This window comes from Mytilus californianus, unplaced genomic scaffold, assembly GCF_021869535.1.
Source record: "Mytilus californianus isolate M0D057914Y unplaced genomic scaffold, xbMytCali1.0.p SCAF_6, whole genome shotgun sequence".
In the NCBI taxonomy this organism is placed as follows: Eukaryota; Metazoa; Mollusca; class Bivalvia; order Mytilida; family Mytilidae; genus Mytilus; species Mytilus californianus.
This window is the reverse complement of record NW_026262712.1, coordinates 64,377,721-64,449,809: the sequence shown is the minus strand read 5'-3', so window position 1 is coordinate 64,449,809 and position 72,089 is coordinate 64,377,721. Positions and strand designations below refer to the sequence as shown.

At 32.5% G+C, this 72,089-nt stretch overlaps 3 protein-coding genes across 4 annotated transcripts in view; 1 reads left to right on the top strand and 2 right to left on the bottom strand.

Moving 5' to 3' along the window:
* Nucleotides 1-11,637: 11,637 nt before the first annotated feature.
* Nucleotides 11,638-50,358, bottom strand: LOC127706191 (homeodomain-interacting protein kinase 2-like). Its single transcript, XM_052210671.1, has 14 exons — nucleotides 50,052-50,358; nucleotides 41,620-42,598; nucleotides 35,344-35,467; nucleotides 34,652-34,774; nucleotides 29,893-30,164; nucleotides 28,645-28,804; nucleotides 27,947-28,151; nucleotides 27,359-27,444; nucleotides 25,462-25,665; nucleotides 24,780-24,865; nucleotides 23,231-23,494; nucleotides 22,459-22,550; nucleotides 20,599-21,253; nucleotides 11,638-19,962 (listed from the first exon to the last, which is right to left on the bottom strand). The coding sequence occupies exons 2-14, from the start codon at nucleotides 42,582-42,584 to the stop codon at nucleotides 19,605-19,607; spliced, it is 3,594 nt and encodes a 1,197-aa protein (XP_052066631.1). The 5' UTR covers nucleotides 42,585-42,598; nucleotides 50,052-50,358; the 3' UTR covers nucleotides 11,638-19,604.
* Nucleotides 50,359-59,770: 9,412 nt separating this feature from the next.
* On the bottom strand, nucleotides 59,771-68,281 carry LOC127704655 (E3 ubiquitin-protein ligase TRIM71-like). The gene is made up of 7 exons (XM_052208789.1): nucleotides 68,217-68,281; nucleotides 66,627-67,724; nucleotides 65,094-65,274; nucleotides 64,203-64,427; nucleotides 63,577-63,636; nucleotides 61,390-61,446; nucleotides 59,771-60,647 (listed from the first exon to the last, which is right to left on the bottom strand). The coding sequence occupies exons 2-7, from the start codon at nucleotides 67,716-67,718 to the stop codon at nucleotides 59,968-59,970; spliced, it is 2,295 nt and encodes a 764-aa protein (XP_052064749.1). The 5' UTR covers nucleotides 67,719-67,724; nucleotides 68,217-68,281; the 3' UTR covers nucleotides 59,771-59,967.
* Nucleotides 68,282-68,410: 129 nt separating this feature from the next.
* The window catches only part of LOC127704656 (uncharacterized), a 10,619-nt gene continuing 6,940 nt past the window's right edge, over nucleotides 68,411-72,089 (top strand). Inside the window, exons 1-5 of one of the 2 annotated variants that reach the window (XM_052208791.1) lie at nucleotides 68,411-68,568; nucleotides 68,887-68,907; nucleotides 69,659-69,851; nucleotides 70,826-71,038; nucleotides 71,722-71,760. In XM_052208791.1, the coding sequence (XP_052064751.1) occupies nucleotides 68,899-68,907; nucleotides 69,659-69,851; nucleotides 70,826-71,038; nucleotides 71,722-71,760 (454 nt within the window). In that variant the 5' untranslated portion in view covers nucleotides 68,411-68,568; nucleotides 68,887-68,898. Of the gene's footprint in view, nucleotides 68,569-68,836; nucleotides 68,908-69,658; nucleotides 69,852-70,825; nucleotides 71,039-71,721; nucleotides 71,761-72,089 lie in introns of both variants that reach the window. The other variant, XM_052208790.1, reaches the window with a different exon arrangement.

The following is a 72,089-nucleotide window of genomic DNA, read 5'->3' as shown; positions in this document are numbered from 1 at the left end:
ACATAAACTGTTACTCAACTGTGTACGAAAACATAGAAACTCTGGCTAGAAATATGTGCTACGAGATGCACATGCGCACAAAAAGGATACAAAACTTGAACACAAGTACAGTATAAGTAAACTTTTTGAAAATAAAATAGTTTCCTACTTTACCATCTTACTATTTTATGACGTATTAGGACCTAAATTAAATAAAAAATTTTGCAAAGTTTTAAGATATCCAGTTACCTTTAAAGAATAATGATAAGATCCGAAATAAGGTAACTTTAAACTGTGAAGGAAAACATGTATATATGATGAATCGTTCTAAACCCCAACCCTTTTACATAAGTCTTATAAAATAACCTTCTCATTATAAATTCTGATGTACGTATAGCACCTTTAACTAACAATTATAAGAAAGTTTAATTTAAGACCACTTAAATTCCAAATTCTTATTTGTAAATATATCCAGTTCTTACTTAACTTATTCTTACACTTCAGCACATTATGAATATTATTTTTAAAATTTTATGATGACAATCCTATGAATTAGTTATAATATTAATTATTTAGTAATTATTATTGCCTAAATTCAGTCATCTGTACATACATGTAATTAAATGTTTCCTTATGTTCTAAGGTGTATATAGTTGCTACAATTATACCCTATGGGTAGTGCTCCACAATTAATGGAGGAATATACAAGAAACTGAACTGAATTATAGTATCCGAGAAACAGGACATAATTATGAAAACTTATCCTTGACCAATGAACCATGAAAATGTTTGGCCCGGGCACCCTGCCTACCCCCTAAATCCGCCCCTGAGTATCAGATAAAACCATGAAATCTTAACATTGATCAATGAACCATGAAAAGAAGTCAAGGTCTGATGAAACCTGCCTGTCTGACAGGCACACATTACAATCATTCCAAAATAGTTGACATATTGCTTATAGTATTTGGGCGGAATTGACCAGCAAAGCTTTATCTTGATCACTGATTCATGAAATGAGGTCGAGGTTAGGTAAATCCTGTCTGACGGTCCTGTAGACCTTGCAAGATCCTATATATCAAATATAGTTATCCTATTGTGAGTATTCACATGACATTTTTTTTCATGCAGTCGCTGACCATGAAATGAGGTCTAGGGCAATGGGCATATGACAGACGAAAGCTTTGAAACATATGGCATATTCATATTAGGTATGAAGCATTTAGGTCTTATACCTTCAGTCGCCAACGGATAGTTATCTCTATGTCTCTCATTCTGCGACCTTCATCACAGGCGAGACAAAACCATGCTTGTGTGAAGGCTTACGTTATACAAAAGGCTAAACAAATAACCCACTATTTTTTCGTAATGACCAATGAATAGTAAAACAATCTGACGATCTAAAGGTAGAATATTTTAGCTGAAGATTCTGTCTCTTATATTATCTTGAATCAATCCCACAAATGTTAACTGAACGGTTTTCACTCAAGTTTTAGTACTAAAAACTGGAAAGGCTCTGTTCAAATTAATAAAAAAAAAAACAACAATAAACCATAGCGGCAGTCATGTTTTAAGATGGTCAGTCTACACAATGAGCTCCCTTTTATTCTGGACGTGATGAAATAATAGCATGTTATAAATGTGCAAATTAGAAACTTAGCTTTAAGTCGAACCGGTATTCGGAGAATTTAACACGCCTCCTCACAAAACAGTTGTGTCTACCCACTCGATAGAAATGTATGATTCTGATCATGCAAAAACTTTAGATGATGTTTAACATGTTACTTTTATTATTCTTTCCTTAGTTTATTTATTTTGTTTTTACATTGTATCATAGGTCAAATTTATTTGTTCAGTGTATGTTCAATGGTGTTAATATGTCCTTTGATTGAGTTAAGCTATTTCAGTTGATATTTTATAGTGTGTCTTTCTAAGTTGTGATGTTACACTATTGTTTCAGGAAAAAGGGTGAAGGTTTGGTACCATTAAAACGTTTAAACCCGCTGCATTTGTTTGCACCTGTCCTAAGTCAGGAATCTGATGTTCAGTAGTTGTCGTTTGTTGATGTGGTTCATAAGTGTTTCTCGTTTCTCGTTTTTTATATAGATTAGACCGTTGGTTTTCCCGTTTGAATGGTTTTACACTAGTAATTTTTGGGGCCCTTTATAGCTTACTGTTCGGTGTGAGCCAAGGCTCCGTGTTAAAGACCGTACTGTGACCTATAATGGTTTACTTTTATAAATTTTGACTTGGATGGAGAGTTGTCTCATTGGCACTCATACCACATCTTCTTATATCTATTAAACCCGATTATTTCTCTCATACTTATTGCATACTTTATACAATTTTCAAGCCTACATATTAAAAACAGATTTGTCTTTCCATGTGAAAAAGTCATTTGTATTTGGTTTAAATCTTTGTCTACGTGGGAATAAGAAATCCAATCTAAAATGTCAAGTATTAATGACAAACTCCGGAAAAACAGACTTCTTATTAACTTCTGAGAAGTTTAAAAATAATGGCTATACAATAATCCGATCATGTATTTATATGGCATACGAATCGAAGCTTGTCTTGAATGTACACTTATATATTATATATTCGCTTCCTAATTCAGGGGTATGCAATAATCGAAGTACACCTTGGTCAAGTAGTTTGTCCGTCCGTCCTCACTTTGTATCCGCATTTCCTTCTAAACATGCAGTGATAGAGAATCGATATAATAACTAACGATAGTATGCTCCTGTTTTATAACTATCTTTTTATCCAAGTTATAGTAAAGTACACATGGATGGCTCTCTAGTAAAGTACACATGGATGGCTCTCATAACATAAAAAGGTAGCAAGCGTCTTGTATCCACAATATAAGTCTTTGGAAATTTCAATGACACTTTCTTTCATATTATGCAATTTTTCTTACATATAATGCAATTTTATCTGAATTATTATATCAAAACATTTAATGTTTTCCATGCAAATTAGAGATTTGGTATATTGTGAAATCTGTCCATAGGTGTTGTTTCCCCGTTTTTAATTATTTTTATTTCAATAAACGTTAAACAAAACCATACGGGACCTAGTCCATATAGTTTATTTTTTATAAAATTGTTGTCCTAACTTTAACGAAACGCATGTATTTATTTCTTTGGCTCGTGTAGTTTCTGTTTGCATGAAATGGGTGTGAAATGCCCTATAGTCAGTAAAACTTTAAACTAGTATGAAAACTGTCAAAATTGGTGAACAAAAATCAATTTGAAAGGTTACTTTTTACCAAACTCCGAAACAGTGGTGACGTTGCTTTGCTAAACTAAGGGAGCTACCATTTGATTTTTATGGGGGGCTAGGATGAAAAATTTTGTCCTGCATTTTTTTTAGTTGTAATCTCTGTCCTGCCTTTTTATTTTTCACTCTATTCGGTCCTGCCTTTTTTTTTTATTAGTTTAACCTGACTTTTTTCCCATAAATTGTCATCCTGCCTTTTTTTTTTGCCAATTTGCTTATCCTGCCTTTTTTTTACTCAAAACTCCTGTCCTGCCTTTTTTTCAAATTTGATCCTAGCCCCTTGGGTTTTAGTAAGGTTCGTGTTGCCCATTCTTTAGTTTTCTGTATAGTGTTTAGAAGACGTCTGTTTGTATTTTCGTCGTTTTTCGTTTGATGTTTTGCCATGACATTGTCGTCTTGGTATCTTCTGTCTCTTTTTACGGGAAAAAAAAACTCCCGATATGTCATATTAGAAATTTCCAGTAAGAAACTTACTGAAATCTTTAATATCAAAGGACGTCAAAATGAAAAAAACAATATTAATCTCGCATAATCTATCTAGACCAATAACTTACAACCAATCATTATTGTGTAAGAGTGGGTGGCGCATATTCGCCGTGGACACATTTTCGCCGTTTTTGCATTTTTTTCTGTAAATTCCGTGTGTCTTTACCCAATACTTGCCTAAATAGATGCTAAACGCTGTTTGTAATGTTCGAACTGTTGATATTCCTCTTTACCCCATTTCCAATGTTATTCGCACATATAAAGAAATACGCAGGGGCGTGTTTTATTGGTCTCTTCTGCACATCTCCAGAATGTCTTCTGGTGAAGAGTCCAAAAAAATGAATCTGGACCTCTTCTGGATATATTCTACGGAAGATCAATAAGACAAAAATTCAATTTGCCGTCGAATATAGCAGATTTTTGTTATGTTGGATGACATAAATGATGTTTACGATGATTTTATAGAAAATTAAGATATGTCCGGTAGACTTGACTGTAAAAGTGTGCTCTGTTCGTGACATTTTTCTTTGCTTTTTCCTCTAACTCAATTTTGCTGGACAAATCAGGCTTAAACCCCCACTATTTGATTGTTAAGAATAATCTTAAACTGCACAAAAATTCGTCAATGTTTGTCTCGAATATAATCAAAAAGGACATCTTGTCTATCCAATTTTTTTAAAGTAACCAAACTGGATTATTTTTGTATAAAGCAAAGATATCGGAAAGTTCTCAAAATCATTTTTCTCTGGTGGTCCTTGAAGAAAATCTTCTGGTCCTAAATATTATTTCTATTGCAAAATTTCGATGGTCAAAACCTTCGGACCACCACTTTTCAAAAATTTTCATTGTATACGGATCTATATGCAAGTATACAATGGATAACGTTACCAGACATTTCTCAGACTGTTTTTTTTTTTGTTTGTTTAATAAATCCGTTGGTTGTGTACTGATTGTTACTTCAGTCTGGGAGAACAAGATTTATTGCAGTACTAGTTGTAATTAGCTTTGAACAAACTTCCAGTAATTGCAAATACTCTTATTTCGGTGCTTTGTGTCAATGTAAGTTTTTTTTTGTGTGTCTCGTACCGATCTTTTGAGTTAATCTAATTGCAATTGATTTGTGCAGGTTGTTCTTATATTGTACTGTTACACCACTGTCCCAGCTTCGGGGAGGGTTGAGCGCTCACAAACATGTTCTTGTACTGTTACACCACTGTCCCAGGTTAGGGGGCGGGTTGGCCCGGATCCCACTAACATGTTTAACCCCGCCCCATTCTGTATGTATGTGCCTGTCCCAAGTCAGGAGCCTGTAATTCAGTGGTTGTCGTTTGTTGCTGTGTTACATATTTGTTTTTCGCTCATTTTTTTGTAAATTAATTAGACCGTTAGTTTTCTCGTTTGAATTGTTTTACATTAATTTTGTGATTTCGGGGCCTTTTATAGCTGACTATGCGGCATGGGCTTTGCTTATTTTTGAAGGCCGTACGGTGACCTATAGCTGTTAATTGCTGTGTCATTTGGTCTCTTGTGGAGGGTTGTCTCATTGGCAATCTTCGTTTTTATATCAACCCTGCCATATTCTTTGTGTGCCTGTCCCAAGTCAGGAGCCTGTAGTTTAGTGGTTGTCGTTGGTTCATGTCTCGACTCATATTTGATATTTTGATTGTAAATTATTTTGTTATGTATAATTCAGGCCGTTAGTTTTTTCGTTTGAATTGTTTCTCACACTTTTCACTTCGGGCCTTTTATAGACGACTTTTAATACAGTATTGGGTTTTGTCATTGTTGAAGGCCTTAATTACGGTTGCCTATAATTGCTTACATCCACTTCATATTTAAACTCCGATGGATAGTTGCCTCATTAGCAATCATACATCTCTTCGTTTTTATATTATATACCGGACTTTTAAACTTGTGTTTTCCTGAACCGAGTCCTGAACATGCATGACATATTTGTCACTGGGCGTTAAAAATTAGCAACAAACAATCAATCAATTTAAACTTGTGTTAAATAAGAAGAAAAATCATTTGATATTTATTCATTTATTGGGGTGGGGGACAGGAGGATTTCATATATGAATATGGTTGCCTGGTAAGAGCTGAAAAATAGGCATAACTAGATTTGTAATTGCTAGCAATAACGGATGGCACCCTTCCCCCATTGCCAGGGAAACGGCAGTCATTTTGAAATTCCAAAGTCAAAGAGTGCATCTACACATTTCAAATTAACATTTTTGTAAAGTTTCATTAAGTTTGGAGCATTTTCAAGTTTTCGACATTTTTGCGGTTTCCATGGTAACGGCGGCCATTTTGAAAATTCCAACGTCAAACTGCAAATCAGCAAATGGCAGTCACTAATTCTGTGAAGTTTCCTGCAGTTTGGAGCAATTTGATTTTTTTCGCATTTTTGCTGTTTCCATGGTAACGGCGGCCACCTTGAAAATGCCATACCCCGATTGCAAATTTGCACATGCTGGTTACCATTATGGTATAGTTCCATAACAATTGGTTCATAGAATTCCAAGATATAAGCTGGACAAAAAAAGTGGAAGAAAAAAAATAAGAAAAAAAGAAACGTAGAATAACAATACGTCACCCCAACTCCGTTGAGGGTGCCATAATTAGCGACAGATTAAAAAAGTTAATAATGCCCTCTTCCCTTCCCCATTCTTCATCTATAAATTTAAACTGACCACCACGGAATAGCCCAACTTAGTGTTGAAAGTAGCGCTAAGCACCAATTAATCAAAATCCCTTCCCTAGAATGTCAAATAGTCGTCCCTTAACTGTCCGTGTAGTTCTTATATTTATACAGCTTATCGTCCTGCAGGGATGTCCTACTAAGACTGTCATACCATAAAAACGTTTATAACACAGCTCACATTCTAATATATCTGCATTCATAAATTTATTAATGTCATTTAGACTAAACGACGCCATGTTTGTTATGTGCCTCTGCCGTCTAAACTACCTATCAAAAAAGAATGGTGGAAGAGAGCCAGAAGATCTTCCCTATGCTAAAAAACAAAAATGGACCTCTTCTGGCTCACTACCGAAGAACAAAAAAACACGCCCCAGGTGTTTTTGAACGATTTTGGCACTGAATTATGTAAAATTTATATGGCACACATGCGCAGTCATAAAGTAAATATTTGTTAGAAAAATCGTATAGGAATGATCTCTCAAGCTAATTCATGTAATTGCAAACAATTGTTTTTATAATATACCAGGATAATGATGGTCATATCATACATTGCGGCAAAAATGTGTCCCCCTTGGTACAAGAACAACTTGATTTCCTCTTGAGTTTGCGTTCATTTTTAAAACATTTAACCAATGTTTTGAAGAGAATTCCTTTATCAAACATTTTTTTCATATAGTAAACTTTCTGAAACCTACATAAAAAGTTTCAAATATTCGGATGTAGGTGGAAATGAACGAATTTTGCGGCGAATATGCGTCACCCACTCTATATTTTAACTAATTTGATTCGTTTAGAAAGAGTCACAGTCATGTTCAACTATATTTTCAAATGTAGACTGAAAACAGCAGATAGAAAAGTGATATTGCACGGTTATTTTTAGAATATCTGACACAATCGAAGCAACCAATCAAATGAATTGGTGCACTACTTAGCGGTAATAATAATATAACAATTGTAGCATTTTTATGAGGTCGATACGAGGATACATCGACCAAAAGAAGTATATTGACCTCGGATTTCGTCATCAGTCAATATACTTCATTCAGGTCGATATATCCTCGTCAGTCATACGTGCTAATGTGCATATCATTGGTCAATGTTTGTTGTTTCTCAATATTTTGTCATCTCTAAAGAATTTGGTGTGAAAGCAGATGTTCTGTGGTATCTTGTGAATTAATACACAATTTCTGAAGAGGAGAGACATTGTGTTAAAGTTGTTCATTAGAGGCAGCAACCAAACAACACAGTAACTTAAAAAGAGACAACTATACTATGATCAATTTATCAGAGTTTTACATATATGCAGAGACATGTATGTGTATATATGTTTCTGATATATGATATGGACACTCCGGATATAGATTTGCATGCGTCTTCTTATAGATTTGTCCTATGGCGCTAGTAAATATAATAGACATCTAAACAAAACTATCTATTTTTGCGGTTCATAAATTACATTCTGCAAATACATCATTGTACATGTATAAGAGAAAAAAATAAATATATCAAGCTTAATGAAAGCAAAAGCTGCAATATCTCTCAAAACGGAGTGAGTGAAACCTAAATTAAGCCAAGATTAAATAAAAGCATAAGTGTGAAAACTAAATGACACAGAAATCCCACATCCCAACAAAAGATCATAGCGGTATCTAGAGGTCAACATACGGTTCATTATGATTGACTATTGCTTAACACGTATTCAGTCTTAACTGACAATGGTCTTTCCATTTTTACTTGTTATTTCTTCAATCTGGACTCGCATACAAAAATGAAGTCGGATCATGAAAATATTAACTAAAATGTGGAAACTAAGATACTTTTATGTTGGTTCGGATAGAAAGAAGCGTTAAACAGCTTGTGATAGACCGAAGTGCACGTTTATATAACATTTTGTAAAAGTATAGTGCAGTGTAAGGTGAGTAACTCAAACTGATCATATGCAACTAGGTGGACATTTAAATTTATTATACTTCATGTCAAAATGCCAGATTTTGATTGGTTAATACGAGGGAGACAATTTACTCTATTCTATGGCAAATACTCTATAACCCTTCACGGAGACGCTTGATCAAGTGTGCGCTTTATTAAATACGGATGGTTGTTATGTACAAGACGTCATAGTTTATTACTTTGAATTTGAAATTTAATAGACAGTAATAACAGAACATTCAGTATAATAAATTAAATAACACATATCTGAGAGGATGATAGAGCAGATTGTTACCCCTCGAAATGACATTGTCAACCTTGGCTTCGCCTCAGTTGACAATGTTTTCTCGGGGAAACAATCTGCTCTATCACCCTCTCAGCTATGTGTATTTATATAGAAATAAATCAATTCAGAAAAATCAGAAAAATCAAATGAATATGAGATCACAAGCGTCTTATATTAAAGATAGAAATATCGAATTCAAAATTATTATCTAATTTCCATCGACTAGATCTAAATTTCCCGTTTGCACTCACTTGAAATTGTAATGTGTTCTTTCTTAATGTTTTTTTCTGAATTGTTTTTATATATACATATATATATTATTATTTGACTTTGAACTCTTGCTGAGATAAATAGGCCCATGAAAGCCAATGTACCGCAGTTTATGTTTGAACAGAATAGCCTATCTTTAAAAGTATCAAAATGATATTAAAAATTTAAATGTTTATACAAAGATTCTAAATAGATTTAATGTTATGTGTTAAAACTATAAGGGAATCAATTTAACAGCACAGAATAGACTTTTAGTAGCATCTATCGAGTATGTTGCTGAATATAAATTTTTGCAAAAACTCAATATGTGTAAACATGCAAAATAAGGCTCACATCTTCAATGTGTAAAAAAAACCAGGCCTCACCCTGAAAAACAACCTTACTACTAGAGCATGAAATGGAGGTCAGTGTCATAATACACGTCATACGGACATGTTTACACTTCTCAATCCACATATCGTGTTTGACCTATACTTACCGAGGAACAAACCTCATATTGAAAACTTACCCGGTCAGCTGCAGTATATAACATACGTTAGACGGACTTCTCACATCTAAATGTTGTTGTCCCTTCATCAGCATGTATCGCCGCGATAGAGTCTTTTTGTACTGATGTGGCGTAAAGCAATCAACCATCAATCAATCAATCAATCATCATCATGTATAGTTACTACGGAACATACCTCATTATAAAATCTTATCCTCACCATTCCGGAGCGAAATGGGGTCGTGTGTTCGTACTTTATGTGGCCTTTTTAACTTTTTTGATTCGAGCGTCACTGATGACTCTTTTGTAGACGAAACACGCGCCTGGCGTACAAAATTTTAATCCTGTTATCTTAGGCTAGGAGTTAATTTACTTCTGGGTCGATGCCATTGTTGGTAGGGGATTCCTCCAGGAGGGTCTCACCAGCCTAGTAGTCAGCACTTCTGTGTTGACAGGAATTATTGATATGGTCATAATTATAAATTGACTGTTCATAAAAATTTAGAATGTTCTACCCCAGAAATAGATCACCTTAAATGTATTTGGCAACACAATTCGGAATTTTGGTTCCTTAATGCTCTTCAACTTCGTTCTTTATTTTGCCTTTTTAACTTGATTCGAGCGTCACTGACGAGACTTTTGTAGATGAAACGCACGTCTGGCGTACATAGTTTATATTGATGACCAATACATACCCTGGTCGACTTAACATCTTTCTAAATGGCTAAATGATATATGAAAAACATATATATATATTTACTCCTCAAAACAAATACTATAATCCTATCATTGAATGACCACTGACGGCCATATGCCAGGAAGACACATATGATATATTATCTAGCCATATCTTTTCGTTTTTTAATTGTTATTTTAAAATAGAATAAATAGGGAATGTGTCCATGGGACGATGCCCCCGCTTGCATATCAAATAAAGTTATAAAAGGACATAACTGAAGAACGGTAAAAGTGACGCTACCCAAATTTGTACTTGATCTGAGTTTTGTGGTAATAAGTATTGTGTATAAGTTTCATAACATTTGGTTGAGGCAAACTTAAGAGAACGGAAACGAAAAATTCAGCAATTTTTCCATTTGCAAAGGGGTATAACTCTAGAACAGTAAAAGTGACACCACCAAAATTCAAACTTGATCTGTATTTTGTGGTAATAAGTATTGTGTATAAGTTTCATAACATTTGGTTGAGGCAAACTTAAGTTAGAGAACGGAAACCAACTTTGGGACGTACGGACGGACAAGGGTAAAACTTAATGCCCCCTCCACTACGGCGGGGGCATAATTAGGAATTGATGGCAGTTCTTTGCTTTTCTGTATCGTTTATTCACATGTTCATCAATTTTTAAACTTGTGATGACTAAGAACTTGACATATTGTAAAGACACTGATCTACGGTTGACCTCTAGATGTATATTTTGGTTATTTCTGTCTCATTGTCATAGGACTGAAATCTCCTTTTATTTATATATACTCCTCACAGCCAATACTAGCTAGAGTATATTTTGTCAATCCTGAATCTGAACACCTAATTTTAATAGCATAATATTGGTATGTTAGGGAACTATGTTATTTTGTTTACAATGTTAACTTTGATAGACAAAAAATAACAAAGAAGCAAAGTCTACTTGTCACATTTCCATCATGTATTTTTTTTGTTTGGGCATATTTTTCTGACTAGGAGCTGACCAGTCTTTGCTGATGTGGTTTGTGGAGAAAAAGCAAATACCAATTATCCAGTCTTTGGTTTGACCCTGCCAGGAATCAACATGTGAACTCCCATACTCAATGCAATCAAGCTATCACGAGACCTAGACCGCTTTGACAGTTACCTAATATGATCTAACATGTGCGTGTCAAGTCTTTATGTCCCAATATGACTGTGACCTCTATAAAGCATTGATGGAAGGATAAAAGTTAGTTTTCAGTGGGAAATCTTTCAACTTTTATCAGGACATCAACATGTACACATGGTTGAAAATGTAGAAGAAAGCAAGATTTTAATCTGCTAGCTTGCAAGATAACCGTCTGCAAGTACACAACACATCTTACCAGACAGTATTCTGTCTCAGGTGTCAAGTTTTTGTTTTTTTTCCTCCTAAATACAGTGAAACTCAGACAATGTGAGAAAAAATCATCTAAAATGAAACATGATTACTTCAAAAATAACAATTTCCTGTTGAGCAAAAGAACAAGACATAAATCAAGTGAAAACAAATTTTATTTCCTATTGATCCCAAAATGTGAGTAACTACTACTGTCTGATATATCAAAGGAAACAAGCTGGTATTAGCAACCCATACCGACGTGATTACTACGCTTTGTCGAAAATATTGCACACGATTAATACAAAATGATTAATGACGGAGTACACGATAATTAGGTACTTAATTACAAATATATAACTGTATATATCAACAATCAGAGAAAAGGTTGGCAATACAATTTATTTGAGTTACAAGAGGAAAATATGGTTCAAAATGATCTTATTATCCCTTATTTAATTTCTCCCATTACTAAACCAAATATTTGTTCCCTTTTTTTTTCTTTTAATCCAATTTTTTTTAAAACTTAAATCGTTTCCTTTATTCTATAAGTAGAATTCTAAAATAAATTTCAAATTAACTTTAACCTAAATTGTAAAATTCAACATTTCTAACAAATAAAATGCTATAGAAACATCACTAATATCCAATTAATTCAATTCATTGAAAAATAAAAAATATTGAGTTTTTCTTAGGCTGACCAATTTTTCTCCTGTGTGTGGGATCAAAACATAAAGCATAAAATCTATATAATGCTGATCACAAGTGTGGGCAAAGAGACAATCAACTACATACCCGCTGTAACGTGGTAAGGGGAGTACAATGAGATATGGCAATCACATGATAAAAGGGGGAGTAAGTAGCGTGAAACCGTTCAAACAAACTGACTAGACGATTATTACAGATAAAACCATTAAAAATATTAAAATAAGATTAAAATAATGATTAAAAATGTGCTCCCATATTGGCTACACTCTGGGTTTCATCAATGATAAATACAAAATGCATCAATATTAAGAATGATAATGCCTCTGTGAAAAGGGTATGGCAGTGAACTTGTGAAATGATAAATTCATTTGTATTTAAAAAAAAAATTCAAACAAAACTTTGGAAATACTTTTTAGTTAACTAATTTCAAGATTTGTACTTTCCAAAATTTCCGATTAACAAAAACAATTTTTAAAACTGAAGTAAATTTACTCAATTAATGCTTACTATCAAACTTTTAACAAACACTTAAACATAACTTTTACCATGAAATTTTAATTTTTTTTTTGGCAAACAAGTTGATTGCCACAAGATAACTTTTTTCTTTTGAAAGAACATTTTTATACAAATACAAGTCAACAATATAAAGATCCAACAATATATCTTAGCTGCCTTTGGTGGCAGGGGTCCACACTAGTATCCTACAACTTCTATCTTATTTGTAGATCAGAATGAACAATCCCTTGTAAACAACCCTTATTATGAACTCTGGGAAATGAATACTGTAAAGTATCTGAACCCCGATAATCTGAACTAAACTAGAAATTAACAGTTTTAAATTATAGCACACAATACAGCTAGTCAACATATAATTCAAAACCAATAAAACTATATTGGAAAGAAATTAGAACACTTAACTTACTTAAAAAAAAAAAAAACATCTGAGAAAAGTCATCAATATTGCAGAATCTAATTCATATTCAGTTTCCATCAAGTCCAAGTGTCTGCAAGATTTTTTTTCTAAAATTCAAACTGTCAGAAACAGCAAAAAATTAAATTTTAATTTTTTTCTAAAAGGAACTGTTTAATGAGCAGAAAATTTAATGTACCCCAATTATTATCCATGTACAAAAGAAGTCAGTAAATTTTATTATTCATATTAAATTTAGCCATTGTGAACTATATGTTGACCAGCTGTAGCCATTCAATACATTTTTCAATCCGGGGCACCAAAAGGTCAATACAAAAAAGCACTAGACATGGAATGTATCAAAGCCATCTTGAAAGACAACCAGAGTGTGCCTCATCAAAACTATGTGGTAAAATAATGACTGATGATTACTATAGATACATATTGTCATTGGTTCAAAAATTGATTCTAAAAATGGTACACATTTACATGCTCTTTAAATTCAATAAGTTTGGTAAGTTAGATTTTCTTTTAAATAAATTCATCTCTTTGCAATGCAGTTGCTATATTGAAGGTATTACAAGACAATCCATTTCAGTGACAACACCAAATCGTTAAAATAAGTTACTTTATTATCCCTCAAATATTAAAACACTTTTTTCTCTTTTTATACGCAATGTATTGATTGTTTAGAAAATCATTCAAAAAGATAAGTATTTGTTTGTCTGATCCATTCAGAAAGCTAAAATCTCAGAGTACTTAAAATTTAAATTTGGTATCAAAATAATACACCAATCTGCATTCTCAATTATCTATTACTCAGCATTAAAACATATCACCATCATGATATTACAGTACCAACTTTCATAAAACAATTCTTAAACAAATGACTCTATAAAAATATTTCTAATGATAAAAGCCTAACTTAATGATTAATTATGAGATCATACTCTGAATAACAAAGCTAAAAACACACACTATGATACAAAAATATTATCACACATGCTCACACACAAGTGAAATCTACAAGCTCCTACTGACATCTACATCTTATGAATAATAATAATAATAATAATAATAATGATAATAATAATAAAATAATGTTAAAATAAAAAGACTAATAGGTTAATTGAACACAAAACTTCATTCCAGTAAAAATGTTAAAAATGCCATCAACACGGTATAATACATCATAACTAACATTTACAGTGATTCTATGTCAAGTTTTGAAATTACTAATAAGCTATCCAAGAAAAAAAAAAAAATTTCATTTGGCTTCATTCATGAAGAATATTTGGGTCAATGTTTTAACTAGAAAGAAATCCAACGTATTCCTTGACAGATCTCTAAAGGCCATTTTCCATTTTCATACTTAATTCACTTAATCAAATTTGCATAAATTTAATGCTAACAAGCTTGAATAAGATTTCTTTCTTCAGTTTTTCTTAAAATCTGGTAAATGCTTGGTCTTGCAAAAAAAAAAGAGATAATCATCTAAATACGGAACAGTCATAAATGCAAGAAGATAATGGCAAGTTAATATTTCCTGGCTTAGAGGGTAACATTTTCTTCTATTTTTTGCAAGATTTAAGTAGTCAACTGTGTATTCCTTTACTTTAATATAAACATCAAAGGGAGGTAATAACAATTTATCTTTTATTGGCGAACAATAGATTTCCTTCGACAATGGAAGTACTTGGTTAACAAAATAAACCAAACATAAAATCACTGTAAAAATATCAATCTAATCGATACACATTATATCATATTTCAGAAAAATATCTACTTAAGGGGCAAAAATAAAGTAAAATAGATTAAATGACTATGTCAAACTAAATTTACAGATATATTTATATATATATAAGTTTAATACTTGTCTGTGTAATCTCAAGCTACCTTTATATCAAATTAGTTATTAAAATAATTTAGATAATTAAGTTTTTGTTTGTTTATCCACTACAGTGTGTCTGGCTATGCTTATGTTGATTATTTCTTTGACATCACGAGACAGAAAATACGAGACTTAGAATCATCTAACTATGAAAGGAGAGTCTAAAAATGATGACAACAATACTTTAAGTCTCTGTTTAAAATATATGAAGCTAACTCTTTAGGAAGAAGCAAGAAAAGCACCCACTAACGATGAAAAATAAATTTTCCGAATATCAATTTATAGAAGCCTAACAAAAATGAACAAAAACCAAACCAAACAAAATAAATTGTACTGACCTAAACTGAATATAATATGACTTTTTCTCAGTTTTTGATTATCACATGAGCAAGTATTTATTCACAACATTCTAATTCATTGCATATACTCCATATCTTCATGAAAATACCAATATTTAACTGCTTTGACATTACTCTGAGAAATATTATATGACTATTACATATTTTCCAACATTACATCTACTTTTGATATTTTCTACAAATTTTATAACCTAGCTTCAACATTTCATATTTCTGTCATTCTCTCTATTTTGATCAATTTTTCCAACAAATGATTAAAAAAAAAAATAATAATAATCCATGTGTCTACGATCCCACCACAAATCTATGTTTGACAACTACCCTGAGTAATTATACTTTATTTTCAAAGCATGCTATATGTACTAAATATAAAACTCTATGGCATGATACCCCCAAAAACTACTATTGCAAAAAAAATCCAAATGTACCAAAATGGGTAATGTTGAAAATTACAAACTACATGCACAAGAATTAAAAAACACAAAAAACTTCAACCATTCACCACATCAACAGAATTAAAAAAATTCTTCAAACATTCGAAACTAACTTGAATAAATACCATTAAACTATTAAATATGTGCTAAGATTAAATAGAATAAAAAAACTAAACTTGATTTAAAACTTTCTGTTAGATCATTGTTATTTCTGTCCAAAGGAACAGATAGCTTTGATTAATTCTATAGTTTTGGAAGATAACAGTCCTTTTTTAATCTAATTTTCCAATCATCCAAAGTCACAACCCACAACACTAAAATAACTTCATGCATTTTTTGCTATTTTCCTATTAAACACTTGATTTGAAAAATTTAAGAATTAAAGTCCCTTTGATTTAACTCCTATTTCAATTTCATCATCCCGAATTCTTGAAACCAAACGGCTCTGGATACAAATAAGATGAATTTGATATGTAATTCTACACGGTCTGATGACTTCTAGCACCACTAATATCACACCACGATACCAAACAGAAAGTTCTAAACGTCTATAACAATACGATATAAATAACAAGTGCACCAGTTGATAAAAAAATCTACACGTAATGCTGAATATACAAGGCAATAGAATACACATGGTAAATGATGATTACAAATGATTGGTGTACAGACCATATCTATACAAGATGTTTGGTAACAAGCAATCCATCCTTAAAGCCATTTGAAATTTAATTACCTTACTATTCACTAAATCATAATTTGAAAACTTCACAAAATGACAAAGTTCAATCTATTGATCTTTAAAAGACCCTAAATATGCATCATGAATTTTTATTCAAATGCAACCCTTATTGAATAATGCCTAACAACTTTAAAAATACCAACTTTAAGATTGCTGAAATTAATCAAGTCTGCTATTTTAGTTTCCTTTAGCATTGAATTTAAGCATGTTGTCAGAACATCTTGCATATTTGGTCCAAAAAAACACTTAGTTCACATGGAAATGGATTGAAAGACACTATAAATACTGGCAACATGTGAGGTGATATATGTATCAAAACTTATGAAAAAAAACACGTCAGACAGACTGGCTGTAACTTTTAAATGGACATTTAAATGCTTTCTTTAAGAAAGAATACATCTTAATTTCTTTTCTTACAGGTGACATTACGCTTGAACTCATTTTTCTCTCCAGACAACAAGCAAAAGTACTCTGTTTCCAAGTTACTTATTTCTAATCAATTTTTTTTCCACTAAGGAAGAAAATGTACATGTTGATGTTTATTTAGTCTCATTTTTAACTCTTATTCAGTTAAAGAGTTCTTCCACTAGACAAAGTCCAAGAAACAACCACTCTGTTGACAGATCTGTGATGTTTTGATGTAGTAACTATGCAAATCTTGAGTATCACAATAAATCGGTGCATAAACAACATGACAACTCGACTGGAAGTTGTTAAAGATTACAGTTAACACATGGCCACTACACACAATTAAAATACATCTACTTTTTACAAAAAATACCATTTTGTCCGTCTCCAAAGTCAAATCAACTTTCTACTATATATACTGAACAATTATTTACAGGGAGACATTTAATTACAATAATAATCATAGTACTAACAGTTTTGTATTAGCATATTGCTCTAATGCAATATATCCTTTATAACTGATTAGTATTTCTCCTTTTATAATTGTACTGAGGCTAACAAAAATATATATATATTTATCAATATAATGTTTTCTTGCTATACATTTAGATGAAAGTGAGTAAAAATGGCACCATATATAAAACAAATCTACATGATTAGTTTGATAAATACACACACAGACACACAACATGTACAAATTTGTTACCTTATTTCATTTCAATAAATTTGTGCACCAAAATCTGAACTAAATTCCTTATTTACATCTTATCAGAATTCTATGTACAATTACTTCCCTAAAAACTTCATTCGTTTTCTACTCAAATGCTACTACATCTCATTCTGTAGAAAAATATTTTCACTTCATTTGTATTTATCATGTTTATATAGAAAATATTTGACAATTTATAGCCCTTATTAAAAATTCTTTGGCAAATCACAGATCATGTTACTTAAGGGCTAACACTTAAAATAAAAATATTAACAAATCAAATTTATCAAGTGGCACAATTTTATTGCTGTGGAAATTAAATGTATATCTTTTCCAAGTCCAGCACATCTTTTTGAAATTCCTGTAGAATATTTGCATATAACTATACCCTGTCCTTGCAGGGATATATTGTGATTCCACTCGAGAAGCAAACACTTGTGGCCACACCAGTTGTCTCCATATCTGATTAAAATTGTCGAAAATATCTCATTCTTCTTGCAAAAATTTATGGAGACATATTTGAAGGCACTACCATTTACTTATGAGCAACAGACTGATTTCGTCAACAACAAAAATACTGCAGAACACCATTATATGTACAACTTCTCCTTAGTACTGTTGTGCTTTTCTATCTATTACACTAGCATAAGCCTCAAATTATCACATTTGTATTCATTTCATTTCCTCATTAATTAGTTCAATTTTCAATGTACAAATTTTCTCATCTTATAAATGACCAAGAATTAAAAATTTAATTTTTACAAAATCATTAGAGTTTTATAATGACAATACTTATTTTTATATATTTATACACCTATAGCCAGGGTTCCTATAAATAGTGTTTTTTTAATCTAAATCACACCTCTGAGACAAACTGTAAACACAGCAATAAAAATGTTGCCCCTGAACTGTCTCAACAATGAAAGCCAATGTCTTCTTTATGTCTCTAATAAAAAATAGCCAAGGAGGAAAATAAAATTAACAGAACACTTCAACTACATTTAAATGCATTGGTGGAAACAATAAAACATGATAAAAATGCTGTAATAATAACAGTGTGCAATATGATAAAAACTAACATCCTACATGTACCACACTAAAAATACATAAAAAGCTCAAAATAAAACACCAAATGTTTTTTATATACTTAACAAAAACTGGTTGTACAATTTGAAAACATGGTATATCCTCTGAGATAATACTTTCTTGACTTTTAACTCCTTATAGTTACCACTGACCTCCATTCGCAAATATGTCATGCTTATTTGTGTCAATAACTTCCCTATTTGAAAAAAAAAAATAAAATCTAGAAACAATATTGTTATAATTACCTTTAGAAATTTCTAAATGAAAAATGACCAACTGCTTTTAACAGAGATGTGGGCAGAAAATCATTGAGAAAGAAAACCATGACAAAAAGAAAAGAAGAAGCATTTAACAAACACCACTTTTTTTAAAAATTGACAATTATTCATAGTAAGGAATGTAAAACAATGCTCTGGTTTGAATTTTTTTCTGCTATAATAAAAAATGCGAAATATTTACAATGAAATATGAAATTAAGCTGCACAAAAAAACCTTTATTGATCACCAAATAAGTTATTTCTGAACTTTAATTTTTCAATTATTTTGAATGATATAAAATTCTGGATAACCTATAATGTTTTCTGAAATAAATCCATGGCAAGAAAACACTGATAAAATGTTAATTTGGACAATATCATTTCCAATTACATACAACCAGTTTTTAAGTTGAAAATTGACAATTAAAATATGTTCAAACTATTATTAAAATTTACAACATTAACAAAATTCACATCACACTACTGAATAATTAACGATAAAAAAAGCTTCTGATTAAAAAAACCAAGCACTCTGTGCCGCCCTAAGTCTATATAGGAATGATATAGTTGCCACTTAGCACCAATGAAAACTACAAAGTCTATGAAAATTTACATGGAACATCACGCAAAATACTGAAAGGGTCTGCCCTTGTTTGGGCTTAGAGGATATGTAGCATAAAGTCCTGCTGATGCCGGATTCAAGCTCCCAAGACCACCATACTGTGAGGCCAACTGTGGCTGATACTGTACTGCTGGTATGGTGGAGCTCTGTAACACTGGATGAACATGAGCTGGCAGTGGGTGGGTGGTGTACTGGACATGTCGTGGACTCTGATGGGCAGGTGGAGGGGCAACAGTAGGTGAAAACGGTGCATATTGGCCCATTCCTGCAGGGATGGCAACTTGAGGTTGCTGATGAGCTGGCAACAGATAATGATGAACAGGGCTTCCTTGTAATGTTGGCTGTCTTCTGTAGTCTCTGAAATGAAAAATATTTAGCCACAAGTTATTATTAACAGAACAAACACCAATTTTTAGTTTTCAAGTTTTATATGGATCATATTTTTCTTTTCTTTCCTTTCAATATTTGTTTATTGAATTATCTATTTTAGATTTTTATAATACATGATAAATAGATAATTCAAGTACTTTATTTGAAGAATGAGATTTACATGAATTTTTCTAGCATTCCACAGGGTATAGCATTCAGACCCATTCCCAAAGGCAAAACCTCATCATATTTTGAGAGTAAAAATTCCCAAAGCGAACTCAAAATTTCAAACAGAAATAAATCTGGAAGTTTTCCTTACCCAAACTATGCCCTTCACTTTGAAAATGAAAAAGGCGGTATATCCTTATCACATGCACGCTTTAGGCTTTAGTCCGGTTTTTTGACACTAAAATAAATATTTTTAAATGTGTTTGCACAATAGCAAATACTATGTTCAGAAATTAAAAAGTTATGATGACTACAAATCCAGGGAAATTCTAAGCACAGGATTTTTAAAATTTTTTCCCAATACCATTGAAAATTGCATAAAAAAATTCCCAAAACTGCCCAAGGTCCTCTTTCTAAAGATACCCCCTCCAAAAAACTATTTGGAATTAGTCTTACCGATGTACTTCTAGTTGAGGTCCAGCATTGAGGAACACTGGCTGACCAAATGCTATTCCTGCCTGAACAGGTGACAGCTGATTTGTCCCTCCTGTAGAAAAGTTCAAATTACTTGGCTTATGCTTTTGTCCAAACAATGCACTGCTGTAAATGGCATTTGCAGCTGACAATTTTATTTGTGGATTTGGAACTGATCGCACAGTGGGTGACACATATGCCATTTTTCCATGAGTTGTCGTGTGTGGCATATCCAGTTCCAAAGGAGGCAATTTTACCTCTTGCTTAGGACTCCTACCTCCACGAAATCTATCAAAACTTGACATGGACGAAGATGAAGGGAGAGCCTCTTGTTTTGGCATGCTCACAAAAAACGGTGAAACTTTTGCCTGCTCACGTTTCTTAATTGGTTCTAGCAAGCCAGACAATTCTGGTGGCACAAATGAAATAGGATTACTAGAGTTCTGCAACTGCATGCCACTATATGGATATGATCTTAAACTATGTTGTGCCTCACTAAGTAATGATCTTTCAAGGTCTTCATGCTTGATTGGTGTCAAGTTAATTTGTTTCTTGAAATCTAAGTTGCTGTCTTCTAAGTCTGAATCTTGTATATCAGACACTAACAGATGACTCATATGATTTACTCTTGGTGAATCTAAAAGTTTAGAATATATACATTTTAACTTTTGAATGTTACATTGGAAAGACCTGCCATTATCATAAACTAAAAATTTTGTCATTTAATGTCACTATTCACTTTGTCTTTTACAATAATAGGCCACACTATATTTTTTCACCATATCCTTCAGTTTTAAGATTTGGCTGGTAAAATATTTTTTCTGCTTACATAAGTGATTAAAGTTCAGCAAATCTCATTATTTCAATATACTCATTTGCAACATAAAAAAATTCCTAGACAATGTAATCATACCTGCGAACTTTTGGTGTGTGACAACAATTTCAAAGGTTACAATTTTTTGCCAGTTTTTTTTAATATGCACGCTGTTTTGTGATCTAGAAAAAGTGTCATATTTTTATTATATGGTATACTGATGATGAGCTAATAAGCCTTTTTCTTCTTTTTATTTGCCTGATTCTAGTACTTATATCATTGTGTAGAAAACGTGAACATGTAGCTAGAATACCAGGATATATTTTCTTGTGTAAGAATATGATAGTGATTGTTGACTTTTCCAATTTAAAAATATGCACAAAGAAGGACATTTATCTGATTCCTTGTGAAAAATAAAAGATGTTAATTACAAGAATGACAACACAGTATGTTACAATAAGTGTAATGTACATAAGCTAGTATTTATTATGTTTATGGTAGTACTGCATCTTTGAATTTTGTCAATCAGCCATGTTTTCCTTCTTAAGCTGTGTAAGAACATTCTTGCAGATGAAAATCAATCTGCCACGATCACGATTTTTACAATTCTGACATACAGACAGAGAGATACAACTCAAATGTTACAAACAAGTTCAAAATTTAACATGTTTGCAATGCACAATAATAATGAGAAACAACGATTTTGATTGACAATTGTCTCTTGGGAAAAGTTCAAAATTGGGAACAATCATTTTTTTTTCGTGTAGAATAACACAAAATCTTGTTTTAAGAGTTTTTTTTCACGATTACGATCGTGCAATCGTAACAGGGGGTCAAAATCATATAGTTCACGCCTAAATCGTGAAAGTTGGCAGGTATGTGTAATAAATATTTTAAACGGTATGTGATTGTGTGTGTGGCTGATTGGTATGGTGTTGACAAGCTATCTTTTTTCATTTCAATGAAGATTTTTGAATGTTTACATATGATGTTTGTGTATTTGATCATTCCTATACTGTTAAACTTACCTGAAACACCCACTGACCCAAACAAGTTCCCATCCAATGTCTTCGGATCCAGATAACTATTTCTATTATGATGATGATGGTGATGATGACCCCTGATATAAATATAACATGCATCATATCAGAAATTCACATTATTATATCTACCTTAATTTTCTAAACGATTCATCCAGGCTTTTTGATAAAATGGATTTATATCATAGACTTTTTTTCATAATATGATAAAGACGTGTATGTGTGTGGTTCAAAACTATTTCAAATATAATCTCTTTCACCTTCTAGTGGTGATTTAAGTAATAACAATAATGTAGGATGAATTTCAACTACTGCTTTAGCATTATAGATAAATCAAAGCACTTGTGAGCACTAAGGGTAAAGATTGCTTTCATTTTGCATTGTGAACTGCATTGTGTTAAGCAATGGAACAAATTAAGGCAATATCTTGAATTGGTATCTATCTTCCTATGTCCATAAATGTAGGTGAAACAGATAGATTCATACTCTTTCTGCAACTTCCGTAAATTTTTCTTACAAAATTGTTTTCTTGGTTAAGTATGGTTTATAAATACACATACACATAAACTTGTAACTTGAATATCTGAGTATATATCATTAAATTGTCTGACTGGGCATTTGTTAGGATCTAAATAATGTTCACCTTACTGTAGTGTGTTAGTAAGGCAGAGACTAGGCTCTGGAATATAGTTCAATGTAGCTGTCAAGTATATACCAAAAATGACCAATAACTGCTCTGTTATTAAGTTTATTGACCTACCTTCTGTGATGTTTTCCCTCACCATCATCTTCACTATCAGAACTAATGGTGATTATACTATGGGCAGGGCTGGGAGTGTCAGCTATCACTATAGTCTGACGTTCTCTCCCTGGCCGCCCAGGTATGTGAGTACTGTTTCCGTTGGTCCAATCACACAAAAGGGCAGCTTCTTGTTGCAACAAGGTATCTGGAGGAGTATTTTCTTTCACTCTCTTCTTCACTGGTGAAAGATGAGTTGATGTAGGCTCTTTAACATAACTTCGACTATAAAGAAAGATAAATACTTTCACATCATATTGCAATGTTATAATCATATAAAACATTCTTATCATGTATGAAATGAATACATGATTCTTAGTGACCTAAATCGTGGAGGTATTATTTTATGGAATAGCAATCTCAAAAGACATTTTGAGGTCAACATCTTCTTTAACAATACATAATTATTGGCCAATATCTAAATAATCAAAAGTCTACAAAAGTGGTAAATAAAATAAAGAGACTACAAGAGATCTACCATCAACTTTATATTCCCTTAGACAGACAAATTCAAGTAAAATACAAAACAACCACTGATGAGATATCTGATTCAGGATAGGACCATGAGCATGCTTCAGGGTTTAACAACTTTTTTTTAGCACTCAACCCTGTTTTTTTTTGTATGGTTTTACTTTGTAAATCTGTCCCTTTTGCTGATGAATGGATAACACTTCTATGTAAATTAAATCCTATCTGTTGTTTGGTTTAACTGTTAAAACCTGTAAATTTTGCTTTTAATTGTTAACACTTTATGTTAATTTAAATAAAAATGTTGTTAACACTTTGTTAATTTAAATAAAAATTCGTAAGGGTTCCGCGGAACCCAGTGTCTCGCCTACTTTTTCTGTTAATTGCAGGCTCAACAAAAATGAGGAAGTAAATCAATAAAAATATTCCACTTGATACTATCTTTTGATTGGTACAAACCCAGGATAGTTTAAGAAAGTTAAAATTTTAAAAACTTTAACCACAGAGTGAATATGTTGTTTCCCGGCAGAAAAACTAAGTCCATTTATAAGTAAAATATGGAAAAAATGTAATTTTATTTTTACAAAATTTACTTCTGGATACTATCTTGTGATCATAAACAAGCTTCTATCCAAGTTTGGTAGAAATCCAGGATAGTTTAAGAAAGTTATTAAAATTTCAAAAACTTTAACCACAGAGTGAATATTTGTGGGCGCCGCCGACAACAACGCTGACGAAATGTAGGATCGCTATGTCTCGCTTTTTCGACTAAAGTCGAAGGCTCGACAAAAATGTTAACACTTTATGTTAATTTAAATAAAAATGTTAAGTCTAGAACTAGGAACAAAACAGACGATACCAAGGACTCTTTTACTTTTCCATTAAACAACACACACAAGGAACTTATATCCATCTTGATATCAGGCATCAGAACAATTCTCAGATGAAACTTTTTGAAGGCCACATTTTAACAAAAAAATGATGGTTATCTATCTTCATAGAGACCTTTTGACTGATCTAATGATTATCTTTCCTATATTACCTTTGTTTCCTTTGCATCTTGTTAGAAATATCATTATTTCTGTTGTATGGATTTGACATCATCTGTAAATGTTGGTTCTGTACTGCCTACAATAAACATTTCATTTTTACATAAAGCTTCGATGACTTACACACATATATAATGTCCAAAAAGATGCAGAATAGATTAATAAATCATAACCATATAACCTGGTAGAACTATTATTCCAGTCGTCTTATCAATATCCACCATGTTTTCATCAACATTTTTTGCTAAGGATGGAATGACTTTTGGAGTGGTGTTCTTTTACTTCAAAGTATAATGATACAATGGATTTGAAACAGAATAATAAGTATATCTATTACTTGCTGTTTTCACACACAACATAATCATAATAAACAGTGTGTGTGTGTGTACTGTTAAAATTTGACAAAAATTATTTCTGGAAATTTTAGGAATAACATAAGATTTGTGGCAAATCTAAGTGTGTTACACATACATTTGTGGCATACAAAAATATATTTTGCATAGATTTGTGGCATATCTAATTATGATTCACATAATTTGTGGCATATTTAATTATGTTTTGCATAGATATGTGGCATATCTAAGTATGTTTTGCATAGATATGTGGCATATTTAAGTATGTCACTTGTGGATCTGTAATACACATCTTTGGCCCTTTAATTCTGATAGCACTTACTGTTTCATTCAACATTGCAGCAAGTGGACCATGCTCAAAACCATCCAGGACCAAAGACTGTCTCCAACTCTCCTGTAAGGACTGTGATGCTAGAGTGTCTGCTAAAAGAGGCTGTTGGACTGACCTCTGTTGAGGTAGGCCTAACTGCTGCCATGAGCCTACCAAAACTGGCTGTCCTCCAGGCCAGGAGTTTCCTGGTGCAGTCTACAAAATAAACATACATTTCAATGTGAAATCTGTTCAATTTCAATGTTAAGTCTTCTTTGACCCTATTTTTATGACCCTTGAATTTTAAATACTAAAATATGAAAAATTTCTGCAATGAGTTTATTTTAGCTAATGCATAATAAAATGCTTCGCTGAGCGCAGCCTGATACAACCGCAGAGGTCGAACTATGAACAGTTTGGGCAAATTTGGACACAATATTCAAGCTTGATACTGTCTGAATTTGGATTGTGATCAAATTTTTGACATAATATAGGTTTCTGACACAAAATAAATGTGGTCAAAGATCTTACAAATCTATTGCGCAATACTGTGCAATTGAAGATTTCTTCTTGAAACTTTTCAAAAATTCGAAATTTGAAAAATTTTGAAAAAAAAATATGAATCCCTTAAAAAAATTGGGAAAAAAAATCCCCCCCCCCCCCAACTTTTCGAAACCCCCCTTGGAGCAATAACCCCAAAACTCAATCCCAGCCTTTCCTTTGTAGTATGGAACATTGTAGTACAATTTCAGAAAGATCCATACACTTAAACACAAGTTATTGTCTGGAAACTAAAAAAATGCTTGTTTTTGGCCCTTTTTTGGCCCCTAATTCCTCCATGTTTGGGGCAAATAACCCCAAACACAATCACAGCATTCCCTTTGTTATATGGAACCTTGTGGTACAATGTCAGAGAGATCCATACACTAACACACAAGTTATTGTCTGGAAACTACAAAAATGCTTGTTTTTGGCCCCATTTTGGCCCTTAATTCCTAAACTGTTGGCCCCATAACCACTAAAATGGATCCCAACCTTCTACTTGTGGTATTAAACATTGTGGTACAATTTCAGAGCAATCGAAATACTTATACACAAGTTATTATCCTGAAACTAGAAAAATGCTTGTTTTGGGCCCCTTTTTCCTAAACGGTTCGGACCATCATCCCCAAAATCAATCAATGTTGTCGTATAAAAACAATTCCAATAACATCCCTTTGCACAAATTTTTCTGTAAATTTTGTTATTAGGGAAAATCAGTTTAATTGAGGGCAAGAAAAACATGAAATAAAACTAGCAAACAGGTTTATCCCCAGAAATAGTAAAATCTAAACTCTGCAATGATGAACAACTTTACAGTAGACATCTAAAAAAAAAATAAATGTAGATATGAAAGGTAAAAAAATGTTGATAATAGTTGCAATGAATTTTGTTTTAATGTTGCATTTTAGATTTTTTCTTTTTAAATATCAGCATCCTGTTCACTACATTTAAGGATGTACTTTGGTGAGGTTTAGGAATTTGTGTCAGATCTTCAGACTCCTTGGTTTTTTTCCTTCAATACAGGGCAACATATTTTCCCCATAACACCCATTTTCTTTTCATATAAGACTTCAATAGCTCATAAAAGGTCACTTTCAAAATTTAAGCAGATTCTAGATTTCTTTTCTTCGATTTGAGACCCAAATAATACCAATGCAAATATAAGGTAAAAGTCTGAGTTAGCCTTTTCTCACCATTTTCAAAAAAAATTAAATATCTCGAAAAGGAGCTCCATAACCTATCAATATTTTTTTGCTTATTTTGATCCTTAACTAATGCTCTTTTGACTTATAGTACCAATTTTAAATTCTATAGATTTTTTTTAATTTCACCTAAATACATCCTTAACTAACAGTTGACATCCTACCTGTGTTATTAACTGTGGTTGTAACTGTAAGGCTGGTGCTTGTGTAACCATTGGAATTGGATTGTATCTTGTTGGAGAACTCAATCCTGAAAATAATAAACAATACCTTTCAGGTCAATTTCTTTTGATCTTTTTATACACTCATAGTCTCATAGCTTTTAAACATAATTTGAAGTTCAACGATTTTCTAAAATTGAAACTATCACTAACTGGGATTATTATATAAAAATAATGGTAGTCTGGAAGCCATCAATATTATTACACATTTTAATTTGTTGCATGCAGTTTTAATGAAGTCAAATATCTAGATGCTTAGAATTGTCACTTAATAGATTTATAAGATCCAATACTCTTCTTCCAAAAACAAATTAACTTAGCTTTTAGCTAGAGTTGTCTTTCTTGGCATTCCAATTCCATAAAATATTCAGTAAATTGGTTATTTAAGACAACTATGTTTTATATAAGGCCTTATTCCATGGTAAAAAGTTGATACTGTTAATTGAACTAAAACTAACTGACTAAGCAATTGTCTCTAAATAATTAACATTGTTTCCTTTCATTTCTATAAAAAGTAATAGAATTACATACCCTGTATACCAGGAACAACTATAGAAGAAACATGTATAAATGGATCAGTTCTGTTGAACTGGTTACTATTCCTAGGTGCTGTGAGCTGTGGATTGAGTGACTGTTGTGTAGGTTGGTATGGTATATATGGACGAGACTGTAGAGGGTACGGCAAGTACTGAAGTTCTGTTCCCTGATGTTGTGCAGTCATGTTTTGTGATGCCATCTACAATTAGTATTTAGATTCATTAATAATCTTTATTTTTAAAGAATCAACAAACTAAAACCATTAAACAGTTTTAGAAACTTCAAATTTCTTTCTGATTGACATTGAAGTCAGAAAACAAAATGTGGCACTACAGTAATTCTGAAAATTTTCACAAGACATTTCACAACAAAATTAACTCTTTCATTGTTAATTCAAAGGCCAAGAGAAGCGAATAATGACAAGAGCAAAGATTTATCTGCCACATCTAAGGCCCAAACCATTAACAAAACCTTATATACAAAAACACTTCCCCCCTCCCCCCCATTTCGAATCGACCAAGAAACTTAAATGAAAAAAGTATAAGAAACCCTTTTCTAAGGCAAGGCAAATCACAATTTCATAGCTTATTAAAATTAAATATAAAGCAATTTTTAGCAGTAATCACTACAGTTTTACAAATGCTCAAGAAAAATAATATAATTTATAATGTCTCTGTTGTTTAGCCCCATACCTGTGAATGTAAAGCATTGATCTGGTTGTTAAATGTAACAGTCAGACTACTGGTAGTAGCTGGTACAAAGTTTGACATCAGTCCACTGTTCTGATTCACATCAAACAAGTTCTTTACAGACTTTCTACAGATCTCCATTGCTGACACACTCTGCTTCACTCTGTAACAAAGCGATGTTCATGGTTAAAATATATATTTTTTATATATAGAAGTGTCTTAAAACACTTATATTTGTGCATAAGGTCTGTTTGATTCAAACATTCACAGTACAAGAGTTCGGTATTTTTGAATTTGCCAGAATTTTTGTACGAATGGCGGATTGATCAAATGATAGTGGTCATAATATTGAAGGATATAGAGTAACATATTCCATCTTACTTTTATATAATAGAGAATTTCAAATTTTAAAGGATGAGGTCAAAATTAATGAATGGGGGTACCACACCATATAAACCCTTTGGGGAAAACATGGAGCCCAGGAAAGCATTTTGAAATTAAGGTAAACACCTTTAGAGGCAATTCTAAGATTCCACTTTAATTTATACTGTAAAAGATAAGTTAAAAATGTGGATATCTACATTTGTAAGAGAACAGTTCGATTTTTTCTGACTATTCTGACTACAACTTTATAAGGTTGAGTAACAATTGATGCTTTAAAGATTCTAGTGTTACAACATTTACTTTTATCAGGGAATCAATTAATTTTATTTGAAGGATTTTTTTCTTGGTTTACTTTTGCCTCTCTGTAAAATACAAACATTTGTATATCAAAAGATAAACAATGAAATCACCTTAAGAATGGCATGCCTTTTTCCATAAAGAAAAATCTCAATGTGGGTTTTAAACCCGTTTAGAATTATTAATCTTCAAACAAACTTTTTATGTTTTGTTTAACTTGACTACTTCAGCTAATTCTTAAAGAAATTTAATACAGATATCTGTGTTTTATCTATTAAATATACTTGTGTAGTACTATACCCACTTTCCTCACAGGTTTATACTTAATGTGTTTTAAGACACTTCTAAAGCAATGAGGCAGGAGTGTAAACAGATTAAACAATAAACAGACATTCAAATTATGAATGTATATAAATGCCAAAATCTAATCTCAAACTTGGACTCCACTCAAGTAAATTAACTTATCATCATCATCTATCACTCAGTACACAGTGCATTTTTTACTTCAACTCAAACTTAATTAAATGATATTCGATGGTATTTTCCTACCAGTTAGAAGAAACTACTCACTTGCTACTATGAGCATACTCTATAAGATGTGCCATAGTTATAAATGGATGGTTGAGGGCTTCTCCTGGTGTGATTCTTCGATCTTGGTCCAATGTTAACATTCTCTTCAACAAATCAATGAATTCTTTTCTATCAATCTTCTCTGCCAACAGTTCACTGCCTTCTAAATCGGTGGGAACATTGATCTGGATCATGTCATCCAAACAATTGAAGATGTACTTTCTTGCTTCTTTTGACTTTATATTGGTTTCCTTTTCATGCTCCTCTGGTGTCTGAAAATCAACAATAATAAATTCCATATTTCTGGTAAAAGCCTTTACAGGCAATCTTTCTTCTTGCACTTCTCATTTTGGATCAGGTTTTCATAGAAGTATCTTTAAGGTTATTACATACAAAAGAAAATATAAGTTTAATTGTCTTCATTATAAACAAAATTCAGTTTATAATGATACTTGTTTCTAGGGGGTTTGGATAATCAATCACCCTTGAGAAAAATAAGAAAAACTAAAATATTATTTAAAGATTATCAAGTCAACAATCATACTGAAGTTAGACTAATAAAGCTAGAGCATCTTGACCCCAAATAACCCTCAGAGACATCCTGGCTACAAGCCTGATAATCTGTATGAAATGGATGATGAATTCATTAAGCATTTGGCATTTTTCTTCCTGCAGAACACATTTATATGCAAGATCAACACAACCTTTCTTTCCCATTACTTTTACCCCCAAGCAGATGTTAGATTTTCATTATGAGGAATCACTTATATTGCTATATAGTATTTCAATAAGCCAGAAATATTGAATCAATTTTACATACAAGTACATTGTTATATAACCTGCTGTATTTCATATTTTACATATTAAATCAGTTGTCAGCAATAAATGTGGACCACTTATTTCTTTACATTTTAATCAGCTGTCAGCATTTTGGCAGAGATATAGTTTCCTTTACATAACATAGATCTACACTACCATTGTACATTATGTCAGAATTGTTTTCATTGTACAATACAAGGATTACGTCAGGGATGGTTTTACTCAACAATAACGGGCAGTTCAACGGTCTGTATATGGATTTTCCTGACGAGTTGTGTAAGCCCATACCAGACACCCACTTCGTATTTCACAGCATCAATAATCTACTTGTCAACGCTGATAAAAAATCAATACAAGACAGATTCGGTAGCCGTTCTGTCACATTATATTCAGGCCATATGTATAGGGACTAAATTTAACAACCTCTATTTGCATGTATATCATGTTAACAGTATGCTATATCAGATACATGTACCTTGCATGTTATTTCCTACAGCTGTTTTTAGTTTGAACATGTACATTCACAAATAATACCATATAGCCTAAAACACCTGTATTAGGTGACCCTTAAAATAGAATCAAGTTGGAGGTTTTTCATGTCAAATAAGACATTTCTTTATAACATTTTATTTCATGTGGCTAGCTAGATAATTAATAGGAAATGTTAAAAACCCTGTACATTTTAATCCAATAATGGATTGTCTTTTTTTTTGTTTTAAATTTTTTTGAAACAGAAAATGGGGAATATGTCCATGGGACACGGATGATGCCCCCGCTTGCATATAACATTTTAAAGGGACACAACTCAAGAACTGTAAAAAAGTGACGCTACCCAAATTTTTACTTGATCTGAGTTTTGTTGTTATAAGCATTGTTTTTAAGTTTCATAACATTTAGTTGAGGCAAATTTAAGTTAGAGAATGGAAATGAAAAATTCAGCAATTTTTACATTTGTAAAGGGGTATAACTCTAGAACGGTAAAAGTGACGCCACCAAAATTCAAACTTGATATGTGTTTTGTGGTAATAAGCATTGTGTATAAGTTTCATAACATTTGGTTGAGGTAAACTAAAGTTAGAGATCGGAAACCAATTTTGTGACGTACATGCGTACAGACGGACAAGGGTAAAACTTAATGTCCCCTCCGCTACGGCGGGGGCATAAAAATGTGAGCAGAATGACTGTGTTAACATATGTCAATTTCAATTCCAAAGTAAACAAGATCACTGCAGTCAATATAGTTCTATAAATTACATCTGGACTGAAGAACTAAGTCAACATAACCTTGGAGAAATTCAATTAATTATTAGATATTGGTTACTAAAATTATGAAACATTGAGCTAATAATCATTGATCAACTGAGCATCTACACTACAGGAATCAGAGACTTTTTGTTTGGTAATTCTAACTTTGTATTCCTACTGTATGTTTATGCTTCATCCTTGTAACATTTACGATATTATTTTCAGAAGTTGATGAAAGAAACGATTCTGTTGTCTTTAAGGCTTGAATGCATCTCATAATGAATAGAATCGATGAAACATTCATTTTCCTTTCCTTTCAATATTCTGTCAATCCTTTAAGCATCATACAAATAATGTTAATTTGTTCAATAATGAAGACCTTTCAGCTTGTTTTATTATATAAAGGATAACCTTACAAATATGAACCAATCTTTTTTTTGGACTTGGCAAAATTTCAGCTGACACAGGAACAACATTGACAGAACTTTACAAATGTACAATGTAAATATATAACAGGAATCAACATAGAAAAATTTTCATAGGCAAAGCTAATAAAATAATAATATTTACACCGTTGGTAAATATTTATATTCTATACATTTTTGTACCCTTTGCCATCCTCTCAATACATACATATATATATGAGTGTAAAAATATGTATGTGTACATGTATGCATCTATATTGTAATGGAGGGGGGGGGGGGATTAAAACACTTTAATCTAGTCCTTCAAAATTATACTGATAAAGAATTATTTTCCAAACTTATCTTATATCATCTCAAAATTTCAAAATTTATGCTGTGAAAATCAAGTTTATTGGAAGGTTCAGGTGGTGCTTAGAATCAAGGGCAGAGGACTCCTTATAATTACCCTTACAGTGGTGATCCCCCTATAATTTGTTGCGGAAACCAGACTGTGCAGAAAGTTGAGTGCGAGTCAAGTCCCATTTAGCAAACTTTCTATTACAATACATACAAAAGGTGAAAGGGTGGCATAAAATTTATCAAGCTAGGATTTTGCTAAAATCTCAAGTCTTCTGTAGTTGCAACTTTATCCTTCAAGGAACATAAACATATAGTGTTTTCACTTAAATTGTATGATTTTTCTAATCTAACAAACAACAATCTGAGTTTAATTTCATCTTATTGGAAATTGGTTTGACATTTAGCAAATATCTTGAGACCGACCAAAAAAGAACAAATCTCAATTTCCTAAACAGAAACCTTGCCAAACGAAAATCAATTTTTCCCTTTTAATGTGAAAGATGTTTTGAAGTGCTTCAAGAAAGTGAAGCAAGAAGAAAGACCTTATTGGAAATTGATTTTACAGGCTATAACATCTTGTGCCTAGACAAGCATTTAATTTCAACACGCCTACAGAACGTAGAATGCCCTGGGGCAACTAAAACATTTGTCAGTTAGATTGGATTCCACCTTTCCTGTACATTTATATGTAGATGATTATACTGTAATCTGTATTGATTTCTATTTCATCAATAATGAATTCCTGGCCCTAATGAGTTCATGACTGTACAATAATGTACAGAATTAATGTCACAGAAACATCAAGACCATTTCATTTATGGTAATGTATTTTCATGAATGGCATACACCTGCTGTTTAACAGCAAATGTCAAATAAACACTACCTCTTCAAGGAAAACTATTTTAGTATGTACATGAAACTGACATTTGTGTTATAGCAACAGCAAGTTCTTTCATCAAAACAACTGTCATGCCATTAATGTAAACAAGTTACAAAACAATAATAACACTGCTGGGAGGAGATTTCTATATACATGATAGAAGCTTTCAGATTTATTTCAGGAATTTTCAAATGATTGCCAGCTAGCTATAGAGATCTACAGAAATAATAGACTTTTTTTTTATAATATTGTGAAGACCAAGGGAATTTTACAGAAAATTTCTAAAACACACCATTCTCAAATTTCTTATCAATGCAACATACACTTTTATGTTCATAAGAATGAATTTTAGAACATACATGTATATATATATAGATTTCATCTTTCAAATATAGCCAATAATGTTAAAATAATTGTGATCAGGAAGCTATATAAAGTCATGTGATATAATAATGGGCTAAAACATGTGTTTTTCTCATTCTTCCTTAAATACATTCATCATGTTCTGTTCTTATGTAATCGCATTAGAGCAAGCCATTGTGTGGTAGAGGGGGAAAGGAGGTCTTTCTTTCATCTATACAATACTATATGTAAATGTCTGGATGTGATCAGATAAATTTATCAATCATTTATTAACATGTTCCTGTTTTCTTTATCAATGATTTTAGCAAAGATTATCACAACTGACTAACCATGAACTTGAGTTACTACAATGAAATAAGGCATATGTAAAATATCACTTACATTACAAATGTTTCATATCTTATCCTTATTTTTAACCTCCAAATTCACATCATGAATTATTATAAAAATTGGGATGTGGTATTAATAGCCATTAAGACAATTATCCACCAGAATTAAAAGACTTTGAAATGATAAATGTAAAAAAAATCGAATAAAAATTAACGGCCTAGTAACTTTACCTTTAACCTCCAAAAACACATCATAACCTTACCGTTAACCTCCAAAATCACATCATAACCTCACCTTTGGCCTCCAAAATCACATCATTCCCTTACCTTTAACCTTCAAAATCACACCATAACCTTACCTTTAACCTCCAAAATGGGTAATTACTATCTGTCTGTTCTCGAATAAAAAATCTTGTAGTTTTTGTTGCTGCAGTTAACATGTGCTCTGCTGGTAATCCTTGTGTTTGGGAAATGTATCGAATCTGTAGAAGCAATTCAGTGGCATTTTAAGACAAAAATACTCTTACTATAGCTTTTGGAGTGTTTCATTCATGGATGTTTATAATGAAACATTCTATGCACAGACTGTGGATTCATTTGTTTTCGTGGGTACAGATTTTCGTGGATTCAGGAATGATTGTATTTTCGTGGATACTTGATTTCTTGGTTTTACAAAAGTGTGCACACAAGCCTATAGAAATTTGGTACTTCAATGAAAATTTAAATTCATAATTCACATATACCCACGAAAGCAACGAAAAACGGTATCCCACGAATAATAATGAATCAAGAGTATTGGATTTCTCTGCACGTTTTAAATTGAAAAAAAAAACTTACATCCTGGAAACACTGTGTTTATTTTAAAATTCAGTATTTTTTTCTTTAAAATCTGACAATGGTTTGACAAACTCAGTAACTAAATTTTATAAAAGAAAGAGAAGTTTTGAAAATCATAAATTTTCATATTAACTGCATTTTATTCTTATAAACAAATTTTAACATGATCTATATTTTCCTTTATTTGTTCTTGATGAATATATTATCAACACACCTGATCATATTCTGAGGAACCTGGATACAATGGCCATCCTAGAAACAACTCAGCTATCACACATCCTAGGGACCACATATCAATAGCCTCACAGAATGGCAGACCCAACAAAATTTCTGGTGCCCTGTAAAATAAACATCTCTATGAGTAACATGCAATAAATAAAATCACAGATTTACATATTTTTAAGACCAAGTTTATAATCTATACATAAATTATGTATTGTTAGCATTCACATTTTGTCACTTATGTTTTGTAAGATACAGCTGGCCAATGAAAAAAACAACCTCTTGTTTTACATACATGTACATCAAACCATACATTGTACATCATGACCATGAATGAAATAATTAACAATGGATAATTTGAGAAAAATAAATTAGAACAATCACCTATAGATGCATTGAAAGTTTCCAGTAAGTTACTTCTATTAGTGATGCCAATGACAGAAAAATAACTGCATACAGCCAGTGATCTACCATGAAATTTCAAATAACAACCTGGCCTGGAGAAAATTTTCAATAGCATCTTGTTGCTATAAATAGCTAACATTCAATGCTTCAGGGTATATCAAATGATGCTAAATAAATACTTGGAGGAATTCAAAACTGATAGAATCAGGGTAAAACTTCACTGTGTACTTGTACCTACATGTTACATAGGAGGAGCTAGGCAAATACTAATAGCCATATTCAATTCCATGAAGATGTAAAGACTAAATCACATTCACAGTTATTGTTTTAAATGTGTGTTTCATGGAAGATATACATACAGTAGAAACATTCTAGATGTTCAAAGAATTCACACTGTAGAAATGTCATTATTCAGTAAATTCTTTACATTGAAAATCGAAGCTCACATAGGATGATTGTACTATTTTCTTCATAATTCATATTATTTTTTTCTTCCTCAATTCATATTTATAAAATACTTAAAGGAAACATGCATACATGTATAAATTTGCAATTATAAAAGAAAGGAAACCAATTTTGGGACGTACGTACGGACGTACAGATGGACATGGGTAAAACTTAATGTCCCCTCAGCTACGGCAGGGGCATAAAAATTCATAAAAAATCAAGGTAAACTCAAACTTGTATGTTTAACACATTCATATAGTAAAAGCCTATCTAATTTACATTTTGTTCAATAAAGCATCATTAAAATCATTTCTACATGTACTGAAGTATCATTTAAACCTCAACAACAATTAAAATTTATTCTCTCTAACCACAAAATATCTTATACATATTGTTTACATTTGACAAACATTTAAATTTTATTATACAGAGCCTAACCTAACAAAGCCATTTCACTGTAGGTTTATGTTGGAGTATACAATTCTTTCTTATACATAAGAATGTTTATAAGGTCAAGGTTTTAATAACCTCTAGATATGATTAAATATACATAATGTAAACAGAAAACATACCACTAACTACATTGTGTACTCTTCATTAACCTCACAAGTAAACAAATGTATCTATATGTGACTTTTACCTGTTTTAAACATAGTTTACAAGTAAATTTCTTAGTGATGATCAAGTTTTAAGATTTTTTATCAAGATTTCTATTTGAAGGGGGTGGGGGCAGGCTGAACACATTTTCCCTAAAATAGTAATGAGACAACTCTCCACTGGAGATCTGACATAGAAGTTAACATGTACACTATCAAGAAAAGCTGACATTGAATCTTAAGATACAGATCTGTACATTACATTGTAGGAAAAGGCATTGCATGGTAATATATTAATTGCAAGGTACATGTATCTACATGTATTCACATATGGCGTAATAAAAAAATCATAATTAAAAAGTGGTGGTTGTCAAGTTCTTGGTTAGTTTTGCAATGATTAAGCTAGGACTACAATGCCAAAAACCAATCCATCTTCATTAAATAATTTTTAAGCTTGTCATAAATCTTACATCTTAATTCAGTTTGCTTTGAAGTATTTTTTGACTTAAGTATAGTTACATGTTAAATACATTTCCCTCTTCCTTGGATAATCACATAAATCCTAACATTAAACAACACCGCAAATAATGTTCTACCATGAAAGAAGGACCTACTTTTAAATTTACAAATATATCTGATGTATACTTGAACATGTACAAAATTTAAATGACTGAACTTGTATAAATCCAAATGTACATGTCCAATGTATACTATGTACATTCATTCTGCATGTCTTTTTTTGATTTTTTTTGTTTCCATATTAGTATTTATCTCTTCATTTTACACTTATAAATTTCCTTTAAATTTTCAGAAGTCTTATAAAATCAAAGTACCTCTTTTTGGGGTCTATACATTGTAGTATTGAAAAGCAAAATTTTGGTGAAGCACTTTAGAAAACCACAGATGCATACAAGTTTTAATATAACAAAACTGCCAGCTGGAACTCTAGCTGCCAGCAGAGGTCAAATAATGCACACAGTTATTTAGCATATTTTGTAGATTTACATTTGAATACATTGTACATGTAGCATTGTAACTTCAAACAGATATATGTATATATATGCTTTCCTTCCAAGAATGTTTAATTAATTTCTTGACAAGACAAAAACCAAATAAATGGGGAATGTCTCCATGGGACACAGATGCCCCTGCTTGCATACATGTATAACGTTATAAAGAAACATAACTCAAGAACAGTAAAAGTGACGCTACCCAAATTTGTACTTGATCTGAGTTTTGTGGTAATAAGCTTAAGCATTGTGTATATAAGTTTCATAACATTTGGTTGAGGCAAACTTAAGTTAAGAGAACGGAAACGAAAAATTCAGCATTTTTCCATTTGTAAAGGGGCACAGCTCTAGAACGGTAAAAGTGACACCACCAAAATTCACACTTTATCTGTGTTTTATGGTAATCAGCATTGTGCATAAGTTTCATAATGTTTGGTTGAGGCAAACTAAAGTTAGAGAACGGAAACGCTGAATTTTTTCATTTGTAAAGGGGAATAACTCTAAAAATGTAAAAATTCAAACTGGATCTGTGTTTTGTGGTAATTAGCATTGTGTATAAGATTCATAACATTTGGTTGAGGCAAACTAAAGTTAGAGAACTGAAACAAAAAATTCAGCAATTTTTTCATTTGTAAAGGGGCATTACTCTAGAACGGTAAAAGTGAAGCCACTAATATTCAAACTTGATCTGTGTTTTGTGGTAATCAGCATTGTGTATAAGTTTCATAGTTTGGTTGGGGCAAACTAAAGTTAGAGAACGGAAACCAATTTTGGGGCGTACGGACGGACATACAGACATACAGACATACAGACGGACAAGGGTAAAACTTAATGCCCCCTCCGCTACAGTGGGGGCATAAATTCACACATGTACACCCTCATTTGACACCATGACCCACTATTGGTCAAAACTTAAATTAAGCATATACATGTATTTTAGAAAGTTCACTTCATAATGAGCATGTGTACTAAGTTTCCAAGTTGATGTGACCATGACTTTATGGAAAAAAACTTTAAACTGAGAATGGACTGATTTTATATTATCACATTTCCATATTCAGTGAACCAAAAAAACTGGATCATACCCTTATTTAACATATTCTTTTAAAAATTTCAACACAAACATGTGTTACGGGTACTTAGTTTCCAGTTGATGTGACCGCAACTTCATGGTAAACTACATTAAATCATAACTTTAACCTGAAAAGGGACGGACAAACAGTCAGACAAAAAGACACAGGCAGGAAAATAATTTGCGCCCGTTTAAGGTGGGGTTCGTGTTGCCAAGTCTTTTGTTTTCTATGTAGTGTTTTGATGACTTTTGTTTGCCTTTTACATATAACTTATAATTTTTTATTGTCCCTATGGTGTCTTTTGCCTCTTCTTTCTACTATCTCAGTTATAGGTAGGGCATATGAAATCCAAACTTGTGAAACCCTGCTACATGTACAAATGTATAAATATTCATGTGTACCAGTATAAAATCAGGAAACACATCACTGGAAGTCAATGTTCTGATATATCTATGTTTTATATTTGTCCTTTAAAGAATAGGATTTGTATAGCTGAATCTTTGTGATCTAATGCTTTATAGAGCTTCTATCTGATATAGACACTTATTTATGATTAAAGACCTTGACCTCTTGGTGTGTGTTCTTGTATGATTATGTTGTTGGATACTCAGTGTGACAGTAACAATATATAGCTGTTTTGATTGCTTATACATACATGTACCTAACATCATCTTCTATTCACACTAAAAGTGTATTGTATACATTGTACATAATACATGCAAGATATTTAATTTCGACTCAAAATTTCATGTTATAGAAATACATTGTCCCTTCCCCATGGTTATAAAAGTGACCTTAAGCTTATAAAGATAAGGCATAATTTTAACTTCATAATTTTAACTTCACGTATTGATGATGTGTCCAACATCTTGTGCACAGAAAGTATCCAGGTATACAGATCTGTTGGATTCTTTAACAAAACTTTTACAAAAATTCCCCACAGGATGAAACCCTTTATACTTAACTTGGCCATTGACAAGCTTGCTAATAAAATCTGAAGATTGAAAGATTTAAATATCTGTAAATTGCACTCCTTTAGATTGAATCGATAAAGGTTTCCAATTTCTTGAGCCTTTTTCATAAATGTCAATTGGGCTTTTAATCCACACTGTGTGTCGCCAGCAAAGCCGGTTATCGGTCACTGATTATCACTGATAAATGTTCAAGACTACTGACAATATTGTAATAAAACAGATTTTATTTCCAAACAATCCTAGGGGTTTTACATTTATTGCACAAGCACATCACAATGTATGTACAAAGTCAGATATAAAATTTGAATGAAATAATCAGTCATTTTGCATACTAAGTAGATTGTTTAATCAATTCCTGATGAATTCCTTATTACTAAATATATAATTACATTTCAGATATACACCTTCAATGTATATATGCAGACTGTGTGAGTCTTGTAAACATGTCATTAAGTGACTTGAAGTCATCATACAAATTTAATTAAATTTCTCATTTAATTATGTTTCTTCTGTGTGGCTTATTAAATAAAGTAAAATCCAAATGCTGTTGAAATGGCATTACAAAAAAAATAAACAACATATATTCCCTCTGGTGATTACATGATCACATGCTCAGCTCTGAAACGTAAACTTGCCATTCTGGATAAAGAAATTCTTTAAACGTTAAAGACAAGTTTAATCAAACAAAGTGGTTTCATTTTTTTCTAATTTATTTTCTTTACCACATGCCATGGTGTAGAGTAATACACATGTGCAACAAAATTAGCAGTCAGCATGATAACATTAAGGCTATAGGAAAATTTATTTCTCAGGATAGATTAAATTTTTCATAAGATGAAGCTTGGATGCCATATGTACAAATATACCAAAATTCTGTTATCAGTCAGAATAGTCTGGTCATTTGCTCAGTGTACATGTTTTTGACATGTTCCCCATTTCCATTCTCAATCTTATGTACATGTGTGAATTAAGTTAGCGAAAAACAATCAGATAAACTGCTCGTATGGTCTTTGGTGAAATGAAATCACAATTTCTGTATCCTGGACCAGTGACAACTTTTTGCTTGCCAGAAAACTTTAGCTTTATTGAGTCAATGGTTAGCCTATTTCTACAAAATTGAAGCGCACTGTATTAGCTTCAACCTCATTAAGATATGTTTTTACTGAAATTGGCTAGTCCTTGACCTATGAGTACATACATGTTTTTACTTCTTGCATAAACATTTTTTACATTGTACTAGTACATGTATTTGTTGACTACTTAGTCAAGTTTATATCAGAGGTCGACTTGATAAAATTTAAATGTATGGCCAATAGGGCCAGTTAGAGCGTAAATTTACTGGCCCAACTCAATTAAAATTTGCCCTAATAATACTATCTAAGTGAAAATATAGTCAAATGTAATGGCCAATGGGACCAGAAGTCTTTATGTTCAACTGGCCCTATCGAAATTCTTCTGGCCTTGGGCCAACGGGCCAGTGCTAAAGTCGACCCCTGATTATATTGTTATTTTTGGAATTCAGGATCATTTACATTTCCCTTGAAGCATTTTTTCTCAAGTACCAAGTCTTCTGTGTATTACATAAAGTAATTTCCATTTTGTGAATGATACATATAAGCATACATGTACATGTACTATGTAACCTAAAGTAATTTCCATTTTGTGAATGATATAAGCATACTTCAGTCATGTATGCTTACCCATTATACTGAAGCATCCTACATGTAACTAACAGTCATAATAGTTGCCAATTAGGACCTTACCTGTAGTATCTTGATTGAAGATATGTTGAACATACAGCTTTTGACACATGGCTTGCAGAACCAAAGTCTATCACTTTTACACGGTATGGAAATTGCACTGGGTCCACCAACATGATGTTTTCAGGTTTTAAATCCGCATGAATCAAATGGAGGCTCTTCAATTTAAGAAGAGCCGTCAAAACTTGTTGTGTGACAGGACGGATGTATTTAAGTGGCAGTGGTTGGAATTTGTTTTGTTTCAAGAAATCATACAGATTTTGTTCCAGCATTTCAAAAACCAAACATGTATGGTTTTTGTGCTGAAAGCATTCATATGCTCGCACGAAATTAAATTCGTCTGCATTTTCATGACTTAACCGAGTCAATATGCTCACTTCTATTTGTCCTTGACGAGCATAAGATGGGTGATTCTTCAAAATTTTAATGGCAACTATTTCATTAGTGCCTTTTTTCCAACATTTCACTACTTGACCAAATGTCCCACGACCAAGAAATTCTAGCACTTCATATGCATTGTGACTGGTCATCGAATACAAAACCTCATGTTGGACCAGTTGATAATCCCCCTCGCTATTTGACGAGGAGGTATTTTTGGAGGTAGTCGTCGTGGCAACATTTGCTGCTTTATCTTCATCACTTGAAACTGGCTGTGTCTCTTGCACTTGGAGCTGCATGGGTGCGTCAAGGTCGTCACTCTTCCTTTTAATGCCACATCTCTGGTACGAATTTAATAGTTTTATTGTAGAAGCACGGATATAATTCTGAGTCTGATTATCAATATCTCTTAGAACATTACGATTCTGCGGTAAAATATATGCAGTATTATGTTGGTATACTATTGGGCTGCTTGATATTTCGTGTCGACCAAAAGTATTCACATCATGGATATCTGGTTCTAACTTGATCTTCTTAAAGTTACTAAATGCACTTTGTTTTGAACTGTACTTATGAAAGTCTTCTTGCATCAGTAACTTTTAGTCTGCAAAAAAAACACAATAAAGATAAAACAAATAAAACATAAACTTTGAAGTTTGACAGAAATAATTAATAATGAATGCCTGCATTTATATATATAATTAACAGCCATGTATTAAAATTTTTTTGGTTTCCTCCTTGTCTTTCATGTCTTATGTTTAACCTACACTCATGTATATAATACAAAATGTACAAACATCCAACATATTATATAAGGAGATTTATTATTCCAGACTTAAATATTACGGAAGCATTACCATGAATCATGATTACAGCTTGTCTTTAACCAGATTTTCTGGATTCATTAAGGTTTAAATGAAAATCAAGGGATTATAATGTGCAGTCTTCACACTCAACCACAGGCCCACCAGCCCAGGCTTGTAAATTTGCTTTCGGGCCTGTAAAAATCGTCTCTACCGGCAAACTGAATCTTATCAAAATTTTCAAATTATATCGTGAAGACTGAATGTGCATTTTGTATATCTTATTTGACAGAAATTGAGAATCAATTTATTTACAAAAATTGCCTCCCCTCTAACAAAGATGAATATTGTTAGTAAACTTGTACACAACTCTGGGAAAGTAATTAGCAAAACACGGAGGTTCTGAAAGACAACATTTAGTTATCGCTGAAGTACATGTATAGTGTCATTGAGTTTCTAATCATGATTCAGTGAGAATCTCTCTTACCTCTATATAAGTAAGACCTACCTAATGGCAGTTGCGTATGTTTTTCACTATAAAGGTTAGAAATGAGGAATCAAAATTTTTTTCAGATATGAAAAAACTTCCTTTTTCTTACTAACATGTACATCTCGTGTTGATGTAATATTTGCTGCAACCTGTTTTATTTAAAAATAGTCAAAACAGTGAAATGCCAATAAGCGTCATGATGTTGTAAAATGATCAGCATTTATTATCATGTTGACACATTTACATGTGTAATGGTGCCCTTCTTTCTTTTGCTCACAATGAACCAGAAGCCATTCAAGGAACAGTTACATTGTATTATACATGGTCAGTTACTAAAGTTACTAAATTTATCGAAGCATATACCAAAACATTATTTTTACATGTAGCTTAAGTAGATTACCATTCTAAAACATAATTTGCTTATAAAAAGAAAAGGGGATAAAAACAGCCTTTTTTGCTTTGGGAATAGGGGCAATATTCAGTGATAACTTGTTGGTGGAATTTTTTTTAAAGCTCTTGACTGGCCTCGAGTATAAAATTGGTTGAGATCTAAAATCTGGGTAGTGTTTCCTGCAGCTTTTGAAAACGGCAGGGTAAGTTTTTTCTCAGAGGGCACTCTTAGCACGTATACACGTCTTAACGAGAACCCTGATTAATACTGGATCACTAAGACTGATTGTCTAAGGATGTATTGTGAAAGTGGACTTTGCATGACCAAGATCATATGCATTGCATTGCTTTTTAGATGCACAAAAGAGGTGCCAAATACTTTTGGGTCTCACATGTTTATACCAATTAAAAGCTACCTTGCATTTGGCTCATAACTGTACAAATAGTTTTAGGCTATTTAAGGATTTGTATAGCAAGACTTACATGTACTATACATATTCTTGTGCTATTTATCTTTTTTTCAGTCTAACACTGTTTTTTTAAGTTTTTTTTTAATGAAATGTTGTTGATTTTTCTTACAATTCAAAACTATATCAGATATATTCTTAAATATAATTTCATTTAGTATAAAAGCCGTCGTAAATTCACACCCAATCCGACGTCTAGATCGACCGAATAATATAAATAGAAACAATAAACAAACATCGGATTGTTTATGTAATAGGTAATGTTCATCCAATGCATCGTTAAATTATAACTCAAACGATCTCCTGGTTCCCTTTAAAATTGTCTACATTTTAAATTCGTAGAGGTACAAATCGATGTTGTGCCTATAAGATTCAATCATGAACCATATTTGTACTCTTTTGCTTCAAAACAGTTCAAACATAATTACGAAATTCAATAAAATGTCGGCCATTTAAATTTTGATTTCGTCCCAAGGTAAATAACTTGAAATGGTCTTGTTAAAAGATGAATTAAAGAACCGATATTAAATTAAGGTGAGGCGTTCTAAATTACGACAGAAAAGGGGCATGGCGCCAAATTATTTTCCTAAAAAGGGCAGAGACATCAAGAAAACACGACAGGGCGTCATACCACACCAAAAACCTCCTATAGGAAACACTACAGGGTTTACCAAAAAGAATAATTAGCTTTCAGCAATTGTGGGAACAAAAACTGTAGGCTCGAATCATAGTGATCTAGGTTTTGCTGAAAGATACTCAGAACAAATCTGAATCTCAGCGAAAAAATTGTGAAATTTTTATTGACTCAAGAGAGAAGTGTTTTTTACCTAAATGCAGTAACCCTTCACACTAGTCTTGTTTTAACATACATTTTGTAATGCCTACAATTTAACTACCGTTAGTTGAAACAACTGAACGACCATGACTACAGCTCAAAATATGAACTACAAATGTACTTTTTAAAACACCTGCTGCAACAAAAAATAATCATTTCAAGCAATGAAACAACACAATTTACAAAATATGCACTTATACAATCTACCATGAATACACTGTTTATGATGTACAGATGTTAATACATTTACAATGTACAATGGAAACTACAAATCCTTCACAATTATGTCACATTGATTTGTAGGAGTATTTTCAGTTTCACTATTGTTCTGTCTGTAGTAGGTCATCTGCACCTGTTTTGCTCACCGTATGAGTGTTAAACATCTGTATTGTCTACTACAAATGTACATGGCAGTCTTCATGCTCAACCACAGGCCCTCCAGCCCAAGCTTGTAAAATGCTGTAGGGCCTGTAAAAATCATTCTCTACAGGTCAATAGAATCTACATGTACATGTAACTAAAATGTTTGTAAAATTCAGCTTCGGACCTGTAGATTCAAAAGTTTATGGGCTGATACAAGTGGTTACAAGAGACTTAGAAAGCAATTATTTTCAATGCATTTTCCATCGGGTGTTCAAATTTTAATTTCTTGAAAATAAACTAACAAAAAATGGGTAGCAGTAATATAACTGTAACTAGAAATGTGAGTGTTTTATTACAGCAAAAAAAAAAAAGAATGTGTCCATAGTACATGGATGCCCCACTTGCACTATCATTTTCTATGTTCAGTGGACCGTGAAAATGGGGGTCAAAACTCTAATTTGGCATTAAAATTAGAAAGATCATATCTAAAAACTACTGAAGCGGGACACGGACGGACGAACTGACGCACAGACCAGAAAACATAATGCCCCTACTACTAATATATACTACTACGCAAGTGGGGCCATAAAAAGGTATAAGCTCAATCAGAAAAGGTTGACCTAAAGTAAAATGCAGTTCTAATGGATTAACGAGCCTCTAATATCTGCACTAAGTGGGAAGGACAAATTTTAAACGGATCATTAGTTAAAACAATGAATTTCACTGACAGTGCTCTCCCCATGCTGTTTACGTGCTGTGGTATTCAGCGCTATGGCAATTTTCCCTGTTCTATTGAACTGACCGCAGCGCTATCCATTTCAATCGCGTCGCCATAATTTTAAAAACAAATTTTTTTTAAATTTTTCGCTTATCTTTTACTTCGATCACGTGATCGTCAGGTTTACTATTTTTGAATGTGTTATTTGCATTGGATCAAGTAACATTGCGGGACCAGTTTGATAAATTTTACAAAATGGTGTGTTTGAAACATCAAAATAAACGAAGAAATTAACATTATCATCCATTTTTTTGGAATTAAAAAGAATATAAAGAAGCAAATATGAATGGAACAAGATGAAATAAATTGACCGCATTTACCGACAACACTCACAAACTTGTTTTACGAACTTGTTAAACAGCGACCAAATTGGCCTCAATGTGCAAGTCTTTGAAATATTAATTATCATCTAATTGAACTAATAATTGTTTATTCAGCAATACTATAGTAATGAATTTTACCATTTGAAAACAATTAGGATATGATTAGAAAACTGATACTAGACTTGAGAAATTCACTTTCAAATTTCTCGATGTCCAGCCAGGGCCTAATCTAGGATTTTGGAGAGGGAGAAGTGACTTCTCCTTCCATGAGAGAGAAGGGAGAAGTGGTCAGTTTCTTGGAGAAGTGAGATTCCATTACCGTTTCGGTTGCATCGTGTTTTCGTGATTATCACTAAGGAAATTGTTTTAGATGCAATAAAAAATATACTTGCAGTTTTTTCATGTTATTGTACAAAATGTATATAAAGTTCTTAATAAAAAGGTTTAGACAATATAGTTGTTATTTATTTATTGATACCATTTGTACTGTCAACTTGAATTTAAGTCTAAATAAAATGATAACTTAAACAGACGGTCAGTTTTCCGTTTAAATAGTTTTGAATCTTATATCCGAGGATGTTCAAAGTCGCCGTTGTATTTATTTAATTTGATCGTCGACAGTATTAGTCCTGGGTTGTTTCGAAAATCTCGATTTTCCTTGTTAGTCGCCATTTTTTTTCACCTGTGCGACTTGTAAATCACAAGTTGTCTCCCTTTTACCAATTTTGATAGCGATTTGACTTCGCTATGAAGTCAGTTGGCCGGCGAGATATAGCGATTTTCAAAATTCTTTGGCGACTTAAATCGTCATTACGCCAGCAAGATTATGGCCTGTGTCCAGCTTGGGTGAAGCCATACTACAAATGTAATAAAATAGTGATCAGATGGTTAATAGTAGACTGCTCCAGTGTGTTACAAAACCCAACACAGAAACTGACAATGACATGATTGTGGGTCCTACATGTTTTACAGCATCACCTGTCTAGTGTTGACCCTTCATGGAAAAAGACTCTTGTGCTTTAAATTATTGAAAGATGATTAGATATATTTATGCCCCCACAACTGAAAGTCCCAAGGGAGCATATTGTTTTACCCCTGCCTGTCCTTCCCATTATGGGTATATAGCTATTCCACATATACATGTAGGAACTTATATTAAAGGTGTTCATGTAGTTAGGGTTTTTGATTATTATTAATATTTGCTCTTTTGGGAGATAGTTGAACTTTGTCATTTCTTAGAGTATATACTTGCATAAGACTAAGAGATGCATAGCGTTTCCAGATAGTGAACCATAGAACTATGTGCACCCATGATCAACTAAGTGTATTTTAAAATAACACTGCATCTGTGGGGGCTTCATTTGTGTTTCCCAGCTGACACAATAATATCTCAAAGAAAGTCCTACATTGACTTTATAATACAGTTACTTCAGAGTGGAGTGCAGGGGCATCACTTTCATCGTCTTTGTCTAGTTTATTGTTTAAATATATAAATGTTTTGTTATGAAATGTATGCTACATTTACAAAGTAAATCGTGATAATGAATAAAATTTATTTCTTTACTTATTTTTGTTTTATTATCTGAATTTACAATGGAGATAATTAAAATGATTCTTCATCTATTTTCAAACAATAACATTTACAAACAAATGGGTAACTTCCATCAGGACAACATTAAAAGAGCAACGTCAGCAGTATATTGTATAAAAAACATCATAACAAACCCATTACAAACGAACTATGCGCTGCAAAAATAATTCCAACCCTGTATCATTTCATCAGGAGCCCCCACTATTTATTCAGAGTACATGTTCAATGTACCATCTTGTGGGGAAAAAGTCACAGTAAAATGTAAATAAATGTGTGTTATTACCCTATTGTGACCTACAATGTATCTATATTGTAATTCACATGTTCACAAGCATCTATCAAATTGTGTTGCTTGTTTTTTTTTCTACCAAACATGTGCAAAATGCCAAGTACTGAGTGTAAGTTAGAACTGGTTTCAGTTAATAGCCAGCAATTTTCCCAGTATCGCTGTTTGTATGACCAAATGTCCAGCAGTCTTTTAAGAAATTTTGAGAAGTCTGGAAATGGCAAATTTTCATGAAAAATGCAGCAACTTTTCAAAAAGATGAATACTTCTTGACTGATTTGCTAAGATGTTACCAGCCATTAAAAATTTCTAAACATTGACAATTTTCCAGATAATAACTTTGTTACTTCTTTAACCATGTTAACCCTTTCACTGATAGCCACCCTGACAGAAGCTACTCTTGAGATGATGGCTTCCCTGGCTATTGTGACACAAGTGGGAGATCCTCATATTAAATATCAATAAAAACTTGTCTGTAGTTATTTAGGTCTTTATTTTATTCACTTACACAATGGACACAGGTTTGTTAATGTTTTGATAATATTTTTTGTCAGAAAAAAATCAAATTTGCTAATTTTCGGCATTAAAATAGACGAAGTTCACGGAATTCGACTTTTACTCTTTTAGACCCAAAATCGTAAATTTCAAACCTAAAACGGCAAAAGTTTGAAAATTTTAACGAAGTTGTACAAGTTCCTTACACTGAACGATGTCCATTCCAATTGTTATTGTACATAAAACGACATTTTATGTCAAAAAGTATACTAGTCTGGCTTCAATTCCAAATTCTTTAAAAAAAAATGTTCCCTTATTTCAAATTCCAGTAAAATCCGTAAATTTCATTTGATTTTGACACGGTTTTCACCAAACAGAAGCACCATGTTTACACTTTCATCCGGGGATTCAATAAAGAAAGATAACTCGTCTTGGCAATGTTTGTCAGCGGAAAATATAAAGGAGTTATTCCGATCCCTGTAAACCTGGACTCATCGTCAGCTGTCTGAAGTGTGAATCCCAGTAAACCGGGATTCGTCGGCGAAAGGGTTAAACCAAAAATAATAAGACAGTTCTTTTGGTTCCATTTTCAGTAAAAACTCACCTCAAAGGATCCATTTTCAACAATATCTAGTTTTTACTCAATTGATGGATTATTACTAATTTTATAGTTACCTATTTGGCTGGTTGTGTCCAACCTGTTTCTAGTGCTTCTGTATCTGAATGAAGTGGTTTTTCGATAAAGGTGGAATTTACAAAATAGGGAACAAGAAACAATAATGAACTAGACTTCCAATACTAGACTATTTTTCATCCTTCAACAAAATAACCTGGATTCTGTTCTACTATAATTAAACCCAATTGGGGATATTGTGGCACACGTCTACAATGTAAACACTCCTACTGTACATGTGCAATATACCTGAGCATGAACACATTCCAAAAAAATATATGATCAAGATTTAATCAAGCAACTTTCTTCACATTATCACATTCAAAATGATTACATTTTCATAAGTATATTTTTTAATCTTGTAATAGATGTATTAAGAAAACAGTTTACAAGACATAACACTGGTTACCATTAACGTAAACATGACGAATGTAACCTTGACTTGAAATGTGACCCCGATAAACAAGGCGGAAATTAACCGCACATTGCAACGGTTTATCCCGCATATGTTCATCTTTAAATCCTTATATTCATATGTTATCTTAATTTTACACAAACCTTACCTTTCCTGAATATAAATCCAGTTATTTGAGCACCTGATGGTATATGTGCCCACTTTTAATGACATCAACAAAGAAGATCAGATTTTTGTTGTCGATACATTGGTATTCCAGTGCTTGTTTTGTTCCGTTTGAAGCAGAAAGTAACCCTCTTTTCACTAAAATTATCAGTCTGTTTGTTTCCCCCTTGTCATAAAAGATTAAAAAGTAAAATCATGTAGTTCTCTTCCCCGAAATATGTCTCAATATAGCCATTTTTCGTTAATTCATTCCGTAATGCTTTCGGGGGATCAAGTCGAATTCATGTTGATGAGACGTCGGGGATTCTCATTTCGATTCCGATAAATTATATAGTTTTGAATTTGATTTTTGTTTACATTGTAATGCACAAATTATCACTAAAATTGAAACTTTTATTATTTTAAGATATATGACGTTCATAAAAATATATTAAATTAATTGACGATAACAAAAGAATAAATGATATTGAATACGAAAATGTGGCTTTGAAATTAGTCAAAGAATTTCCCATCAGGTTCTCAACCATGACGTCATAGAAACATGTGTAGAAAGTTGGCCAAAATAACATCCAATCAGACACAATGACTATTAAAGGAATTTGCATTTTGCGCCAAAAAACCTCGGTAGTTTTCTGTTTCAGAAGGGAAAATACTTTTAATAATCATGATAATATAACTCATCAAATGAAATGTTATGATAAACTATATACACTATTAGAATCATATTAGTTTCTTAAAAAAATAACGAACTGAGACTGAAATAAAGATGGATACTGAAATAAAATATATAATAGGCCTAAACACACATATATATATTTAAGAATTTTTTTTTCAGGTTATACTCTCCGATACTCTTCTTGATCTTAAAATGAAGCCTAGGGGTTGGCATACTATTTGTAAATATATCTAGACCGAGCGTTGTCATGCTCTATGCGCATTCTACATGGGAAGGCATTGTGTAAATATCCTTTGAATAACCACTTGTGAATAACACCGATACCGACAATTTTACCGTAACTGCACAGTACGAGGTAAGCGAGGTCAAAATATTTGCAATATAATGCCAAGAACCTACCAAGTTGAAATGAACATACAGTAGAGCATGATATGAAATAATTATTTCGATACTGAATAGAAAACAATTAAACTTTTTCGCTCGAAGCGGACCTATATAAGACACGCCGGTTCGCATGGCAGTCGTTTTGATTTGATGAAGCATAAAGTTCCGATTATAGCATGATTTAAAAGTATGAAATACAAATCGACTTGCTTTTTAAAAGGATTTATTTAATTCAACGAAGAGTAAAACCCTACAGAAATGTCCATCTTGATCTCCAGCGCCATTCAAAACAAACTACTGATCACGGTTGCAAATTCTATAGGACTCTATATAGTAACGCCAAGCAAGTACCCGATGTTTAATTGGAATTAAGCCGGTAATAGTCAAATCTTAAAACTTATGATTTGGAATTAATTATATCGAAATTTTCTAACATGTCACAAACAAGTTCAGCTCCCTCCCGTCCTATAGGGTGATTCACTCTTTTTCAATTATTATTCTATTGCAAGAAAATAATAAGGCTTTAATATTACGGTAATTATTTCGTTAATTTCTGTACTTTGTGCATAATCTGAAAGAAATGTCACCGCTACATTTATTTTTAATAAGTTCATCTTTAATTGAAATATTTCCAACAATTTTTTTACTGATAACTTAAGCGGATAAAAAGAATATAAGAATAAAGAGATGTGGCATGATTGCCAATTAGACAATTATCCACCAGAGTTCAAATGAAGTCCGTGCATATACTCAATTGTATCGAATGTAGTCCGATTTCAAATATGCAGTTGTTGTCGGCGTAAACCTTTTTGTTTCTACTCATGTTTGACTTTATTATGGAAAACACAATAATATAAAAAAAAAATATGGCGAGGTTAAACATGTCAGTTGTCAGTGTGCAAGCCTCCCATAACCTGGAACAGTGGTATCACAGCATTCCAATTGCTATTAGAGTGTCTTAAGTATCGTTTTAAAGTGCATCTTATATAAATTATATAATATTGCTTTTCCTGCCAAAAATAATAAATGAGGATGTTTATTCTAGTTGGAACATTATGTATTAATTGACGCGCGACAAAACCTTGACCAAACGAAATTTTATATACTCTACCTATTTTAACGAGATGATTTCGTTTTTATACAGTATTAGCCTTTTAATGTCTAATAAAGTGTTTTTTTTATTTCATGTTTTCCATTGATTTAGTTCTTTAGACAAAAACCTTTAAAAAAATCAGTAATTTGTGATAGATACCTGCTGGACCAAATTATGGCTGAAATAATTTAGATTGTCTCTTTTAATTTTAAAGCAGAGATAGTGTCTTGGGATATCTGGTGAATAGATGTCCACGTTATTTGGTCTATGGTGGATGCTTGTACCATTGACAATCATTCCACATCTTCTTTTATCTATCTAAACAGGCAAAAATATCATTAAATAACACGTTTCCACTATGTAAAAAAACGGTTTATGTTTTTCAAAAGGTGAAAATACCAAGGGCATGCGATATCCATTAGTCGAAGACGAAGACAATAGATAACCCAGACCCAACCCCAAAAAATGAAATAAAAGATGAAAAACAAAGTACCGGCGATCTTAGTGTACTCGTAGTTACTGAAAGCTAATTTAATACCAATTCGTACTATAAATAAACCATGTTTTCTATATATGATTATCTTTCTTTATTCTCAATAAACCATCATTTTGACAAGGTATTGAGAAATACATAATTAGTGTACAATATATACAATAATTAATAAAACACAATTAGAACAAGACATTTTATCAACGAAAAATTTGGATGGCTTCACACTAAATTACGCCTGGAGTACGCACAGATTATTTGTAATTTTAATAAATTTGCAAAGATTAATAAGCTTTGCTTTCTTTTTTGATGACATCAATAATTGATACTTTAAGATATTTTGTCCTTCACATATAGTATTTGCTTAGAATCTACTACCGGTATTTTGTTTCAACTTTGAAAACTACTATCAAAGTACAATATTGAATAAGGTGTGTATACACTACCAGGTTTGTTGGAAAGTTCCCATTTTACTCTGACTATGTTTACTGGTCCGATTGTTATACATGTGCTTTAGTTTTGATGTATCATTTCAAAACTGTCCTTAAATAAATATACGAAACATGTATTTCCATTTATTAGATATAAGAAGTTGTGGTATGAGTGCCAATGAGACAACTCTCCATCCAAGTAACAATTTGTAAATGTAAACCATTATAGGTCAAAGTAAGGCCATGAACACGGAGCCTTGGATCACACCGAACAGCAAGCTATAAAGGGCCCCAAAATGACTAGTGTAAAACCATTCAAACAGGAAAACCAACGGTCTAATCTATATTAAAAACGAGAAACGAGACACTTATGAACCACATCAACAAACGACAACCACTGAACATCAGGTTCCTGACTTAGGACAGGTGCGAACAAATGCAGCGGGATTAAACGTTTTAATATGCGCCAACCTTCACCCTACCTGAAACAATAATGTAACATCACAACATAGAAAGACACACTATAAAATATCAATTGAAATGGCTTAACTTAATCAAAAGACATATTAACAAAAACAAGTGAACATACACTGAACGAATAAATTTGATCTATGACACAATGTTTTTAAACACATCCTTTTTACGAATGATGTCAGTGAGGAAATCCGAAGTTATGGTATCAACGAGGAATATTGCACTTCTTTTCTTTGGTATTTTAAAACACGTTTACAACCTAGAAAACATGAAACCTTACTCATGCGAAAATCTATCGCTCTATTTCACGAATTCACGATGTTTTATTTGCTACGAAGCATGACTTACTATTCACTAATTGATTTTTCTTCTGCTACAGATTAAACTTCATGGTATACATTGTTGAAAAAAAAAAAAATTAATTACATCAGATATAAACGGAATTTATTATGCGTGAGGATGAATGTTAATACATGTTACATATCATCATTCGATCAAGTATTATTATCAGGGGCTTGTGCATGGTATATTCATATCAAATTGTGTTATCATATATCAAGACATTAAGAAAAGAGTATGGTTTATTGAGAATAAAGCAAGATTATCATATATAGAAAACATGGTTTATTTATAGTAAGAAAAAATGTACAACACTTCTGGTATATCAAATATTCAATGCACGTTTACTGGCAACATAAACGAAAAATCAAATCAGTCTCGAAACGAAAACGTACTAATAAAAAGAATTCGGGTTCCAAGTCCCAATGTCGTCATATTGTTATGAAATATTTGACACCGACGTATGAAAACAACTGCAAGTTGAATTCTACAAGTCGACTGGAAGGTGAAATTCCGTATGAATTTTACAGGTCTTGGGCTCATCCGAGTTAACGGTAATTTGTTCTCTGATATTTTTATAGCCAAGTTTTTGTGCTTTTGAGTATTTGCTATTTTGGTGATACAATGTACGTTAGTCCAAAGCGACATAACTCAATATCTTATTGGTGTTATCTAGCACTCTGCTAACTAAATGTACTGTGAATGCTATGCATATGTGCCAGCATAGACAGATATCCAACTTAGCGTAATTTCAATTTCTTATAATTTTAATGTTTCATTCATGTTTGTCAAATTTAATTTTTAAACTAGAATATGGCTTTTCAGGTATTTATGTCATGCGTTCGTTTGTGGAAAATATTTGTCTGCAAAATTGTTCATTGCACCGTTTGTGAATTTGGTCATCGGACACAAATGCATGACAAGATTCGGAATATTTCGCTGCGGATTATTTAGTTATTCTTCGCTATTCAAACGGATAAATGCATTGAAAATGTTTGCCATTAATTCACTTGCTTTTTTGTATGATATATATTAAAGGCTTTCTTAACAAGCCCACATGAACAAACCTTGTATGGTGTATTAGTGATTTTGAAAAAAGGTGTTTTTTCTTAGAATTTAATATAAAATTTTGTCTCATCTATACGAAATCGCAATAGAACTGAGCCAATGTATGAAGATACTGAAACTTATTACAAAACATGACTCTTATGGAATAAAATTATATTTGGGAAAACTTTGAAAAAATAAAAATTATATATTTATGTTCCATGTGATTAAAAAGAATAATTGATTACAGAAAGATTTTTCTTAATTTCCAAAAATTAATTTCGATCACTTTTAAAAAAATAACACGGACTTTACAGTCGTTGATGATCACACTTTTCCGTCGGCAAAATCGGATGGTCAGCATCTTAAGAAAATTAAAATTAAGTAACATGAACTCCACAAAAAACAGGGACTGAACTTATGTACTTCCGAAGGTACGGAAGCAGTTCCTTCTCTACTAGAGGCATCCAGCCTGTTGCTCATGACAAGTAAAACGCCGATGACATCGAAGGTTTTGGTAATAAGGATAGGAGAACAGCTGGGTTCTAACATGGAACTTATCCGCAGTCATATGTGACATAGAATGCATAACGGCCAACTTAATCATGATGGCGTCTGTAAAACTTTCGAAGACGAAGAGATTACATCACTTTTAAGAATTCTTGGTTCGAAAGATTCATTGAATAAGCAACAAACATTAATAAAGAAAATCATGATAGTAAACGCAAGCCATGGAATCTCATATATATTAATTGGAAGATATATACTCTTTCTATGTTGTGATGTTACACTTTTGTTTCAGAAAAAGGGTGAATGTTTGGTACCATTAAAACGTTTAAACCCGCTGCATTTGTTTGCATCTGTCCTAAGTCAGGAATCTGATGTTCAGTAGTTGTCGTTTGTTGATGTGGTTCATAAGTGTTTCTCCTTTCTCGTTTTTTATATAGATTAGACCGTTGGTTTTCCCGTTTGAATGGTTTTACACTAGTAATTTTTGGGGCCCTTTATAGCTTACTGTTCGGTGTGAGCCAAGGCTCCGTGTTGAAGACCGTACTTTGACCTATAATGGTTTAATTTTATAAATTTTGACTTGGATGGAGAGTTGTCTCATTGGCACTCATACCACAACTTCTTATATCTATCTATATGCAGGGACTTTTCTAAATAAAAATGGAAAGTTCGCAGTGGAGAAATGGGAGTCATCTTTTTAAATATTAAAGTAAGATGTTGTACGAATGCTAACGAGACATATATCTATTAAATACTAAGGTTCAACGTGTGAATATTATAGGTGACCATCGGGCCTTCAACAATGAGAAAAATCGATACTTGATAATAAGCTCTAAAAGGCCCGAGACAACAAAATATGAGACAATTCGAAAGAGAAACCCAATGGCCTGATTTATTCTTCAACAAAACACGAAAAACAACCAAGGATAACAGCAACCAACGACAACCATTGATTTACAGTCCCCTGGCTTGGCACAGGCAAATACAAAATGTGACGCTGTGTTAATATAAATATAAGAAGATGTGGTATGATTGCTAATGAGACTACCCGCCAAATACCAAATGACGCCTAAGTTAGCAACTATAGGTCACCGTAAACGTGTTGTGGAAACTCGTTCCTTCCTTCCTTTACGACACAACATAAAAACCATGCTGTTAAAATCATGTGTAAATAACAAAACGATAAAAGATACAAAGAACCGATCTAAGAATACTCGTAGTTACTGAAAAGCTAGTGCAAGGTTCGTGCAATTTCAACTAATAAAATGTTCACTGAATATAAGTTCCAAACATACCCTCATGTCAATTTCTCGATGTAAGTCGAGTCAACATTGGAGCAGACTAAACTGTATCTGAGAATCCTTTACTTTAGGTTGTGTGGTCGATGCAATCAGCATAGCCACCAAAGCATTAATAAATTCCAGGGTTTCATTTATATAGCACAACGTGAAGTTAAAGGATAACCTACTTCTTTTCGTTCTTTTTATAGGAGGTCTGAATAAGAAACCACCATAGTACTATTTGACACTTAAGACGACTTATATAAAAGACGTCGTTCATTTAGACATAAATATACTTGAACAACTATTTGGATATTGTGAGTTTTATCGGAATCACACTTGAGAAACACGATTTGATTTCAGGAACGAACTTTCATATGGAATTCAAAGAAAACCAGCACCCTAAATGAATTTTAATTGACCTACATATCTCAGGGACCTTTGATGCTACCGTAAGTTTAATGGCATTCTACAGAAAAAAAACAAAGGGGTGAAACCTAGATATGATAAAAAATAAATGCCGGTCAAACATTAAAAAATTAAAAAAGTACCAACACCTATTTCGGAACTTTTGGGGATCTTCTAGAATGAGACCACCATCACAAAACTTCATTACCATTCATTCTTTTGTGACAAGGAACAGTCTTTTAAACTTTCCTATTTGCAAAGACCTGTTAATTAAATTGCGGAAGTTGATGTAAAAATACAAATGCGTCTACGGACAGACGGACGACAAAGACTACAACAATCTGATTTAAATTAAGATCTGTCGTGACTCGCTTACGGGTTTTGTTTTAAGCAGAATTACAGCGAAACCAATTTTGAAAAATCTAAGGATGATAATATTTTAATCAACGGCACATCTAAAATAAATGACACAAAACGACCAATAATGTTTTAAATAACTTCCTAGCAGGTACTCGTAGGACAAGGAGCACGGACCACAATTTATCTAGAGTGAACATATAATGTCATGTTTCAGAGTTTGACATAAACAGTGATTCATAATAATACTGGAATGCATTTGTTTGTTCAAGAGCACAGTTGGTCACAAAAGTTGGCCAAACAGAAATTTCGTTAACCACCGATAGCCTCTATTGTCCAATAAATATATTGTCACTGATTTGATAACCTATTTTTAGTTCCATTAGGCATATTTTGCATATTTATCCTATTCATTACAGAAAAAAAAACATTTATTATTATAGTTGCAACATACAAATTCGTAATATTAATAGAGACCACCGGACAAGAGAGATAAGTTATACTTTACTTAAGTAACGGACTTATCAGATATACACACAGGAGGGTTTGGGTGGGGTTTACAGAATAGAGAAAATGGACAAAAAGTGCAGAATAAAGGGCAAACAAAAAAAATACAGAATAGAAAAAATAAGGTAAATAAAAAAAGGATAGAGAAAAATAAGAAAAAAAAATATAGAAGAATAAGGGGTAAAAAATATAAAGAATAGAGAAAATGGCTTAAAAAATGAAAAAAAATACAGAATTGATAAGCCCCATCCAGACCCTCATATAGTGCATTTGTCATCGGCGAATGGAACATATATTACCTGGAGTAATTGTTAGTTGCCATTTTTGTACTTATGTAAAGTATAAATTATGTATAAATCGTGTTGCACCACCGGACGTCTCTGGTGTGACCTTTCGATAATAAGAACATTTCTGTATGATAAGTTTGTATGTTTGTATTTGAAATAAGAAAAAAGTTTTAATTTTTCAGAATATCGTTTGTCTTATTTTCCTTAAAAGATTTGTATATCCGTATATTTAAGTGCATGTTTTAATCAGTTTGGAAAACGGAAACCTTACTCAACGATAACTTCCCTATAAGTTCAAGAGGCCTTGTATATAATGATTTCTAGTAACTCATACAAGGAGACCATACAATTTAAAAATTTGAAAGATTTACGAAAGCCCTCAAAAATTATGTAGAAATATTTTACCTATTTGTGAATGCGGCAAGGCGTTAAATATGTTTGTGAAAACTCTTTGGGAAGTGGTGTAACAACACAACATGAAAACTCTTTGGAAAGTGGTGTAACAACACAACATACTATACGGTATGGGTTTTTCTCATTGTTGGAGGCCGTACGGTTGCCTATAATTGCTTACATCCACTTCATTTGAACTTTGATGGATAGTTGTCTCATTGGCAATCATACCACATCTCCTTATTTTTATATTATAAGAACAAAGCTGTAATGTGTAAATAACACAATAATAATAGAACCGATTTAAAATAATTTTTTCTTTCAATTTTCATTATTTTATTTCGTTGAAAACAAGATTTTTTTAAAAAAGAGTCATAGATACTCTACGATCAGCACAATCATATGGTGAATTTGACCATGGATTAATTAACTGAAATTCTATACATATGAATACATGTATCATGATATATTCTAAACTAAAAAAAGTCTTTCTAACTAAGTTCTTGGCCCTGATAGTTTTACATCAAAAGCAGACTTTACTATGCGGTATGGGCTTTGCTCATTGTTGAAGGCCGTACGGTGACCTATAGTTGTTAATTTCTGTGTCATTTGGTCTCTTGTGGAGAGTTGTCTCATTTGCAATCATACCACATCTTCTTTTTTTATATTAACCAGATATTGCAATGGAATTACATGTTTATAGCTACTATAGCAGACCAAACTCAATTTAGAAAACGGCTTATGTGGGAAAATAGCCATGAGATGAAGAACAGCAATAAAAGCGCTGTTCCTTTTCTTTTTGTGTGTTTTTTGCTGTGAATGTACTGATTTTGTGTCATGGATGGATATCCCATGCCCTTTGTTTTTCTATTATGTATATGATTTTCACAAGTTAAGTAGTTGTTGTGACTGTGATGTATGTTAGATTACCTCACTGAAGTATACCCCACATCTAATTTCATTCATATATCTAACTGGATGATAAAATATGATTGATGGTTTCGTATCGTGGTTACAGACTCAAAGTAGCGGTTTGTTATGATATTTTTAATGAAAAAACTATTTTACAAATAAATTTTGCTCTACTTAATATGAAAAATAATGTACATTTTGAAAAAGTAAATACAATCGATCAGTCACACTTTTCTAATTCGTTGAGTAGACTACTAATTATCATTTCAGAAACAAGTCAGTAATAATCTACTACACTCCAATAGAAATAACTACGTAATAACTATAGCATCTAAGGCTTCTTCTGGGATTCCAGTAATATTCATTCCAGACAAAAGTTCCAACGAAGCTTGAACCTGTTCTGGGTTGTATATGGCAAATACTGGGAACAGAGGATCAGACATCTCGGAGATAACCAAGTTTTTAAAATGGAAGATGACTTTTTTTGTTTTCAGGTCGACGACTATCCAATGACGTTTGGTTGAATCAAGAAGAAATCCATAATGAAGCCTAACTACCATAGTTGGAGGCGTTGGTGTGCGATTTGACAAAGGATTATGTGTCATTAGTTGGCCGTTATGCCATGTCTGTAGGCATACCTTTCCGCATATATGACACCCACGTGCACTAACTGCCCATGCGTACGGAAATGCATCCACAGTGTAACGCTTATCAACGCAATCAATTCTCGAAAGGCCCATTTCGAAAAGCATTGTCTGTCGGATTAAGCGCAAAATTTTGTACTGGACTACAACTTCCCAGTAAAACAGGCCAGGCTTGTTGAAAGATTTAGTTGCAATCGTTCCTTTATAATTTCTGAAATGTCCTGCCTCTGGTTCCCTGAAGCTAATTCCATGTCGCTGTTTCATTGTCTTCACTTTCATCACTTTTTCATCGCCGGATACGTCCATTGATGTATGGGCAACAGATGAATCAAAGGAAATGTCGACACCTTCAAATATGGATAAAAATATTAAAACTTTTATTTTGAGTTTGGATTTGAATATTAAAGTTCAATACTTTCAAGTTATTTTATTATGAGAAAGAGAAACACATTTAACGCGACTATATATAATAGCACATAACGCGTTTATGAAGAAGTATATATTTTTTGTAATTTTCACTCTTCTCCTTTCAGCAAAATTTATCAGGCATTTCTCCAAACATACAGTATATTATATATTGTCACCGCATTTTTGTCTCGCGTCACGAGGGGAGTGTCACTATATAGAACAGAACCTGCTGATCCTTCTGAAACATCTACATTAATCTCCAGTTTCTGACGGGATTCGTGTTCCTTGATTTTTTTTTCTTTGTTGTGTTTGTATCTCGCCATTTTTACGGGCTAACGTGGCTGCGCATTTATACACCCCCCACACCTAAACGGACGAGGGTTTTACTGCCAGATTGGAGAAGTCCATTGATTGATTACCGTATTTGTATACCTTAGTCAACATTGAAAAAGAATTAACACTGAGCTAAAAAAGATAAAATAATCAAATAATTAATGCACAAACAAGTTTTTGGTTAACAAATTAAATTAGAATAAACAAATCAATGAGAAAACTATTCATTAATGACCAACAGACAAAAATGTGAACAATTACATGCCACCGTATGTTCTTCAACAATGACAAAAACTAATACTATATAGTATTATATACAATGTATCGGGATCTGAATCGAATACTTACAGTTAACATCTCCATGCATAATATCTCTAGGAGTAATACGACCCACAATGGTAACATCTGTAATTCAAAAATAGATTAATGAATAATTTTGCAGCATTTTTATCTGCTACATTGAATATCTGCTCTTATTTTTATATACAGTTTAGAAAGCGTCCATTTAAGATTAGACACAGCTTTATAAGAACTATAATACATCTTATGACAAACAGAAACTTTGGCATTGAAAACAATGACGCGTAAAAACGATTCATTTTACAAATTTACTCTGCCAAAAGCACGTTTTTGAGGATCTCAACACCAAAAACTTCCAGTTTTAACCTTTTGATTGAGCATGTACAAGTTGCATCTATAATCCTGCTGGCCACGCTTTATAACTGACAACCGTAACATTGCCAACAAAACTTCTTTAAGAAATACCAAAACATTAATCAATAAACTGAAAGCAAAATTGAAAATATTATGTAGATGAGAGGATTATGCCAAACAATAAACAAAACGTGAAAAAAAGACGTAGACGCTATTTCCTGAAGGGTTAAGGCTATGAGGATGTTGATATGTTCAGAATTGATACATGTTACGGGTTTATGAACACTCATACTACATGTATCTTGTACCAGCATTATCTAAATGACAAACGTATTGTTGTCTATCACATATACTATTCTTAATGTGTAAATAACTTTCTATACTAAGTAATAGGAAAATAACACTTTTAAATTTGTTATAAACTGATGATAAGGCAAGTAGGTGTTGATAATTTACTCAGAATTGCAACAAATACTTCCACTATTAAACATTTATTAAATAGGAAATCCTTGACAATTATAGGTCTTTATGATGTTTTCTTGGAAAATTAACTAAAGATAAGAGTTTAAATGAAATAAGGATACTTTGGGTACAGTTAAGTCTGGTTTATATGTTTAATTATATATAGAAATTGACGTTGAGAGTCGGTTGAGATGCCTTAAGACAAAGAGACAATTCCGAATTTCTCATTGTGAACATTCAATTTCTCTTAAGCTACATTCCAACAGAACCCATATGTATAAATCTCAAAGTTGATATGATATTCCATGAATTGCGTTTCCTATCATGGTTTCTTTAATAGTTGCTTGTTGCTTGTAAGAAAGTTATCAAGTCATGTGTTCTTAATTATATACATGTATCATGATTAGGTTGACGTTACTAGATGCCACGCGGGTATCATTAGAGAAGCTGGAACTGCTTTCCGACTGAAGCACCTCAATTCATCTCTAGTTTTATAGAAAGGAATAAGTGTCTCTTTTTGTTTGGTTTTTGTTTGTTGTTTGTTGTATTATTTTATTTTCTTGTTGTTTTTGTAATGTTTACCGTTTACTCTTTTTTGTACAGACACCCGTGTTTTTATTTCTAACATTCACGATCGATCAAGTGACAGGATTAAACAAATTAAATGTAAGGATGGTTTGTGAAGTTTGGGACGTCTTAGATGGTTGAACATGAGACATTTACCAATCCGCTATGATCAATTAACGTATTACCCTACTAGAAAACATGAGTTACCCCGGTTAGTGCAGCGGTTTTTGTTACTTAATCTTTGGTTTCATTCAAAGTGCATTGCGGAGTGTCGTTCGAATTTCATAGAGCAGAAGTGTTGTCTATTTTTTATGCCCCGCCTACGATAGTAGTAGGGGCATTATGTTTTCTGGTCTGTGCGTCCATTCGTTTGTTCGTTCGTTCGTTCGTTCGTCCGTCCGTTCGTCCGTCTGTCCGGTGTCAGGTTAAAGTTTTTGGTCAAGGTGGTTTATGATGAAGTTATAGTTGCATCCACTTGTAACTTGCATACATAGTCATTATGATTAGAACTTTCTAAAAAGTATGGCAAATTTGGGTTTTGGTCCAAATTTTACGGTTCATTGAACATGAAAATGGGATTGTGTGAAACAGCCTTTTTTGATGAAGTTGAAGTCCAATCAACTTGAAACTTAGTACACATGTTCCCTATGATATGATCTTTCAAATTCTAATGCCAAATTAGAATTTTGACCCCAATTTCACGGTCCACTGAACATAGAAAATGATAGTGCGAGTGGGGCATCCGTGTACTATGGACACATTCTTGTTTTTGGTTGTTTTAGATTGCCCTTTGGTATCGACTACCATTTTTTATACGCTTTAATAAAAGTGTTTGAGTAAAATAAAACTTACCAGAGTTTGTAGGTGACACAATATTTCTAGGTTGAGGTGTATCTGGGATTCTTGCCGACCCTGATAATCAAGAAGAAAGACATGAAGACATGGACACATAATTTACATTTGGAATATCATAGAAAATTTAAAAAAAACTATGCGATAATAGTGAACATCATGGTTAATTTGTAAAGTCTAAAGAAAACGTAAATTCATTTAATTGTAAAAGTTATTGAGAATGAGTTCATAACGTCAAAGAGAGGTATGTAGTGAAAGAAAATGCTGCAAAATTTCCTTTATACGTTTGATTATTTAAAATTAAGGAAATTAGATTTATCTTCCCACAACTAATCGATGGTTTCTTTAAGGGGATCTCATTGGGGGGTTCTGATCCCGGATCCCGCTTACTGTTTTGTCAGATTCCCGTATCCCGCTTACACTATGTACGTAAGCAATTCTCATTTTTTTGTAATTTCCCGTGTCCCGCTAGACTTCATTTCCCGTTTTCACGGCACAATAATTTGACTTTCACGTGTCACGCTTACAAAAAATCGGCAATCCCGGGTCACGCTTAGACCCCAATGAGACCACCTTTAAGATATTGGCCGAAGTTGTTTGAAAATATACACTTAATACAGACTTACTGTAAGTAAGAGATTGTCTATCAGCACCATGGTGGATGACATTGAATCTGTACCCATCAGGATTTATACTGTCACCGTTGATTAAAACTGTTGCCTTGTGTTTCCCATGTTTTTGAGACATGAAGTACACCTTATAACATCCTTGCTTTGCAGTAAAATCTTCAACTGTAGGTCGGTGAATCTTTCCATTTGGATCTTCAATTTCAACTCGAATGTCGACACCACCTTGGTTTTAAAAATAACATACACATGTAAATCGTTAGATACTATTTTCATGAGAAATGCAAACTTAAAAGTACTTTTCAATGGCACTTGAATCTCTTTTTGAATTAATTTGCAACAAATACCGCTAGTGAATAAAGTTAAGGGAGTCTATTACACCTAAACATTCGGATTCTGAAGACCGAGACAGAATAGTTGAAACCGTTTGAGGTCATCTTTCCCTGAAGGAGTTGGAACCTTAGATTTATAAAAAAAAAAACTTTATCAAAGATACTTGGAACGCCAGACGTTTTTTCGTCTACATAAGAGGGGCAGAAGGACCTTTTTCTGGACGTCGGGATTGAGACGTTTAATTCGCGGGAATTTGGGAATAGCCAGTTAAATCGTCGGGAATTCGGGATTTAATTATATGGTGATGCGAGAACGGACACATTATTTCAGCGGGAATTTGGGATTCAATTTTACCGGGATGGATTTTTGTCACTCAATTACCTCTTAAAGCAAATATTACATACAAAACCACAAAATTGTCGAGATATCATTGTCGAGATAAATACCATAGCATTACATAACATCGAAAACTAACGCATATTTTATAAGAAAAAACAACTATTTTTCTTCTTAATAACATATGAATAACGTACAATGACTAAAATAGTTTACTTTTACCTTCTACTTGAGGATCACCGTCAATATTGTATAGAAAGATGGTAATTGGAACGTCCTCTACGTCAGCTGGAATGTCATTCAATGTCACATTTGTTTTGGGTATATATAGTGAAGAAGACCATATCTTTCCAACATTGTTGGCAAAATGCTTGAAATCTTCTCCCATATTGTCCTGGTGAAACTGTAATTTAAATTGAAATTTAATCAAGATTTAAATTACTTGAAAGAAAAAGAGAGGCGAAAGATACCAAAGAAGTCTTAGCAATTATTTTCCGTAAACGGTGTCATCAAGTGGACATGGTCTGCTGATCCATCCGGAGTACCCAATATTACAAGTCCTCTAATGTTTTCGAATCCTTATTTTTCTGTGTACTGTTTGTGGAATGTTGTCTATTTCTGTCTGTATTCGACTAAGAGATTTTGGTTGCACCCTTAGCATCTTCATTTGTTTCTAATAAGCATAATAGGAAATTTTATTGAACGTCTTTACAACAGTTATTGAATTACTGTTCAACAAGTATACACAATCAAAACTAAAATAAACTTTATCATTTTAAAATGAAATGTGTCTCATAAAATAAAATATGTCTCATAAAATAACTTATTTGTCTGAACCAGACAATAGGTAATGCATATAATCATCCTCCTGAATGTAAAATAACATGCCCTGGAAGGCTTGTATGCAACATCTAGTAGTTAGGCACCTCGTCTTTTGTTGCCTCTTATTGTATCTCAATGTGTGTTTTTGTCTTTTGTGGAAAGATACACACTGAATAGACAATCGATTATTCTTGAAGATCGTATGTTGATCTCTTGATGTAGTTTGGTTCTTTTGTGTCGTTTGGTTGGTTTTACATTGAGGTAAATGTTTTTTCTGTGTCTCATTGACACATACAGCATACCCAACACATTCTTTTTTCACACCCGAATTGCATGAAATTGAAATAATACATAATAAGCGGCATAACTCTTTCACTTTATGTTGGAGAAATGTTAATACAAAGTTAGTTCCTTCTCCTGTTGTTATCTGATCTCAGAAGGCGCTTCAGTAACAGATAGAAAGTGGCAGGAAAATTTGGGAACTGAAATTATATCCATTTTATTTTCTCTGAAAAGTTGAACATGTTGAAACACATGTTTCAAATTCGTTATTTGAAATTTTACTGCATCGTGCATCATTATATTGTGGTTAACCCCAAAATGTGGCTTTGATCTTACAACTCGAATCAACGTAAAGGACAAGACTTGAAATATTACTCTCACATTTAAATATATCATGCAACAGTGGACCAGATCAAAACTGTAGAGGGATTAAAAAAGATATAGAATTTATAAAAGAGATGAGAACGAATATACCATTTTGTTTTGTAAAAGACATTCCACAAAAGAAATAAAATCAATATTCTAATTGATAATGCATGCATAATAAAATACAAAATAAGTAGAAAAATAAATGACTACGCCGACAACAATTGTTTGTTTGGAATCGAACTAAATTCGACACATGCATAGACTGTATGAAAATTCCTTTACCTGAACATCAGCATTATCATGTGGATTTACATCAAAATGGCGAGTGTTCATGTCTTTTAACCTATCGATTACTTTGTCTTTGAAGTTCATAAACTCTGAAGGGGTTGCATATGTTGACACGCATGTTGCAAATTCGTTGGAGTCGTCTAGGTTTCCTTTGTGAAAATTGAGAGAGCTTAACTGATCTTGAAGTCTTTTTTTCTTTACGCTTACTGCATTCAACAGCTCGTTTTTTACTTCTTCTTTCCTTTCTTCTAATTTCTTTTGACATTTACCGAAAGCAACTTCAATATCTTCGACCATTTTTTCTTGAACGTCGTCAAGGTTGGAGATTATTCCATCTACAATATTCAACGTGTCCTCAGCTGTCAGTTGCTTGTGTTTAACCTCTGATACCAAAGTGTCTACAGTTCTTTTTGTTTCCAGATATACGTCCATTAGAGTTCGTAGCTTATGTCCCTTACTTTCGGAATGGAACTGGACAGCGCAAAGAGCACAGACCGGTTTATCACAACTGTTCGAAACACAGTAATATTGGAACTGTTGATCTTCATGACCTTTGACCGAACAACGTTGAATTGCTTGCAGTTCTTCTATCGTGCAGTCTTTGAGATCGTTAACATTGGTTATTTCATGCCTCTTGGTGACTTTTGTTTTCATGTGGGCATCGGTACAATCATTGCAGAGAAATTGTGAACACTCTTTACATCGATGAGTCCCGCGTCGCTTATTCGTGCATTCATCGCATGTTATTGCAGTTTCGTTCGCTTGTACCTGTAAATAATTAACAAGATATCCTCTGCAACCATCTTTTTCAAAATTCTTCACATCTCCATTTGGAACCGGGTGCGATTCGTTGCATTCTGGACACACTACTGAATCACGTGTTTTCAGAGACTCCATGCAAACTTCACAAACACAATGAAGGCATGGCAGAGTTCTAGGTACATGGTCAGTCTCATTGAAATCCTCATTACAGACATAGCATTCAAGGAACTTCTGCCGGACATGCTCTATTTGCGGCCGGATGGAAGTTTTACTTTGTACGCGAAATGGTTGTGTCATCACCGGATGGTAAGTTGCTGTTGACATTTTGACCTTTAGAAGGAAAAAAAATATCAAATAGTTGCTGTTGACATTTTGACCTTTAGAAGGAAAAAAATATCAAATTAAAAAGTAAAACACAATCTGTTTTAAAAGCCAAAATGCAAAGAAGTTCAAATACTCTGACACGAGAGGCTATAATCAAAATTACCTATAAGTAACAACATATCTTCTTAGGTCAAATTTGCCTCAGAGGGAGTTTGAATTTGTTTCGAAAAAAATTATATAAATCCAATCAAAATCTATGCGTGTAATCAAACTAAGCAGGCATTAAGAAATAGCAGATAAAATGGCGTCATTGAGTGTTAGAAATGAAAATTATAGACATTTGCTGCCTTTTAAAATTTTCTATTAATGCAATCAAAATAAATGTATCTTTTATTTTTCTGTCTATTCATTTCATACGTAATAAAGAAAATAAATAATTAGCAGTAACACATTTTTTTTGTAAATAACGGACGTATATGCACTTTCAAAATTACCTACCTTTGAAAAGAGTTCTGTACTAATAAATGCCGATCTAGATTATCTGCCAAAAATTTGTTGTTTGACTTTTCGAGTTCGATTTCCATGTATCAATTACACGTTGCTATTAAGCTTATTGTTATGCTGAAAGGAATCACAAACTATACCTTCACGCCTAAAAACAACCCAACAAAAAGTGAAGGTATTTGGGAGCTTTGTTGATTATCTTGGTTTTAAATAATACCTTAAAAAGTTTTATTGTGTATTGATTTCAATATGCTTTGTTTTTAAAGCAAAGAGTGATACACTGAAAGGGGAGAATCAGAATTTTCAATCAGAAGAAATTTTACCCATTGCTTGCCATCTTATCGGGGTATGTTTAATTTCATTATCGGTGTGTTTTTAGATAAATTACTTTTTTATTATTGATGTTTAACTGGTAATTAATTGATTCGGAAAAAAAAAACACGTTGAACATAAATAGCAATTAAAGTTTATGACAATTTCAATTAATATAAAAAAAGTATGAATTTGTTTTCTTTAAATGCGAAAATTTAAATATAATTTAAGCATACAAAGTTCTAGAAAATAAATAAACATTCAAAATATGTCTCCAGTTCATCTCGGTTCATTTTTTGCAGAAAATTCTTTGCTACAATATATTTCCCTATAACTGACACATGAATTTCAGGACGAAATTTATATGTACAGGGTAAGTTCGTAAAATTTGTTTATCCATCTAAACTATTTACATCCACATGTAAAACAGGACTAAAACTTTAAATAAAATGTAATTTAATGATTCAAGGCTATTGTTTTTGTTTCCTTATAGTTTACCAACAGCAAGGCTTCACCAAAACTGAAGCAAGTAACGCAAAAAGATATGTATAAGTTTGAAGTATCAATAGTCTTCAAAGGGAACACAGAGACGCTTCTACATTCATAATGGTTTTACCCGTTGTTCACCAATTAACTCTTTAATGGTAAAAGGTAACCTTACCTGGGTACTTCAACATTGGTGCAAATGCAACTTTGGATTTTTTCTTTCAAATTGGCGCAAATGTAATACGACTGAGAGAATATATAGTTCGATAAAAGGTTGTGACAATTCATTATTTTGTTGTTGTACGGAAAGTTCTACCAGCTCATGTTTGGCATACCCTTTCAGTTTTGTCCTTTACGACAACGCCTGGACATGCTAACTGACTCCATTATTAGTTCTTTTTATAAAGGCTAGCTATAACAATCAATACACATAATGCTTTATAGAATAGATATTTATATCAAAACACTGGTGTTATATATACTCAATATCCGCACAATTATCTTGAACTCTAAATCCTTACTATATACACGTATCTGAAAATAAAAAAAGGAACAATGGTTAACTTTACGGAAGATGGCTTTACTTAATTGACTACAACACCAAAACATTTTAATATAGTTTATATCAAAACATTTAGGAATACAAAAGCAAGCTTCGATCCTCAATCACAGAGATGGATAGACGATCAAAAGACTTGTTCAAGAAACCGACATCAATAGCCATTTGTATTCCAAACACAGTTGTTGTGCCAAGTGATGCTGCAGTAGACGAAGAAAAGATTGTCCTTACAATAAGACTTTATAACGATGAACTTATCCCAATATACGATGGTAAGACTCATTAACAACGTTTTTAAAATGCATTGATTTTTAAATAAAAAACACACTTTATAATGTTCGTCCGCCCGAAGCGCTCTTCTTGATTAAACTTCATGAGGAGCGCTCAAACATAAACAATTGATAGCCAGGAATGTTCTAATACGTAGAAACGTTAGGAGCGATATGAACAAAAGGGACCTTAAAAGAATATCCAAAATCATATGTAAGGTAAACTTTTCCTTAGAACCTTAGTTTCTTAATAATTGCTTAATTTATCAATTTTATGTTCGACCTACAAGGAATTATGCTTTTAATGGTGTAGATACCGTTGCTGTGGAAACCAAAACAATCTTAAAATACATGATCATTTTTTGAAAAAAGTTTTTACCTCTTTCTGAAAGATTTTTAGTTGTTAATGATAAAGTTGTCTATCGGTCATAATTGGAAAAGTTATAACTCGCTCTGCATTGTAACACACATACTAACCTATAGACAAAATTACAGACAGACAGACAGACATGCACACAGACATCGGGCACTCATACATACAAGCATAAAGACATCGGGACATAAATACATTCGTGCATATAGACAAAAAGACTGACCTTTCAGCAATTGTCAAGATGAAAATTAACAATAATAGCACAGTTCCTTGGTTTTTGCTAGGAAATGTTGTCTTATGTTATCCAACCTATATAAAAATAAGAAGATGCCGTATGATTGCCAATGAGACAACTCTCTACTAGAGACCAAATGACATACAAGTTAACAACTATAGGTCACCGTACGGCATTCAACAATGAGAAAAACCCATACCACATAGTAAAAAATATCCCTTCTTTTCCAATTCAGTATTTTATAAAGTAATTTTGAAACACATCTGCAATATTTACGAAATGTATTCCTTTCAACTATATACTCAGAGTAAACAAGACTTAATATTTCAGTCCAACACCAAGTACGATCATTCAAAATTCTATTTATAGCAACTGCAGATATAAGTATAGAAATATTAGACCCAGACAATGATATATTACGACCTCACGCAGAAGATTATACAGACAAAGATGGGACGTACAAAGTATACTTCATTGCTCCAAAACCAGGGAAATATACTGCGCATGTGCTGGTAAACGGGAAATGTATAAATACAGCAGGTTACAAATTCAGTGCTTTAGGACAATATTCTTACAACAAAAGTAAGTTATCAATGTAGATAGTTTCAATATATCTAGACATATAAACGAAGTAGTATCAAATATTTCAAGAAGATTTCTTTGTAGAATAAGAATGTAATATTTTCCGATTTGTTTACTGATCACCCTTTTTATGCAGTATAAAAGAGCATTCCTGTTCAGTTAGAAATATTGCATCTTGATCGATATTGCATTCTGTACTTTCTCACACACTTGAGTGGTTCCGGGTAAAACAATATTTGCTAGCAAACGAAAGACAAATAACGTGACAGAAATTGACATTGCGTTATCATCTGAGTTGCAGGAATTTGATGAAGTATCATGAATGTTGATGAAATATTTTGTTATATATTATAAATAGTTATTGCACTAATTTTTAAGAATACTGTCCCTCGCAGTATAACATGTTGCACTCGAAAGCCGTGTAGTATGATATACTGCTCGGAACAAAATTCTGCCATATTAGTGCAATAACCCTATATGTTATTAATGTTTTTATTAGCTTAACATACAAGTAAATAATATATGTTAACAAAATATCGCTCCTGAACCCCGTTTGCCGTAATATATTTCCCCCGACACAACACCTAGTAATCAATCCTATATTTGTTTGTGTATTAATAGCTTCAATGGACGAATGAAACCTTTCTTTCATGCATTTCTTTTTTTGCATATCTTTTTTGTAGGAAAACATTCTTTTAGGAGTTCTCCAAGACTATATACTGGTAACTAATATTGTAAATAATTAGCATTATAAGCAGTGAGAAGAAACAAAGATAAATGTTCATGAAATCGCAAGTCAACAATTAAAGATGAAAGTCTGAATTCAATTAATTTGTTAGAAAATAAATTTAGATTAAACTTCTTGAAATATCATTAATGATCATGGTATATTTGCCGGTTATAAACACATTTACATTCAACATTATTCCATTTATTCTGGAATTATGAAGTGAAAAAACGATTATCGCTTATTGAGTTTTTTTTTTTAAATGAAGATACTAATGCCCATAAATTGTTTACACATATTCCCCGTTTCCAGTCTCTATTCTAT

Coding starts and splice junctions, on each gene's coding strand:
- LOC127706191 (XM_052210671.1), bottom strand. CDS start 42,584: ATGCAAGAAGACTTTCATAAGTACAGTTCAAAACAAAGTGCATTTAGT. Junction 30,165..34,651: donor ACCCATTTTGGAGGTTAAAG/GTAAGGTTATGG, acceptor GTTGATTTTCAG/ACACCAGAGGAGCATGAAAA. Junction 24,866..25,461: donor CTGCAATGTTGAATGAAACA/GTAAGTGCTATC, acceptor TGTTTATTGTAG/GCAGTACAGAACCAACATTT.
- LOC127704655 (XM_052208789.1), bottom strand. CDS start 67,718: ATGTCAACAGCAACTTACCATCCGGTGATGACACAACCATTTCGCGTA. Junction 64,428..65,093: donor CGGTGATCCTCAAGTAGAAG/GTAAAAGTAAAC, acceptor TTTAAAACCAAG/GTGGTGTCGACATTCGAGTT. Junction 61,447..63,576: donor TGTGTCACCTACAAACTCTG/GTAAGTTTTATT, acceptor TTTGAATTACAG/ATGTTACCATTGTGGGTCGT.